Consider the following 72,089-nt stretch of genomic DNA (forward strand, 5'->3'; position numbering starts at 1 on the left):
CCAAATTAAACTTGTATGATTCAGATAGAGCATGTCATTTTAAGACACTTTTAAATTCACCTCCGTTTTCATATGTGCTTTGTTCTCTTGGTATCCCCTGTTGAAAAAAATATAGACATATCCTACACTAGTGGGAGTTAGCTGCTGGTTGGTGCCTGTACACATTTATATCTTGTGATTGGCTAACTAGATCTGTTGAGCTAGATCTCACTACTGTGATGCTGTTCTTTCAGCAATGGATAACAAGAGAATGAAGCAAATTTGATAATAGAAGTAAATTGGAAAGTTGTTTGAAATTGCATGTTCTATCTGGACCAGGAAAGAAAGTTTTGGGGTTTCCTGTCCCTTTAATAGATATACTATGTATGTGGAATCACAGCTATTGCTACATTTAATATCAAATTCTTTTGGTGTGTTCAGAGTGAAAAGTGTTACCATATTTTATATTTTTACCCATACTACATAACGTCTTGCCAGTGCCACACATAAAGGTACCCTTCTTTAAACTTACCCAGTTTTCCATGTGGTTTCTGTTAAGCAATGCAGGTTTCAATTTACTAGGAGCTAGGAGGTTCTTTAGGTTTTTACCCCTCTTAAAAAAAAATATTTGGAGTCTCCTCCAGACAGCTCCTCCTTTTCTTCTTCACCCCTCTTCATGCTGTCCCTGCAGTACACTGATACTTGTCTGATTGATTTTTAAAATAATATAGTGGGGGGTTTATATCACAATGGGGGTTGTGGCAGTTTAGGGTTTAATATAGTGTATGGGGGTTATTGTGATGTGGGTTGTGGATGTTTAGGGTTTGTAGCATAGGGCTGTGTAGGTTTATAATGTGTTTTTTTTTCATTTAAAGAATAATTAATAAACTAATGCATTAATGAATAAGGTTATTACATTAATTTGTTGTTTTATTTTGTGCAGGATACCATTTGTTCATTCGGTTATGCGCTGGTTGCACGAATCCGGCTATATTTAGACGAATACAGATTCATCTGAATCTAAATGCACAAGTCTATTTATTTCTATATTTGTCTTGATAAAGGATAGTAACTCTCACTTTTTAAATGTAACTGACAGACGCATGAGTGGGTTAGTAGATAGTATGGCACAGGGCAGGCCCGGGTTCGATTAATGAGGAAACTAGAATATTATTTTTATTTTTAATTAATAATTTAAATTTTATTTGGGATAATTTATTTTCGGATAATAATGTAATAAATTTATTTAGAATTATCAATGAACCATCCATCTATCAATTGCATAAAAAGTTAAGATGGTTTTATATAAAAATTGTTATAATTTACGAGTTAGTGTGTATGTAGTTAATTTTTCCATTATCCTTTTTCATAGCACAAGCTTTGAAATAGGAGGACACTCAGACAACAATTGGAAGGACCAATGAAATGTAATGTGGGCACTATATATAACCAGGATGGATAATGAACCCTATTTTTTAAAAAGCCACGTATTGTGGGAAACATACACATAGGAGGAAGGCACGTCACTAGGAGAGGCAGAGGAAAAGCCTGGTACAATTGCAACACTTTAACCATGTCCGTGAGATACATTATAGCTGAAAGTATGGATATACTTGTGTGCTGCCATTTATCTTCCACATCCTGACTGATGTATTAATGCAGCAAAAAGAGAAATAGAAAGCCCACTTCTGATTATTTATAAATTTCCTCAAAATGTGGATATAAGAGAAAATGGCAATAACTTAAATATGCAAACGTCCATATAGAACTTCTGAAATAAATCAAAAGCCTTGTAGTCTTTGGAAGAAACTTTGCTACTTATATCCAAAAAAGTGTAGCAAACAGCGTACAGCACATTTAGATAGTTGCAGCAAACTACTTCTGCTTACCTTGTCCTGCAGAGGTGAACTTCATAATTTAAATCCCAAACAATCCGGGATTATGGAAGGCCGGCTGCAGCATATAACTACTACCCTGTCTCCATACTCTGAAAAAGGAGAAAGAACCCATGATAGGCTTAATGCACAGAGACCGCCTTCTGTATGATGGATACGTCAGAATTTTCCAGAAGTGCAGCAGGAACCAAAATCTTTAAACTGTCTCCCTACCGCTGTTGCAGACACCACCTTGTAGAGATACAAGCTCCTCATGTTTGTTAAGTATGCAAGCACAAAAGTATATCCAAGGCATTATAATAAAACAACAATATAAAATAAAAGAACAGTGCACCAGAAAATATATTATACTGATCCTCCAAAATAAAAATAAAAACAATCACATTGAATGTCAATGGTATTGGTTGGTATATAACAAAACATGTTCAGTGACTTAGCTGATACTGCTATAAGGATATTTTCCAATGAAACCAATGGTGGTCCATATAAGTGAGTGATTTCTCAAAAGAAGTCAATAGATGGCTTGCAGCTTCTTCAAAACTTTTGCTGGTGTCCCAAAAGAAAGGAATCTGTAGAAATGTAAAATAAGAAAGAAGGCGCAACCATAGTGCACGATCAGTGGAATAAACAAGCTTCAAATGCATTTATTCCACTGATCGTGCACTATGGTGGCGTCTTCTTTCTTATTTTACATTATAATAAAACAGCGAACAAGGGAAGTAAAATTAAGACAAGCCAGTACATAGGGCTGGATTGTTTCGGCAGTCCATGTTCGCCATATTCATAGACCCTTAACACACCTACTACATTGGTTCCTAGAAAACACATCACCCAACATTAACCCCTTTGTATCCAATGTTGATGTCATATATTATACATAGAGAAACAGAAAAGAAAAAATATATGTATATAATCAAACACAGATGAAATTGATACAAGAACCTAGCTACTTTTAGCATAAATTTGCAAGAATACTTTTCGAATACATTCATGAAATTTGTATCAACAAAATAAAATAAGGACTGGAAGCAAAATAATATTACAAATACATTAAATATTTTCCTTACTGAACAATTATATGATATGTGGACACAGGTAATACTAAGCCACTTTAAACATTATAAAGGTCACAGAAAGTAAGTAAAATGAAACTATTCCCAATAATTTATTATGTCATACTCAGATATAAAGCCATTAGCAATGTGTGTGCATAGTTTGAAAATCCAGTAGACATTTATTACCTCCTCTTACAGGTTTTCTAATGACTTCAATTGCATTCCATGCAAAGATACTAACATTTTGGTTTCGTACATCAATAATATGTTTGGCTAATGCTGAGCATGGATTAAGATGTGTGATATGTGAAAGATTCTCTTGAATATGTGTTCTGATGTCACATTTCGTCATCCCAATGTACTGCTTTTTGCATTTTGAGCATTCAATTAAAGGGATACTGAACCCAATTTTTTTATTTCATGATTCAGATAGAACAAGCAACTTTCTAATTTACTTCTATTATCATATTTTCTTTGTTCTCTTGCTATCTTTATTTGAAAAAGAAGGCATCTAAGCTAATGAGTCAGCAAATTTTTGGTTCAGCACGATGGACAGCACTTGTTTATTGGTGCTGTCCAATCAGCAAGGACAACCCAGGTTGTTCATCAAAAATGGGCCGGCATCTAAAGTTACATTCTTGCTTTTCAAATAAACATACCAAGAGAATGAAGAAAATGTGATAATAGGAGTAAATTAGAAAGTTGCTTAAAATTGCATTCTCTATCTGAATCACAAAAGAAAAACATTGGGTTCAGTGTCCCTTTAAGTAAATGATGTATTCAGTTGCACAATTACGTCAAATACTTTACCTGTTGTGTTTGAGGTAAAAGTCTTTGTGGTTTTAATAAAATCACAGGCTTGACATCGAGGGTTGCCACATTTTTATGTTGTATCACCTGGAGCCAGGCATAATTGCTGATTAGATATCCTCCATCGTTATATATATATATTAATGCCTTGTTTTTAATTGTAAAATGTTTTGCTTTGTGCACATAATAAAAGTTTTAAGAAGAAGGATCTGCCATCCAGCTGGTTGATTTATATAAAGCGCTTTATATAGTAGCTCCATCAAGTGTAAGTATGGAAAGAAAGAAGTGTGTGGAATAACCCCTTGCATACAGATTTACACTATGTATTTGTTCTTTTTTCTTTGAGGATATTTAACTATGGGACTTTTTGACCATCTGGATCTTTTATTTCAAGACACAACATATTTGTTTGGACTAATTATTTACTTATTTGTTTTTTGTGTGTTTTCATATTTTTATTTGTATACTTATACTGATCAGATTTAGAATTTAATATAATCAAAGTTAACTGTATGGCATGGTATTTGGCAGAAAGAAATGTTTTAATTATTTTCATTAAAATTATGAATTTCATTATTTTATAGCATAATTTATCTGCATGTGTTTAATGCACTTTTAGTTAAATTAGTGTATTATATGTATTAAAGGGACAGTCAACACCAGAATTTTTGTTGTTTAAAAAGAAAAATAATCCTTTTATTACCCATTCCCCAGTTTTGCATTACCAACACAGTTTTAATAATACATGTTTTACCCATGTAATTATCTTGTATCTAAGCTTCTGCTGACTGCCCCCTTATTGCAGTTCTTTTGAAAGACATGCAGTTTAGCCAATCAGTGCTCACTCCTAGGTCACTTTACGTGCATGAGCTCAATGTTATCTATATGAAACATGTGAACTAATGCCCTCTAGTGGTCAAAATGTATTCAGATTAGAGGCAGTCTTCAAGGTCTAAGAAATTAGCATATGAACCTCCTAGGTTTAGCTTTTAACTAAGAATACCAATTGAACAAAGCGAAATTGGTGGTAAAAGTAAATTGGGAAGTTGTTTAAAATTGCATGCCCTATTTAAATCATGAAAAAAACTTTTGGACTTGACTGTCCCTTTAAGTAGTGTATGTATTTGAAATATTGTATTATATGTATCACTCGGATGTCCTTTTCAAATAAGAAAATAGGAAAAAAGAGAGATATAAAAAGGAGAGAATACAGGAGGTGTAAGGGCACATTTTAGTGATGTTGGAGGTGATGGCCTAATAGCTGAAAAAAGCACTATCCACCAGCCATATCAACACTAATAACTGTTCTATATCTTGTGCATATATCCTGTACACTCTCAAGGAAAAAAAAATCTTCTTGTTACCATTACCACATTTAAACAGTTACAAATTCATCTTTAATGCACTACCAAATAGTTAGTTATCCATCTGTTTAGAGTGGAAAAACCCCTTGAAAATACTAGAACAAATGTTATAATTATCATTTGTCTATTTATAAAGGTTCAGAAAAAGTCCCATTAAAGGATCTTACGTATGCAGCACAAGAGAGGAACCAATGGAGGATACTTTGGAACAAACTAGAACATGCCAGCCCATACCATTAACTGGGTTATGTCTAGAGGATATCCGGAAAAAACTTGATAATATTAAGGTAAATAAAACTCCAGGTCTAGATGGAATACACTCAAGTTATGGGAATTTAGCACTATTATAGACACACCACTACTCTTAATTTTTCAAGATTCATTATCCTCAGGCATAGTACCCCAGGATTGGCGTAAAGCTGATGTGGTGCCACTCTTCAAAAAGGGAAACAGGGATGATCCAGGAAGCTATAGACCAGTTAGTCTGACATTATTAGTGGGGAAGATATTTGAAGGGATTATATTGATGAGAATATTCATGTAAATGAGATTATGAGTTTAAATCAGCATGGTTTTATGAGAAATAGATCATGTCAAACTAATCTAATTAGATTCTATGAGGAAGTAAGTAAAAATATAGATAAACGGGAATCAGTTGATGTGATATACTTAGACTTTGCAAAGGCGTTTGGTACAGTGCCACATGAGAGATTAATGCACAAAATTAAGGGACTGGGAATAGCTAAAAATGTTAGCTCATGGATAAATAACTGGATAAAAGATAGGGAGCAACGAGTAGTAGTGAATGGATCATACTCAGATTGGACAAAGGCAATCAGTGGAGTCCCCCAGGGATCAGTACTAGGCCCTGTTCTTTTTAATATTTTTATTAATGACTTGGAGCAAGGATTAAATAGTGACATCTCTATTTTTGCAGATGATACTAAGTTAAGTAAGGTCATTAGGTCAGAGTAGGATGAACTTTCGTTACAAAGTGATCTGCAAACATTAGAAGTATGGGCAGTTAAATGAAAAATGACATTTAATACAGGAAAATGCAAGGTTCTACATTTTGAAAGTAAAAAATAAGCAGGCAATGTATTATTTAAATGGGACAAGACTTAGCCAAACAGAGGAGGAAAGGGATTTTGGAGTAGTAATAGATAACAAGCTAAAGATGGATGCACAATGCAGGGCAGCGGCTTCAAAGGCTAATAAGATACTAGCATGTATTAAAAGAGGCATTGACTCAAGAGAGGAAAGCATAATTCTGTCACTATATAAATCCTTGGTAAGACCTCACCTTGAGTATGGAGTGCAGTTCTGGGGACCGATCGCAAAAAAAGATTTTGCAGAACTAGAAAAAGTTAAGAGAAGGGCCACAAATCTAATAAGGGGTATGTAAAATTTAAGTTATGAGGAGAGGCTAGTCAAACTGGGTCTGTTTTCCTTAGAAAAAAGGTGCTTGAGAGGTAACATGATTACTTTATGTAAATATATTCAAGGCCCATATACAGAGATGGCAGAAGCTCTGTTTATTCCAAGAAAATTGTTTGTGACAAGAGGTCACAATTTAAGGTTGGAGGAAAGGAGATTTTTAATCCTCTGCAATGGAAACATTTTTTTCATTGTAAGAGCAATAAAATTGTGGACCTCATTATTAAAGGAGGTAGTGAATGCAAATACCCTAGATACATTTAAAAATTGTTTGGATACATTTTTGGCTAGAAACAAAATTCATGGATACGATTGCTTGTATTAAATGTGTCACCTTTTAGTTGGATTAATTTAAGGTCAACTGGAGCTTTTTTTTTGTAAGTATATTAGGATAAGGAGCATATATGGACTTCGGTCTTTTTTCAACCTCATCTACAATGTTACTATGTTATCTGTAAGACATTTTTTTTTTGCTAAGAACCACAGACAGGAGAGAGTTGCTGAAGTAGTGCTGCTTCATGAAAAGACAAGCAGAGAGTCTGCCTGTAAGTCTATCTTTAAAATAAAGTAGAAGAGAGTCACAACTGTGTCACTCAAGTACTCATAGAGGGCGCCCTAACAATGGACTAAGAAGTAAATGTGTGTAACACTCTTTAACCACAAAATATGGGTATACAAATAATACAGATACAATTAGTGAAAACCCAACACCACAATAATTGAAAAAACTAATTGAAAAATGTCCAAACGGGTTAAATTCCAAAAATTAAAATAAGTCTCGAAGTGTAGGGTGATGAGGTTGGCTGCTTTCTGGCAAGAAGGTCAAACACAGATGAGAATCCTAGAAAAGGAAACAAACAGAGGCGCCTCTTAGTGCAGTATCATCAGATAATCAAAGCAGCTTGTAAATATAAGAAAACCACTTACATGCGGTGAAGCACACAATAGTGCTAATGCGGCAGGCAGAGACTTCTGAGCCGCTCGGCTGACTCAACATCCAGCTCTCCTAGACACAGGTTCCCAGCAGGTAGATGTCACTCTCCTAGTGATACTATCTCCTAGTATGCTGTCAGGGTTTCTTGTCGCTCATCACCTATGTCCCTTTAAGGATTCTCTGCAGTCAGATTCCAAGCTTATATTAACCTGGTCACGCCCCTTCCACCTTGCTTCAGTATTGTTTGAGCTCACTAGTTCAAGTTCCTATACTCTGCAGGAGAAACTTTCCAGGCTCTCCTTATTTACACGGATTACCTCCAATAACCACAGAACAGGATTTTTTGTGTTTAAAGACAATTCCCAACTGGATCTACGTTTAACCGTTACAGGAATCAATACCTTTTACAGCAGCACCTGCTACAAACAAGTAAGACCGGAGCTATTAACTAAATACTTCATCTCCTCGCTGAGTATTCCTACCTCCTTGTGACTGACCTCCGGTTGTATTAAAAGCCTCCTGATTCTTTTCAACAAGTAACCTGCACTTGAGCTCTCATTACCTGCTCTCTCCAAATCACCTCTGCCATTTTCAGAACGCAGCTGCTACACGCTGCACACACTACTCACAGCGTGTCCTTTCCTCTGCAGCACAGAAGCCTGTCAGCACAGGCAGTACAGACTCACCACTAACACAGTCTTACTCTGAACTCACTTTACACAGGTGCCTGTTTCCTTGCATCAGAAGCCAAGTACGCTCTGCTAATAATTTTGATTCAAGTTAAGCTAAAGCTCTGGGAACTTCCTTATTTATTTTATCCTGATTCAGAAATACTGATCAGGATAGACACTTACAGTAACTCTCTTTTGCCTTGTTGGGAATACTTAGCAACAGATAGCTTCGTATTTAACCTTCACTGGCATATGTTCAAACTTATTAGCTCCGCAGCTGAGATCCACAATCTAGCTAACTGTGATCCTTACATAATACTGAAGCCTTAAATATGGATCCAGCGGAGCTACCCAAAATAGTGTACGCACTATCACAGAGGGTGGATCAATTGAGTCAGGGACTCAGGGAATTACAGGTACAAAACAACAGCTTGAGTAACATTATAAAAGACTCAATAACTAAATCCGCAGCTGCTGTTGCGACCCCAGAACCCCAAGTGTCTATGCCAGATTCCTTTGCGGGGGATAGAGCTCAATTTACTCAGTTTAGGAACTCCTGTAATTTATTGTTTAACTTAAAACCCAAGACATATTCTACAGAACGTGTCAAAGTTCTGACAGTCATTTCCTTCTTAAGAAGTGAACTTCGAAAATGGGCAGACGCATTCTTTGAACAAGACCACCCCATTTTAGCCTCTCTTCAGGATTTCTTCAAAGAAATGGCTGTATTATACCAGGATACCAATATTCAGCTGACTGCTGAAACTAAGATGAGGTCTCTCAAGCAAGGTAAAAACCCTGTTGAAGAGTACCTTAGCGAATTCAAGCAGTACAGTAAGGATACAGGGTGGAGCGAGATCGCTCTAAGGAATCAATACCGTTTAGGTTTGAATGATGCTCTAAAGGATGAATTAGCACGTACCGAGTTGCCAAGATCATTAGAAGGATTGATCACTTTAAGCATCCAAATAGACAGAAGATTAAGAGAATGTAAAACAGAAAAGCTAGCCACTGAGACTTTCAGCAGGCCTTCAGTCTCTTATCACAAACCACCTACTAGTCACACCACTGAACCAATGGATATCGGGTTCACAAAGGGACCACTTCAGCCAGAAGAAAGGAACCGCAGACGCATGAATAACTTATGCATGTACTGTGCATCCAAGACACACACCGTAAAGGACTGTCCCATTCTCTCAAGACAAAAGAGACGTAAGTGTTTTTTGGACACAACATGTTTATCCACTAGCATAAAACATGTGGCTTATTGTTCTCTATCCCTTAATTTGCAGTGGGATCGTCAGCAGGTGATCAGTGAAGCCATCATTGACTCAGGAGCACAAAATTCCTATATAGATGCCATGTTTGTCACTGAAAATAAAATACCCACCTTGATGAAAGCAAAACCTGTCTCCATTAGAGTTATTGATGGTAGTTTTATCACCTCAGGACCTGTCACACATCAAACAGTTCCTATTAAGGTATCTAGTCTCTCAACACATGTAGAATACATTTCTTTTGATGTTATTTCATCCCCTATGTTCCCAGTAGTCCTTGGTCTGCAATGGTTGCAAACTCATCAACCTACCATTCACTGGGATAGCTTGGAAGTACAGTTCCTTTCTGACTATTGCAAAACCACTTGTTTTCCTCATCCTACATTGTGTTGCACTATTACAAACCAACTACCTACCGATTACCAAGATTTTGAGGACGTTTTCAGTGAAAAGGAAGCAGAGACTCTCCCTCCTCATCGGCCTTATGATTGCCCCATTGAACTTCTACCTGGGGCCACAATTCCATTCGGACACATCTACCCTCTATCACAACCAGAATTGGAACATTTAAAAACCTATTTATCTGAAAACCTATGGAAAGGTTTCATACAACCCTCAACCTCACCTGCAGGTGCAGGAATATTTTTCGTTAAGAATAAGGACCATTCTCTCCGTCCTATAATAGATTATAGAGAGCTAAATAAACGCACGGTAAAAAACCGTTATCCACTTCCGTTAATACCAGAACTCATCGAAAGACTCAGTCATGCTACTGTCTATACCAAATTGGATCTCCGTGGAGCGTATAATTTGGTAAGAATCCGACAAAGGGACGAATGGCTCACCGCCTTCAGAACCAGATACGGACTCTATGAGTACAAGGTGATGCCATTCGGACTCTGCAACACTCCAGCCACATTCCAGTTTCTCATTAACGATATCTTCCGCAACTTATTAGACATCTGTGTAGTCATCTATTTAGATGATATCCTGATATACTCTGATAACATCTCAGAACACAGGAAACATGCCCGGTGGGTTTTAACACGTCTACGTCAACACAGTCTCTTTGCCAAATTACAGAAGTGCATATTCCATACAAATCATATTACCTTCTTGGGATATACAATATCCCCCAATGGTATTCAGATGGACGATACCAAAGTACAGACAATCAAACAATGGCCTACACGACTTCTAAAAAGGAACTTCAAAGATTTTTAGGGTTTGCCAAGTATTACCGTAAATTCATCAAGAATTATTCCCTACTCACTAAACCACTCACCTCTTTGACCAGCATAAAAACTCAGTTTACTTGGAACCCTAAAACACAAGCTGTTTTTAACCACCATTTGGATTGCTGCTACCCCTTCAAATCCCAGACAGGCCCTGGCAATGCATAGGAATGGACTTTATAGTGGAACTTCCTCCCTCTGATGGCTACAACACTATTCTAGTCGTGGTAGATCACCTAACCAAGATGGCACATTTCTTACCTTTTCACAAGTTACCTACTTCTTCTGAAACAGCAAAACTCTTTTTGGATAACATCGTTAAGTTACATGGGTTACCTCAATCCATAGTTACGGATAGAGGAACCCAATTCACTTCCCGTTTTTGGAAACAACTATGTGCAATCATGCAAGTGGAATTATGCTTCTCCTCCTCCTTCCACCCACAATCAAATGGACAGACAGAGAGAGTGAACCAATGGCTTGAGCAGTATATCCGTTCATATTGCTCTAACCAACAAGACCAATGGGCTTCCACTTTGTCTATGGCAGAATACGCGTACAACAATGCAACCAGTTCCACTACACAGAAATCTCCATTCTATGCCAACTACGGATTTCACCCTAACTTCCAACTGCATCCTCGCTTGGATACCACCTGTCCACAGGTTGACGATGTTACAAACAATCTTCTCAACTTATTTCAAGATCTTAAGAGACATATCACGGAAGCTCAAGCCAAACAAAGGCATTACTATAATCTTCGACGACGCCAAGCACCTACCTACAACGTCGGAGACATGGTATGGTTATCCACTAAGAACATTAAATTAAGGACACCTAGTAAGAAACTTAGCACTTCTTTCATTGGACCTTTTCCTATAACAAGGATTGTGAATCCCAACGCTGTCACCTTAAGTCTACCCTCTAACTACAGACAACACCCCACTTTCCATGTAAGTTTACTCAAACCTCACCGGCAAACCAGAAGCTTGGACACCTTAACACCTCCTGAAACTCTGATCGATTCGGATAACGAATATGAAGTTGACTCCATATTAGATTCCCGCATCGTCAGTGGTGTTCTTCAGTATTTGATTCATTGGAAGGGTTTCAGTTCTGGGGAGGATTCTTGGGAACCGTCTACCAATGTACATGCTCCTAGACTAGTTTCCTTCTTCCATAGGAGGAATCCGGATCGGCCTCGTTTTGTAGCTTCTGGGCAGCTACCCTGAGAGGGGGGGTATGTCAGGGTTTCTTGTCGCTCATCACCTATGTCCCTTTAAGGATTCTCTGCAGTCAGATTCCAAGCTTATATTAACCTGGTCCCGCCCCTTCCACCTTGCTTCAGTATTGTTTGAGCTCACTAGTTCAAGTTCCTATACTCTGCAGGAGAAACTTTCCAGGCTCTCCTTATTTACACGGATTACCTCCAATAACCACAGAACAGGATTGTTTGTGTTTAAAGACAATTCCCAACTGGATCTACGTTTAACCGTTACAGGAATCAATACCTTTTACAGCAGCACCTGCTACAAACAAGTAAGACCGGAGCTATTAACTAAATACTTCATCTCCTCGCTGAGTATTCCTACCTCCTTGTGACTGACCTCCGGTTGTATTAAAAGCCTCCTGATTCTTTTCAACAAGTAACCTGCACTTGAGCTCTCATTACCTGCTCTCTCCAAATCACCTCTGCCATTTTCAGAACGCAGCTGCTACACGCTGCACACACTACTCACAGCGTGTCCTTTCCTCTGCAGCACAGAAGCCTGTCAGCACAGGCAGTACAGACTCACCACTAACACAGTCTTACTCTGAACTCACTTTACACAGGTGCCTGTTTCCTTGAATCAGAAGCCAAGTACGCTTTGCTAATAATTTTGATTCAAGTTAAGCTAAAGCAATGGGAACTTCCTTATTTATTTTATCCTGATTCAGAAATACTGATCAGGATAGACACTTACAGTAACTCTCTTTTGCCTTGTTGGGAATACTTAGCAACAGATAGCTTCGTATTTAACCTTCACTAGCATGCATTCAAACTTATTAGCTCCGCAGCTGAGATCCACAATCTAGCTAACTGTGATCCTTACATATGCGGTATGAATCCTTGGCCACAGGATCCTGGTGTGCGGGTATCGTGACACATTATCACAGAATCGGAGCGGTAGCGTGTAAAAATAATTTATTGCATAAAAACAATTTTAAAAAGTGACACATTTCTCTGCGTTTCTCATTGTTTGATTGGAGCATTTAGATTTAAATAGGTAGCGATTAAGGAGCATAATAGCAGTCTGAGGAAACGGCATTGACCGCCGAGAGACGCGTCACTGTTTTAAATTGTTTTTATGAAATAAATTATTTTTAAATGCTACCGATCCAATTCGGTGATAATTTGTCATGATACCCGCACTCCAGGATCCTGTGGCCAAGGATTGATACCGCATACTAGGAGATAGTATCACTAGGAGAGTGACATCGCTACCTGCTGGAAACCTGTGTCTAGGAGAGCTGGATGTTGAGTCAGCTGAGCGTCTCAGAAGTCTCAGCCTTCCCCATTAGCACTATTGTGTGCTTCACCGCATGTGAGTGGTTTTCTTATATATTTTTTTTGTTTATAATCTTTTTATTGAAAGATTTTGCATAAGTGGACAAATAAACATAGAATATGAATCTATACAAGATGTCAACTAAAAAAGACAGATTCATCAAATACAGTAGTTTACAAAATGTCACATTATTGAAAAAGAATGTATACAAGATGTTAACCAATAAAGACAGATTAATCAAATACAGTAATATACAAAGTGTCACGTTATTGAAAATATTTTCATAGTGGATTTCTACAGGATATATTTTCCGCTGCTTACAAAGTAAGCTCAAAGGTGTAAGGAGATGGGGTAAAGGTATAACTGTATGTCCTGGACACTGAAACTTCTGAGAAGCAGAAATATAATGTGAGAACACATGGGGGGAGAAGGGAAATGCTCAATAGGAATGTTAATGGTATCAGAAAGGAGGGGGAAAGAGGGGAAGAGGGATGGGGGGGTGGAACATAAAGAAAAAGCAAAAACTCAAGAGGTGGAGGCTAATGTGCAAAAATAAAAAGATAACAAATGTGAAGGCTGGGTTGGCAAAGAATATATATAGCTTTGTGTGGAGAGTTAAAGTTTATGTATCAAGTTTCAACCATATAATGTTTTCAGTTGGCTTTATCCCACTCTGGAATTATGCCTCCACTAAACCATTATGGAAAAAGGATATTTGTTTTACCTCCCCTCAGTGGTTGCTGTCACCACTGGACAGAGACGGAAAAGGGATAGTGGATATGACCCACTCTCTCTCACAGAGTGGGAAAGGGTGAGGGGAGATATCTTTCTAAACTGTAGGCTAGAGTGTAGTGAATAAAATATATGGACGATAGAGCTGTAATCTGATTGTACCTATTTCAGCTTTGAATGTTGTATTATAACCAATGGTCATATTTATCTTTTTAATTTTAATTTTGGGGAGGCCGAAGCGGGAATGATGATTCCATACTTTATGGTTCAAGCTAAAATGGTTAGAGATATCCATATATACAAATAGATACACACACATACACACATATATATACACACATGTAAATACATATTCACACACACAGATACACCTCCTAATGAAAAGAGCAGCACAGGTTATAGGATATCTGGAAGATCCTGTTAAGGGCTGTATTCTAGTGGGGCTAAGTGCAAAGGTAATGACTGGGGGTAGGTATGTGATACCGGAACCTAATATGAATATTACCCATCCGACCCTGAATCAGTCTGTATCTAACCTCATATATATAATCTGCAAAACAAAGCTTTGTTGTGTCGGTGTTGAGGAGAACATAAGATTACCACAAGAGTATGGGCCCTATACCCTGCAGCAAAAAACTCAAGTTCAAATAGTTGATTCAGTATATTATATGGCTACCACATTTGTATATCCATTACCAAGTGGGTTCAGGACAAGATCGCAGCCCTTCAAGGTTTCATAAAGTTCTGTAGCTATAACATTTTATCACCCCCTAACATATATAATTACACATTACCGAGTGTTACATTATAATCCCCCATCAACCAAAAAAAAAATGTATTTATTTATTTTTTACCTGAGGCTAAGCGAAGTCAATATACTGTAGACCATACTGTGGTCTGTGTGTGCCATCTACTTCAATATCTACATACATATATCAACTTAATGTAAAAACTATATATATGACTTCTGACCAAAAGTATCTCATGTATAACTTTCCTATCCTATACTGGACTATTAAAGAGTAACATGACTTAGTAGGATTTCTTGAATTATATGGGATACCTTAGCGAACATTTGAACAATAAATATCTTAACAATAAATTTGAAACGGAAGTCAATAACCTTAACTAGTAAGTAGCGTACCCCACTAAATATTTCAGCAAACATTTGTGCACTGGATGTTGACTAATTCTATATCCTAAAGAAGAGTACACCATGCAATGTAAGGATGGCAAATATAGATGAACCAAATGTATCAGGCATTATTATACCTGTAATGTACAGTATATACGCTAAATAGTACTCATATGGAAGGAATTATTGAGAGTATGACAAGATGAGCATAATAAGCCACTTCCAATATAAGGTTCAATAACACAGTTCAACTTGAATAACTAGCTTAGAATGTGAACTGTTTATGCAACATATAGATATATAATTTAGCATACTCCCTGAGCTGATCAACAAGATTGATCAAAGACTAGGTATTAACTCTGGTCCGTATAACATCCTAAATAAACAAGTATATCCCTTAATAGGTAGTGAAGAGAAAAACCTTGTCATATGTCTGGTATCATATTAGTAGGTAGTATGAGAGACCTAGCACTACTGAGGAGTGATTCTTCAGTTCAACTTTGATCTGGGAAGCGTGTTTGGAGAAAAGAAAAACAACAGATAAAGCATTGCAAACATAATTTTACATAAACCTTATGAACAGTTTGTAAAGCTAGGTGTATAGGTAAAACACGGAAGGGCACTGCACTCTCATACCGGACCGGGTACACATCCCATGACCCTGCAACATGCTCAGCCCTGGGTGCTCACCGGCACTCACAGGAAGCTGTGCTGTCCCCAGAGTCACAGGCAGTTAACCCCAGACAGGTCTGGGTGCAAGAACCATAGGGACAATTACAAAACAAATTAATACAACACACAGAGAAAGTCCAGCACTCACTTACAAGCTCTCAGCTAAGATTTAAAAGCAAAAATGGAAAGGTTAGTTACCGCATCTGGCCAAATGGGACAAGCCCAGGTACCACATCAAGGTCCTTTCCAATACCTGGGACCCTAAACCAGCCACACAATGCAAGCTCTCAAATCCAAACAAACTGGGAACAAGAGAAGGGTGCACAGGCTTTTTGCTTTTAAATCTTAGCTGAGAGCTTGTAAGTGAGTGCTGGACTTTCTCTGTGTGTTGTATTAATTTGTTTTGTAATTGTCCCTATGGTTCTTGCACCCAGACCTGTCTGGGGTTAACTGCCTGTGACTCTGGGGACAGCACAGCTTCCTGTGAGTGCAGGTGAGCACCCAGGGCTGAGCATGTTGCAGGGTCATGGGATGTGTACCCGGTCGGGTATGAGAGTGCAGTCCCCTTCCATGTTTTGTATATGTCTAGGGTGATTACATAAGCCTGTGCACCCTTCTCTTGTTCCCAGTTTGTTTGGATTTGAGAGCTTGCATTGTGTGGCTGGTTTAGGGTCCCAGGTATTGGAAAGGACCTTGACGTGGTACCTGGGCTTGTCCCATTTGGCCAGATGTGGTAACTAACCTTTCCATTTTTGCTTTTAAATCTTAGCTGAGAGCTTGTAAGTGAGTGCTGGACTTTCTCTGTGTGTTGTATTAATTTGTTTTGTAATTGTCCCTATGGTTTTTGCACCCAGACCAGTCTGGGGTTAACTGCCTGTGACTCTGGGGACAGCACAGCTTCCTGTGAGTGCCGGTGAGCACCCAGGGCTGAGCATGTTGCAGGGTCATGGGATGTGTACCCGGTCCGGTATGAAAGTGCAGTCCCCTTCCGTGTTTTGTATATGTCTAGGGTGATTACATAAGCCTGTGCACCCTTCTCTTGTTCCCAGTTTGTATGGATTTGAGAGCTTGCATTGTGTGGCTGGTTTAGGGTCCCAGGTATTGGAAAGGACCTTGACGTGGTACCTGGGCTTGTCCCATTTGGCCAGATGCGGTAACTAACCTTTCCATTTTTGCTTTTAAATCTTAGCTGAGAGCTTGTAAGTGAGTGCTGGACTTTCTCTGTGTGTTGTATTTAGGTGTATAGGTAAAGTCAGGCTGCAATAGAGTGTAGATTAAGTCGGGTTAGCAGACATAGTAGACATTAGATAGAGTCACAGTATGGGAGTTCTACAAAGTAGCCAAAGCAGGTAGAGCCCTTGTTAAGAAGTCCATGGATCCTCTAAAGTCCACCAGTTATAGCTGCAGATGACTCCGAAAAGGGATTTACCCTACCCCAACGATCCGTATAGCATAGCCAGTTTTTACAGGACACTCTCGTTTGGATACCGAAGTGTGGGGATTCCAGGGTACGGCGTTCCTCCAACTAACTCTGTGGCCACCGCTATTATAGATCTGGAAGCGGTATAGGCAAGTCTACCCAGAATCGACTAATTGCATATTTCAAGGAGCTTTCAGCCTATATCAGCTTTAAACTAGAAATGTGTAGCAAACTGGCAAACCATGGGGTCCTGCAGACGTTGCAAATATCCCACAGCGGACACTGTATGTTTATGGTATAACTTGTAAAGTAAATGCTTGGGCCTAGAATCCCACATATGACAAAGGGAGTCCTGTATCAAACATACATCCTGGAAACATATGCTAAAACAAAAACTTAGAGTTGTGGCACTCTTTGAGCCTAATATCTTTGAAAATAAATTTCACATATATGCACTAGAATGTTAAACTGGAGTAGCCAGACCTTGGTCCTATATAAATTTTAGCCTATCTAAACATGAAACATTTTCTATGAGGGGGACTCCTACTTAAACCTATCTCAACACCCCTAATGTGTTATTTATTACACTAAGAGTACTAATCTATTTTTTTTTCACCTGAAATAAACAGCAGTTGCTATAATATATATATATATATATATATATATATATATATATATATAAATATATATATATATATATATATATATATATATATATATATATATATATATATATATATATATATATATATAAGGTTATGTAAACCTATATAGACTGACTTAGGATTATTGGGGAGAACTCAAATAAGTAAGCGATCATCTGGCAGTCAGCTTCCTCCATAAGAAATTTAGGTGACTATGCAGCTTAGGTGTGGGCTGGAAGGATAAATTGTGTCCCAAGACAATGCTGTATAGTCTGCTAGCCTGTCTAGTGGCTAGGGTCTGACTCAGTCTATGTTTAACCTATTCCGGCTTTAACACAAGCGGTCAAAGTTGTAAGCTGGTCTCCTCGGCTGATGCCCCATATCATGTGCAGGACGTTATCGTCTGGAACCGGTCTAGTGTGAGGCAGACGTTCCAGGCTAAATAATACTTGAAACTGAGTTCTCCTAGACAGTACCTCCGTTTCAGGCCATAGATCAATAGGAGGCAGCTTCAGGGTGAGTAACAGTGTGATCTGGGTTGTAGCAGGGTCCAAGACTATCTCGCTGTCGCGAGTTGTACAGGATACACGTGGGGTTCCCTCAATAACAATTGGAAAGTCCTGCTGTGGGCCCTCCTGTAAGTTACACCTCAATGGCAACAGCCCACCGCCGATGCGATCAGATGGCCGGGATCCTCCAGGAACATGAAGTAAGTTGAACATCTGATGTTTTGCCTTCCGTGAACTTAGCGCAACTAGCTGTGGGCGCTTCTCTACAGAATATAGAAGATCCTCTCGCTTGGATATAGGAGTATCAGCAGTCTCTGCTAACACATTGTCCGCATCGGTTTGTCTTCTTTGCGCCTGTGTAGTCCATGCCGATAGCTTGTAGTTAGATGTTAGCTCTTTTAGTTCACTGAGAAGATGTAACTCCAGGTGCTGCAAAGAGTTCTTGAGAATTCGTAGAACTTGCTTTTCCCAGTCGGCTCTGGCGCCATTTTGTTTTTTACGGCATAAAGAACCCGACTTATTATAATGTCCAGAGAAGCTCGACTAGCTCTTATCAGCTATCCAGGTATGGAGTAAGATCGCTAGCTTGAGCGTTGAGGGCTGCAGGTATCTCTGTCTCCGTTTCTGAGCTTCCAGTAGCTGCATCTGCAATCCGTAGCCTCATGGTCGTCTCACAAAGCCTAGTGTGAAAGTAGGTTTTAGCCCTTAGGGTTCCAGTCATAGGTAATAGCTCTGGTAGGGAAGAGGTCTTGTCAGGGTCTTCAGCCGGGCTTCTGAACAACATATAAAACTGTTAATTACCCCTAAAATATATTTGAAGAGCCGGAGCTCAAGTAGTATGCATCCTACCACTCTGGTGGCTAGCTCCACCCCCCTGGTTTTCTTATATTTACAAGCTGCTTTGGTTATCTGATGATACTCCACTTAGAGGCGCCTCTGTTTCCTTTTCTAGGATTCTCATCATTGTGAGTCTGTCTTCAATAGGGAGAACTTATAGAAGAACTTTTAAAGGAATCAGTTGTATCTTATATCAGGCAGTGCAGTTCTATTGATGGAATATCATGTCAAACCAATCTAGATAATTTTTAACTGCATAGGTTAAGTGACAGTTTAGGGTGGATTGATGGATATAACTACAGTTTGTCACAGTCCAATATAATAACATAGTTCATAAACGGTTTTGTTTGAGACTGAACTAAAGTATATATGTTATAAGAAGATTACCTAAGAATATAATGCGGGGCTTGTTTTCTTTAACACATTTCTTAATGATATTACAAAGGGAAGCCAAGTCTTTTCCGCCAAAGGCACTTATATCCATAAAAAGTACTCTGATTCCTGTAGGGGGTATAGCAAAGAGTTGTAAGGTTAAAATACTTATACTAAATACTAGAGTAATGGCCAGTTAAGTGAGCTCTGAAAGGTCTCAAACTTAATTGTGGATAGTGTAATATATTAAGCACAAAAAGAAGACAAGGAAAGGATGAAAAGGTGATAAGGGGATGGAAGGGAGAGAAAATAAAGAGAAGAAATGAGTCAAGGAAACAATTGGTAAATTTGTTACCCTAAGCTGAATGATGTATTCCCTCCTTAAAAACAACATATTCCATGCTGGGTACTTTAAAAAACTGTTTCTATTCTGTAGTAGAGGCTACACTTTATTGTTTCCTTTATATATTATTATTTTATGTTATTGACTGCACTACTATAATTCAAACAGGATGACTGACAGCAAGTGATAGTCGGTGCATCAGGTGTAAATAAATTATATTGCTTCTCTTGTAATGTACTTTCCCATGGTGCTCTTGATGACACATCTCTTGACCCAGGATGGTCACTGAGATGACAAGTGGAGAACTATTGATGGTGCAGGACCTGTGCTAAGAATAGCACACAATGTGGCATTACAAGTCAATGGTAAAACAGAATTACCAGAAAATGTTTAACACACCCTATACTTTCAGTGGATAGCATGGCCAAACTAAAAACAACTCATATTACAAGTTGTTATGTGTTGTGCATAAACAGTGGCTGTAGAAGTCTTGGGCCATGCTAAAGAGCCTTAGCAGCCGGCAGCATTTACCCTCAGTGTTGAATTAACTTGAAGTAAGCAAGCAAAGGATATTGCGTTTATGGATTTTGTGTCAGAAATTATACCTGCAGTTTCCTTGGCACCAAGACTGCTGGAGAGATGTTAATTGGTAATTTCTGACACCTATTCAGTGCTTGGTTATTTTTATGGAGATCCTGGTTTTCCTTTTGATCCTGACTTTGGCGTATTTACTTGCTTAAGTCTGTTAATTAACCCCTGATTTACCCTGAATTATGGACTAATTATTTTAGCACTTTGTAATTTTTAATCTCGATGTGTGCTTGCGAGAGAGTGTTTTGTGTGTATCTAGAGAAATTACAAAAGCCTGTGTCACCCGTATTGGTTCTTAGTTTTTTTGTTTGAATGCATGCATTGTGTGGCTGCAAGTTAGGGACCCAGGTGGGAAGAGACCTTGATGTGGTCCTAGGCTTTGACCGTTTGGTGCCAAATGCAACTAACTCTTCCATTGTTGCTTTTAAATATCACTGTGTGCTTGCAGGGGACTGCCAGACTTTGTGTGTTGTGTTGATAATTTTATTTTAAAATTTTCCCTATGGGCTTTGCACACAGGTTGGAATGGGGTTAACTGCCTGAGTTGCTGGAAACTGTACAGATGTCTGTAAGTATGCAGGGCTGTGGATGCAGTCCATTTCTGTGTTTTATATGTGTATATGTAAATTACAAAGGCCTGTGTCTCCCCTGTTTTATTCTCAGTTTTTTTGTTTAATTACATGAAATGTGTGGCTGCAGATTAGTGACTCAGGTGGGAAGGAACCTTGACGTATTCCTGGGCTTGAACTCTATTGTTACTGGTATTTCAGCAACCTAAAAGTTTAAACGTAAAGATCCAGCATAAAACATCTTGCTATATAGACTTTCTCAATACTATGGACCCCATGTATGAAGCTGCTCCAGGGCCCTTGTGGGGCAGGTTTAAACATGGGAGTGCACTTCCTGCAATGTAAGAAGCAACAGTCATTAGAGGTGGCGAAGAGAAATCACCCCGACCCTCTCTGTTAGCATGGTTGACAGACCCTTGGTCACACGAGAGTAGGGGCAGGAATTACACACTCATCGGAGTGTGTAATGATGCTTACGGGTTAGCGGAAGAACAGATCCGATGCCCGTATGCAGCGAAGGTGTGCGGACAACTTCTGAAGCTTAACACATGGGGTTCTATGGGTATATCCTTATTACCAAAATACCCAATATTACCAAACCATGTTGTAAAAAATAAAATGCACACTCCAAGATAATATTATATAAAAATGTCATTACTTAATATCCATATTCATGTAATCCATTGATAGAATATTTCTCATTCTACCCCATGGATAATCAAAATGTAACTCCTAAAGCCATTTAAGAACTCATAGATCTATATGGCCCTTTTGTGCTATCTTATAGAATAAAGAATATTCATGTACACTGTTTAAGCCCATCGGAGAAAGGTTATTCAAATGATGAGCCTCTATTTTAAGGAGTTCATGGTGTATATTGACCCTCCCCTCCACCGAGAAACTTTACACTTTCTATTTTGAAATTTATTTTGTGTACAGCAGTGTATTTAGTGATTTTACAAAATCTAATTATGCCTTCACAGTTTCTGTGTAACTTTAACAAATTAGGCTCATACTTTTTATATATATATATGTATATCTTTTACAAATTAGATTGCACTTTGCATGTCTTTTATTTAAATTAAAACTGAAAAACTATCAGCTTCAGTTTCCCAGAGAGCATCATTACTTTCTATAGACCATATAATTATACATTCTCTAGTTTGGAGAGAGAATCTAGGGCCCAATCCAATATGCAGCGTCGCCCGCAAAAGCCAGCAACGCCAAATTTTGCACTGGTTTGGTATCACATATACGGCGTAGCATACAACTTACGCGTGTATATTTCTGCCTCCGCCCGTATTATTTTTACCCATAGACTGACATACAAAACACGCGCAGTTTGGTATCCAATATACAGCGTAAGGACTTACGCGCGCAGAATTCAGAAAATCTACTCCATTCTCATCTCGCCACAAATTGCAGGGCAGGAACCCTTGCACTGACTAAAAAACCAACGTAACTCTCTGAAGGCCCAAAAAATGCATACTCAACAACATACATATCAGCAGCAAACCTCAAACAGTTAAACCTCTTCTAAGCATTCTTAATTCCTGCCCCTGCAAGTGTGTCAAACCAATCACAAACAGCACAACCTCTCACCTGCAGCCTTAAAACACCTGGCAATGCACACCCTCATTAGCCACCATGTTTCCCCTACATTTTCTGCAACAAATACACAGACAGCATCGTGGGGCACAAGGGGTGCTGGAAGCCCTACAAGCCCCTGTTGTGGAGGATGTACCTGCTACTGAGGTCCCTGGTCATGGTGCTGTAGCAGTCCCTGCTCCTTCTGCTGCTGTCCCTGCTCCTCCTGCTGTTGTCCCTGTTCCTGGTGCTGCTCCTGCTGCTGTTGGTGCTGCAGCTGGTCATAGGCAAGCGGGGCCTATAAGACGTCGGCATCAGCAGAGGGGAAGAGCAAGGGCACCAAGGATACACAGGGTTAGGGTCACCCTGTTTGGGTTTGGGAGGACAGAAGTGGAGGTCAGGGAAAAGTATTGCTTGACTTCTGCAAGCCTCATTGACCTATCTGAGGTCTTGAAGGATGATATTGACCTCAAGCGAATAGGAACTGAGCTCTGACTGGTATGCAGAAGCTGTTGTGTGTTGTACACTTCCTGACATCTGGCTCATTCCAGTCAACAGAGGGCCTTGTGTCTGGCCTAGCGCAGTCCACCTTCTCCAGGATTCTAGGGGAGTTTTTGACTGCTCTAGATAACCAGACAAAGCAATACATTAATATCCCCCGTACCCCCCAGGAATTAAACCGTCTTAAACAAGGCTTCTATCGACTGGTGGGTATTCCCAATGTCATGGGGCAATTGATTGCACACATGTGCGTATCGTGGGCCCACATGAGGAGCCAATCCTCTATATTAACAGGAAAGGGTTTTACTCCTTGAATTGCCAGATGGTCTGCGATACCACTCTGAAATTCACACATGTGTATGCAGGCTTTCCAGGTAGTGCACATGATTCCTACATCCTGCGCCAGACCTCCTTATTCCAGCTTTTCGAATCTGGCACACTCTCGGGAGGATGACTGCTTGGTGAGTACCTTCATTCTGTCTGTATATTTCTACTAAAGGGACACTAAACACAAAATAATTATCTCATGTTTCAGATAGAGAATACAATGTTAAACAACATTACAATTTACTTCTATTATCTCATTTGATTTATTCTTTAGATATCCTTTGTTTAAGAAATAGCAATGCACTTAGATGAGCCAATCATATGAGGCATCTATGTGCAGCCACCAATCAGCAGCTAATGAGCATATCTAATATGCTTGTCAGCAAATGATATCAAGAGAATGGAGCAAATTACATAATAGAAGTAAATTATAAAGTTGAATAAAATTTCAGCTTCTTCTTTTTTTTTTTTTTTGAGTTTGAAGTATTATTATTTTTTTTTCATTAAACAGTTTTTATTTTTTTTTTATAAATTAGAATAACATAACATGGAATGCAACATTGCCAATCCAACATGGATTGTTTACAAACATCAGGTACAGACCGAAAAATACAGTAGCTGTGATAGCGAATCATACAAAAAGTACATTGGTAATGCAATACCTAGAAAAAATATAAATCTGTAAATCTATAAATCTATAAATCTAAAAATCTAAGCCTCGGCAGATCGTGTCCCCAACACCCCAACAATGGGGGTAGTACTAGATATAATATATACACTGCAGCTATGATTGTAGTGTAACTATTCTCTCTGCTCCCATATGTATAGTATATCTGCAATGAAGTCTTGCTTTCCCATGTAAGTGTAGTACACTTTTTCTAAAGACAGTACATGATTCATTTCTCTTACCCACATTAAGAAATCAGGAACTTGTTGTTTCTTCCAATACCTTGGAATTAGGCGCTTGGCACAATTTAACATGGATTGCAGTAATTTCTTCCTATATCTACACGGGATTTTAGGTGTGTCATTCAAAAGGACTATGGTGGGAGATAGTGTTATCAAAGTTCCTAAGGTAGTGTTAATACATTCATTTATAGCCTGCCAGTAGTTTTGTATTAGTGGAGAGGACCACCAAATGTGAGATAGAGTGCCACGCTCCCCACAGTGTCTCCAACATAAGGGGGAAGAGTTAGGGAATATGCTGTGTAAGTGATGAGGGGTCAGATACCAACGAGAAAGCAACTTGTAATTCATCTCAACAATTGTCAATGACAATGATGACTTTTTAATTTCTGTAAAAATGTGGTTCCAGTTGGTTTCTGGTATTTTGATATCTAATTCTTTTTCCCATTTAGATATATTGCAGCTTCTTTTTAACTCATGAAAGAAGAAATGTGTCTTGCATGTCCCTTTAAAGGGACAGTATACTATAAATAGTTTTTCACTTAAAGGACATTTTCTTAAAGGGACAGTCTACACCAGAATTTTTATTGTTTTAAAAGATAGAGATAATCCCTTTATTACCCATTCCCCAGTTTTGCATAACCAACACAGTTAGAATAATATACTTTTAACCTCTGTGATTATCTTGTATCTAAGCCTCTGCAAACTGCCCCTTTATTTCAGTTCTTTTGACAGACTTGCAGTTTAGCCAATCAGTGCCTGCTCCCAGATAACTTCATGTGCACAAGCACAGTGTTATCTATATGAATTACGTGAACTAACACCCTCTAGTGGTGAAAAACTGTTAAAATGCATTCTGAAAAGAGGTGGCCTTCAAGGTCTAAGAAATTAGCATATGAACCTCCTAGGTTAAAGGGACATGAAAGCCAATTTTTTTCTTTCGTGATTTAGAAAGAGCATGCCATTTTAAACAACTTTCTAACTTACTTCTATTATCTAATTTGCTTCATTCTCTTGATATCACTTGCTGAAAAGCATATCTAGATATGCTCAGTAGCTGCTGATTGGTTGCTGCACCTAGAGGTCTTGTGTGATTGGCTCACACATGTGCATTGCTATTTCTTCAACAAAGAATTGAGCCAATTAGATAATAGAAGTAAATTGGAAAATTGTTTAAAACTACATGCTCTATCTGAATCACAAAAGAAAAAATGTGGGTTCAGTGTCCCTTTAACTTTGTTTGGATTCATATAAAAGTAGATAGCTTACAATGCACCAATTTAATTTTTTTGTAAAAAATATCTTTTAAATTAAATTGATGTTATGTCCCTTTAAGCACATGATGAACCTGTAGTAATCAGAATACATATGTTACATGACAGGTGACGCAGGGTACGGCTGCAGACGATGGCTGTTAACTCCCTTGGTGCACCCCCTTACAGAGCCACAACTCAGGTACCAGGAGGCCCACATACGGACCCAAAATGTCATCGAAAGGAGCTTTGGCCTGCTCAAAACCAGATTCAGGTGTCTGGATTTGACAGGAGGAGATTTACAGTATAACCCCAACAAAGTGTGTTCCATTGTCAATGCATGTTGTATTCTACACAACATTGCTGTGGACACACGTATATTGGGGGACATGGAACCAGAAGAACAGCAGCTGGTTCCTGTACCTGAGGATGTGGACAGGGGGACACTGAGGGGGAATGAAGTGAGGGACTTTGTGATCCGCGAATACTTCACCTGTAAGTTACTTGTTCATAAGTACAGTAAACCGTAACATTCACATGTATTATGATGTTTAACTGTACCTCACCAACCATTGCATGTGTATATATCATGTCTTGCAGAATTACATAGTGCGGATTTCCACTGCATGTAAGTGAAACTACTACATCCCACCCCCCTTCCCTTAACCACCCTAATTACTGTAAATTTAACATTTTTTAATTCACGTCTAGGTCACTATGATTTATTGACTATCATTAATAAGAATGAAAATGTATGTTTATACCTTATGTTCACACCTTCTGTAAATACATTATTATTTAGATATACCCATGTGTCAATTTATATTGGATGTGAGAAACCTTGATTTACATCTTATAAGTGAATATTACTGTATGTACCCTTCATACACAACTATGTGATGTGGTTTATAGAACATGAATATGTCATAAACATGATAATATGGCCTTTTTTGGTCCATTTCCACTTATTATAAGTTTTAACAATATTACTGTACTAAAACACACCTCACATTGATGTGGATGACAAATATATGGTAAATAACAAGATTTATGGTGAACTATAAGAATATTTATTTCTTTTTTGGCTTCCTGTATGAGGGAGTTGAGCTGGCTGTAGTGGATTTCCTTGTTCTCTTGGTTTGAGAGGATTGTTCTGTTTCTGCTGGTGTGCTGGCCACAGATGATAGACTGGAGACAGTGTCCTGCTGGTGTGTAAAGTGCTCAACCTACACACCCAAGAGTTGGTTTTGTTCCCGCCATCTGTTGTCAATCTGCATCTGCATATCAGAAATAACTTTCATCATCTGCGACTGGTTTTGTACTATACCATTTAATGATGCTGCCATGTCCCTCTGCAGCTCTATGGTAAGCTGGAGTAACCTCTGTTGGCTCCTGTGAAACCTGTGTTGGCCTTTTTGTCTGCTCTCGCAGCTTGTTATGAGCCTCCTCTGGAGTGAAATGTATTCCTAGCCCAGGTGAGAATACAGTGGATCTACAGGCTCTTGAGCAGCAGTGATTTTAGGTGCAGGTTCAGCTCTATCTGCTGGTGCATCATGGCCAACTTCAGCTGCTGGTGCATCATGGCCAACTTCAGCTGCTGGTGCATCATGGCCAACATCAGCTGCTGGTGCATCATGGCCAACTTCATCTGCTGGTGCATCAGGGACAACTTCAGCTGCTGGTGCTTCATTGACAACTTCAGCTGCTGGTGCTTCAGGGACAACTTCAGCTATATGCTCATCTGAGGATGGTGGAGCTCTCCCGAGGGAAGTGGATGGTGGAGCTCTCCCATGGGAAGCGGATGGTGGGGCTCTCCCAAGGGAAGAGGATGGTGGAACTCTCAGTCTGGATTGGTAGTCCCATTGACGACTAGTGTGTGACCACTCAGCCTGTCCAGTTTGCATTTCTTGCGACATTCCCTGTGTGTAAAAGCCATGACTGGCCTGATATTGTGTTGGGGGAGGGGGGGTAAGGACATGGACCCTTCGTGGCTGACTTGGCTCCCCCTCAAAGCCAAAAGGATATTCCTCAGGCCAGGTATCTTGCCAGGGGTCGTATGCCAATGGTGGTGGCATCACTTCTGGGTCCTCAACGGAGGCAATCCAATGCTGCTCATGCCTGGGAGCATACTGTCCATGTTGCTGCCTGAAGACTGGTGGTGGAGGTGGTTGCATGGCTGTGACTGGTGGTGGAGGTGGTGGAGGTGGCTGCATGCCTGTGACCAGTGGTGGTGGTGGAGGTGGCGGCATGCCTGTTTGCAGCCTGGTGACAGGAGGTTCTGTGGAGGAGTCAAATGATGATAGGGATTAGTACAGTCATATATATGTCTATGTGGGCATACAATGTACATTGATACATGCTAGGGACAATACTCATTCTCATGTCAAACTGTATAACATGCATGTGCACAATGTGATTTGTGATATGAGGGATTTTAATCTGCACAGTATCCTATAGTGTCCATTTACTGAAAACTCAACATGTGGCTTGTGGCCTGTGTTACTCTGAGACATGTTAGTATTGCACTATTCCACCTCATATCATGAATTGCATTGTGTTAAGTAGCATTAATGTGAAATATTATTGTAGATGTTTTTGTTAGTAGGCCAAATACCATGCTCCTCATTGTGTACATAAATGTGTGACATTAAAGGATGTTATATCTCAAATACATATAATACTGGTGGGTGGGATGTTACTCACCAGCATGAGGTGCTGTGGTTGCAGACCCTGAGTCACGAGCCCCTGGAAGTCCATGGACTGCTGTGATACTCAGGGAGCTGCGTATCATCTCCTGCCAGGTGTTGTATTTGGTTTCCAGGGGTGGACCACCACCTGTTCCGCTCTGGTGCATGGCTTCCTGCCCCATCTTCTCTTTCACCCACCTCTTACAATCATTCCACCTTTTTTTAAGTCCCTTGACAGTCCTCCTCTGCGGGGCCACACTGTTTACAGCATCCTCTACCGCCAATCATGCTGTCTTACGCCTTCGGGCAACGCCTTTGCCCTTCTCCTGGCCAAAGAGGGCACTGTGGTTGTCCATGATGGCTTGGACTAGCGCAACATTCTCATTGAATGAGAAGTTTGGGCATCTCATGCGCTCATCCTCTGTGGCCACTGGCTTGCTCCCTGGGATGTCCCTGGTGTGGGTTCCTCCCTATCCTCTCCCTCCTTTTGTCCCCATGTGCACCCTCTGTCCCTCTTCTAAGTGTGTCTGGTCTCTGGGCATCTCCCCTCCCATCATCCCTTCTAACTCTCCCCACTCCACTTACTCCCTGACGGGGACCCCGCTGCTCCTCCTGTCCACTACAATACTCCTCTCCCTGCAACTCCGCTCCCCTCCTCCCCTCCGCCCTACCTCTCCCTGACATCCTCACACTACACACACTCACACACTCACACTCACTCCCAGTTCAATCACACACAATCACAACCAAACACTCAGCCTATCACACTGTAAAATTGAAATAAAATGTGTGAGGTGTTAGAAAAAAAAAAGTGTTGTCTATTTTGTATATGTATGTATGCAATATGTGTGCAATATGTAAAAATAAGTGTAAGTAAATGTACAAGCTTACCCAAACAAAAATCTAACTTAACTAACTATTATGCTGCGCCTCTCTCACTACTCTTACTAATCCTAAACTCACTGTAGTGTGCTGTAGCTCAACGAACCATCCAAACACACTGAAGAAAATGGCGGCTGCGCATGGGTTTATATATGACTTTTAAATATCGTAATTACGTTGCGCATTTTTAGATGGAGTCGCGGGTAATTTTTACGCGTGTTAGCCTAATTTGCATAAAACTACACTTTATTGAGACTTTACGTGGACAAAATACTGGCGTAAGTAGTTGCGACGACTAAAATGTGTATTTGCGCACTTTTCAGAACAACGCCAGTTTGTCCTACTTACGCCACTTTAGCATCTGACGGCACCGTATATTGGATACCCCGATGTGCGAGGTGAAATTACGGGCGGCGCGGGTTGCCTCGCTTGCGCCGAAAACTACGCTGTATATCGGATCGCGCCCCTAGTGCTGACTTTACATGGGCAGAACTCACTGAAATTTCTAAGAAAAGGGGAGGAACCTGGAAATCCCAGAGAGATGAGAAATGCCTTCCATGGAAAGTAATGAAGCTCTCTGGGATATAAAATGTCACATGTGAGAGAGAACAGTGGCGTAGCGTGGGTTGTCAGCGCCCAGGGCAAGGTAAGAATTGTGCCCCCCTAACCCATTATAATTATTATATTATAACTTTTACATGCTATGGCAGTGGCTGATATATTGCAGTCAATAGGGTTGGCATCAGTTATCAGTATCTCTGCCACCTTCTAACACTGCGTTTTCCTGCATTGTACTTTCAGATCTTTTCTGTTATATCTTTTTTTAGAATTAAGCCTGCAATTGTTTTCCCTATAAAAGAAGTTATCATCTGTCTGTGTGTTTCTTTTGTTATTTTATTTGCTACTCTTTTTCTACATGTTTATTCTGCATACTTGCAGCTTGCTCCTGCTTATAATAAAATAAAAAAAGCACCAGACTTCTCTCTTCCCATGAGACAGACATACGATAAATGTTGCAAAGTTAGTTTATGAGTTCCTTATCACATGACCAAAGAACATTCCATGATTCCAGTCAGATCTTTGTTTCCCTTTTTTTAGTGGTTTTTTTTTTGTGAGACAGTGAGACAAACTAAGCAGCAACAAACATACACATCGTAACATACACGGTGGCCGCTCAGCCACCGACATCCCTTTATCCTCCCACATTACTTACCTTAAAGTCAGGGGCGGCACAACACGCTAGAAGAGACAGTCTTCCTCCACTTCTTGCTCCCTCTTGAACTGCGCTCTGGGAGTGGGAGGAGACTGGACGGTGGACCCGCCATGCTAAGTGACGTAAACCAATGCTAGTCAGCAGGTAACAGTCTGACTACACTTACAGTCACAGACTCTCAGGCATCGCTTGACTGACAATTGAAGTTCACACTTGACTTGAGACTCAAGACAGAACAGCAGGGCGCCTGTTAGAATGTTTATCCTCCCTCCCTGTTCCCTTTGCTTGCCAAAGCACTGCTGGAGTCTGGGACTGTCTAATGTCTGGTGGAGGCTGTGAACCAAGCGCTTTGCGCCCCCCATAATTATGCGCCCGGGGCAACCGCCCCTGTAGCCCCCCCCACGCTACGCCACTGAGAGAGAAGGTAACTGAAAAATCCCTGGGGCTGAGATAAAGGCTCTCTTTGCATTAATTCCAAATTAAACTAAAATGTTTTCACTTTAATTTTACTTGCCTATATTTACTTTGTCTATATTCTAGTATATATTACTTTTATGTTAGGTAAAATAAGTGTATTGTGAATTTTGAGCAAAATTCACCTGCATACAGCTGGCGAGACAAATCAGTGAGACCAGCTTATTCAAAATGCTTAGAATTTTCACTAGAATTGTAAGAAAGCTTCAGACATACCCTGGAAACTCCCCAGTACAGCCCAAGGAACTGCCCTGTCCCCCTACTGGCCGCAAATCTTCAGGGGGCGGCATTGCACAAGCAGTTCACCAGAACTGTGCAATGTTAAATGCCATCAGCGTATGCTGTCGGCATTCAGCAATTTCTGGCGGACATTATTCGCTACAGCGAATCATGTCCACCCGCCATTTGGTAAATCGGCCCCTATGTGAAGCCTGAGCTACAATTTCTCTCCAAGCGGGAGAATCTATTAATATCAGGGCCATAGTCTGATAAACAAGAGAGTATGGGGGATAGTTATCAAGCCGTCAACCTCAAATACACTGGAATTCCGCAGCATATTTGTGGCGAGGCTGATTCGCCTTAGTTATCAAAGGCTAGAGACCGGCAAAAGTAGAATTTAGTGACGTAAGCTTCGATCCACCGGACTCAGTCCGACACAGATCGATTCTTACATCAATACAGATGTTCCGCACACAAGTGCGGCACTATCTGACTACTTTTGCTAGTTATCAAAAAACTAGCAGGTAAGCTCAGCACTTTTCTGGCCCAGCGTACCTGGTTTTCAATCCGCCGCCCTGGAGGTGGCGGATCCCATAGGAATCAATGGGAGTCTGACCATAGCGAAAGTTCATGTTCGCTGCTGCCAGACATCCCATTGATTCCTACACCTAACACCCTAACATGTACCCCGAGTCTAAACACCCCTAATCTGTCCCCCTACACCGCCGCAACTAAATAAATGTATTACCCCCTAAACCGCCGCTCCCGGAGCCCACCGCCACTATAATAAACTGATTAACCCCTAAACCGCCGCTTCCGGAGCCCACCGCCACTATAATAAACTGATTAACCCCTAAACCGCCGCTCCCTGACCCCGCCGCAACTATAATATATGTATTAACCCCTAAACCGCCGCTCCCAGACCCCGCCACCACCTACATGATACCTATTAACCCCTATCCTGCCCCCCCTATACCGTCGCCACCTATAATAAATTTATTAACCCCTATCCTGCCCCCCCTACACTGCCGCCACTGTAATAAATTTATTAACCCCTAAACCTAAGTCTAACACTAACCCTAACACCCCCCTAACTTAAATATTAATTAAATAAATCTAAATAATATTTCTCTTATTAAATAAATTAATCCTATTTAAAACTAAATACTTACCTATAAAATAAACCCTAATATAGCTACAATATAACTAATAATTATATTGTAGCTATCTTAGGATTTATTTTTATTTTACAGGCATCTTTCAATTTATTTTAACTAGGTACAATAGCTATTAAATAGTTATTAACTATTTAATAGCTTAACTAGCTAAAATAAAGAGAAATTTACCTGTAAAATAAATCCTAACCTAAGTTACAATTACACCTAACACTACACTATACTTTAATAAATTATTTTTATATTTCTCTTATTAAATAAATTAATCCTATTTAAACTAAATACTTACCTGTAAAATAAACCCTAAGATAGCTACAATATAATTAATAATTACATTGTAGCTATTTTAGGATTTATATTTATTTTACAGGTAACTTTGTATTTATTTTAACTAGGTAGAATAGTTATTAAATAGTTATTAACTATTTAATAACTACCTAGCTAAAAGAAATACAAAATTACCTGTAAAATAAATCCTAACCTAAGTTACAATTAAACCTAATACTACACTATCATTAAATTAATTAAATAAATTACCTACAAATAACTACAATTAAATACAATTACATAAACTAACTAAAGTACAAAAAATAAAAAAAGCGAAGTTACAAATAATAAAAAAATTAAGTTACAAACATTTAAAAAATATTACAACAATTTTAAGCTAATTACACCTAATCTAAGCCCCCTAATAAAAAAATGCCCTACCCTATTCTAAATTAAAAAAGTTCAAAGCCCTTTTACCTTACCAGCCCTTAAAAGGGCCTTTTGCGGGGCATGCCCCAAAGAAAACAGCTCTTTTGCCTGTAAAAGAAAAATACAACCCCCCCCAACGTTAAAACCCACCACCCACATACCCCTAATCTAACCCAAACCCCCCTTAAATAAACCTAACACTACCCCCCTGAAGATCATCCTACCTTGAGTCGTCTTCACTCAGCCGAGCCACCGATGGAACCGAAGAGGAGATCCGGAGCGGCAGAAGTGATCCTCCAAGGGGCGCTGAAGAAGTCTTCCATCCGATGAAGTGATCCTCCAAGGGGCGCTGAAGAAGTCTTCCATCCGGGCGATGTCATCTTCCAAGCGGCGCTGAAGAAGTCTTCCATACGGGCGATGTCATCTTCCAAGCGGCGCTGAAGAAGTCTTCCATCCGGGCGATGTCATCTTCCAAGCGGGGTCTTCAATCTTCTTTCTTCAGGATCCATCTTCATCCCGCCGACGCGGAACATCCTTCTTCCCCGACGGACTAACGACGAATGAAGGCTCCTTTAAGGGACGTCATCCAAGATGGCGTCCCTCGAATTCCGATTGGCTGATAGGATTCTATCAGCCTATCAGAATTAAGGTAGGAAAAATCTGATTGGCTGATTGAATCAGCCAATCAGATTGAAGTTCAATCCGATTGGCTGATCCAATCAGCCAATCATATTGAGCTCGCATTCTATTGGCTTTTCCGATCAGCCAATAGAATGCGAGCTCAATCTGATTGGCTGATTCAATCAGCCAATCAGATTTTTCCTACCTTAATTCCGATTGGCTGATAGAATTCTATCAGCCAATCGGAATTGAAGGGACACCATCTTGGATGACGTCCCTTAAAGGAGCCTTCATTCGTCGTTAGTCCGTCGGGGAAGAAGGATGTTCCGCGTTGGTGGGATGAAGATGAATCCTGAAGAAAGAAGATTGAAGACCCCGCTTGAAAGATGACATCGCCCGGATGGAAGACTTCTTCAGCGCCGCTTGGAATATGACATCGTCCGGATGGAAGACTTCTTCAGCGCCACTTGGAAGATGACATCGCCCGGATGGAAGACTTCTTCAGCGCCCCTTGGAGGATCACTTCTGCCGCTCCGGATCTCCTCTTCGGTTCCATCGGTGGCTCGGCTGAGTGAAGACGACTCAAGGTAGGATGATCTTCAGGGGGTAGTGTTAGGTTTATTTAAGGGGGGTTTGGGTTAGATTAGGGGTATGTGGGTGGTGGGTTTTAACGTTGGGGGGGGGGTTGTATTTTTCTTTTACAGGCAAAAGAGCTGTTTTCTTTGGGGCATGCCCCGCAAAAGGCCCTTTTAAGGGCTGGTAAGGTAAAAGAGCTTTGAACTTTTTTAATTTAGAATAGGGTAGGGCATTCTTTTATTTTGGGGGGCTTTGTTATTTTATTAGGGGGCTTAGATTAGGTGTAATTAGCTTAAAATTGTTGTAATATTTTTTAAATGTTTGTAACTTCATTTTTTTATTTTTTGTAACTTAGCTTTTTTTATTTTTTGTACTTTAGTTAGTTTATGTAATTGTATTTAATTGTAGTTATTTGTAGGTAATTTATTTAATTAATTTAATGATAGTGTAGTGTTAGGTTTAATTGTAACTTAGGTTAGGATTTATTTTACAGGTAATTTTGTATTTCTTTTAGCTAGGTAGTTATTAAATAGTTAATAACTATTTAATAACTATTCTACCTAGTTAAAATAAATACAAAGTTACCTGTAAAATAAATATAAATCCTAAAATAGCTACAATGTAATTATTAATTATATTGTAGCTATCTTAGGGTTTATTTTACAGGTAAGTATTTAGTTTTAAATAGGAATAATTTATTAAAGTATAGTGTAGTGTTAGGTGTAATTGTAACTTAGGTTAGTTTTTATTTTACAGGTAAATTTCTCTTTATTTTAGCTAGGTAAGCTATTAAATAGTTAATAACTATTTAATAGCTATTGTACCTAGTTAAAATAAATTGAAAGATGCCTGTAAAATAAAAATAAATCCTAAGATAGCTACAATATAATTATTAGTTATATTGTAGCTATATTAGGGTTTATTTTAAAGGTAAGTATTTAGTTTTAAATAGGATTAATTTATTTAATAAGAGAAATATTATTTAGATTTATTTAATTAATATTTAAGTTAGGGGGGTGTTAGGGTTAGTGTTAGACTTAGGTTTAGGAGTTAGTAATTTTATTACAGTGGCGGCGGTGTAGTGGGGGCAGGATAGGGGTTAATAATTTTATTATAGGTGGCGACGGTGTAGGGGTGGCAGGACAGGGGTTAATAAGTTTAATATAGGTTGCGGCGGGGTCCGGGAGCGGCGGTTTAGGGGTTATACTATTTAGTTGCGGCGAGGTCCGGGAGCGGCGGTTTAGGGGTTAAACTATTTATTTAGTTGCGGCGGGGTCCGGGAGCGGCGGTTTAGGGGTTAATACATTTATAAGAGTTAAAGGGGGGTCTAGGAGCGGCGGTTTAGGGGTTAATAATTTTATTGAGTTGCAGGGGGCTCCGGGGGCGCCGGTATAGGGGGTAGAACAGTGTAGTTTAGTGTGGGTGCTTAGTGACAGGCTAGCAAGTAAGCTGTCAAAAAGCCGAAAGGCAGCGAGATCGGATGAGTGATAACTCTCACAGTCCGCTGCTCATCGCCCCATACTTGGTGCGCGGCTTTTTGACAGCTTTTTTGATAATTTTGCAGGTCCGCGGCGGCGATGGTAGGCAAGCTTAGGCGGGCGTATTGAACCTATATGTTTAATCTTAAATGCTTTTGCTGAGTGTTGATGATGAAACAATGATCCTATATTAAAGGTGATGCATATAGCACAGTTTCTACAACTATAGCATCCTTTATTTACTTTTTATTTATTTTGTAACCAATTCCCCTGAGGCAATCTATATTGTTTTTTTTTATCTTATGACCTCTGCTTCTTAAATTCCATTTCCGGTGACCTGGAAAGTACAGGGGTAGATAGCAGCATCCGCTGGAATTTTATCTTAAGATAATCAAGTTGTTGTACTCTACATACTTAATCGGTGTTATTCCTTATTACTCGCAAACATTTGTGAGTGTATAATGCCATGTTTAAGAGGAGGTGGATGAAAACTCCCTACCTATAAAATAGAATTCCTATCCATAGGTTTGGAGAACAATGTTGTCATTAAAGGGACAGTCTAGTCCAAAATAAACTTTCATGATTCAGATAGAGAATGTCATTTTAAACAATTTTCCATTTTATTTTTATCACCAATTTTGTTTTGTTCTCTTGGTATTCTTAGTTGAAAGCTAAACCTAGGAGGTTCATATGCTAATTTCTAAGCCCTTGAAGGCAGCCTCTTCTCTCAGGGCATTTTGACAGTTTTCACCACTAGATGGTGTTAGGTAATGTGTGTCATATAGATTACACTGTGCTCACGCACGTGGAGTTCCAGTAAGCCAGCTCTGATTGGCTAAAGAGAGCGGTTTCCTTTTATGCAGAGCTGGTTGCTGTTATTGATCTTGTCTGCATGCAGGGGGGTTAAAGTGTGCGCGGAAGTGTAAGCAAGTGAGCGTGCACACATGCGAACAATAAGAAAAATAATGCTATTTAGCACTCATCCGATTGGCTGTAAAAGATTGTCCATTACGATGAGGAACAGTCTCCTCAGGACAGGGGCGGTATTGTTGCGGTGCAATAGTGGAACACGGGGCAAATTAAAAGTCAGTTTTATCAACACTTTTCATTGAAATAGTTTCATATTATGCTTCAGGTACATTCAGCTAGATTAGAGTTTTGAGCGCTTTAACGACCGCAACATTTTCGGCATTATTTCAGCTCCCTATAGCGCTGCTATTACAGGTTTAAAAAAAGCAGGCTTGTGCGGGCAAAATGGTTGCGTTGAGCTCCATACCGCACCGAAATCAAGCGCTGCTTTGACGTGCTCGTGCATGATTTCCCCAAAGACATTAATGGGCAGAGCCGGCAAAAAAAAAGCCTTACATCTGCGATCGCGGAAACAAAAGCTCCGTAACGCAGCCCCATTGATGTCTATGGGGAAAGAAAAAGTTATGTTTAAACCTCACACCCTAACATAAAAACCATGTCTAAACACCCCTAATCTGCCGCCCCCGACATCGCAGCAACCTAATGTTATTAACCCCTAATCTGACGCCCTTAACATCGCCGCCACCTAAATAAAAATATTAACCCCTAATCTGCTGCCTTTAACATCTCCGCCACCTACATTACAGTTATTAACCCCTAATCTGCTGCCCCCAATGTCGCCACCACTATACTAAAGTTATTAACCCCTAAACCTCCGGCCTCCAACATCATTAACACTAAATGAATATATTAACCCCTAAACCTAACGTAACCCTAACATAACCCTAAGCCTAAGTCTAACCCTAACCCTAACACCCCCTAACTTAAATATAATTAAAATAAAGCTAAATAATTGAGCTTTCATCCTATTGGCTGATCTTATCAGCCAATAGGATTGAGCTTTCATTCTATTGGCTGATTGGAACAGCCAATAGAATGAGAGCTCAATCCTATTGGCTGATTCCAACAGCCAATATGATTTTTTCACCTTTAATTCCTATTCGCTGATAGAAATCATTCAGCCAATAGGAATGTAAGGGACGCCATCTTGGATGATGTCACTTAAACAGAAATTTTACAGTGACCATCTTAAGAAAAGGATGCTCCGCGACAGATGTCTTGAAGATGGAGCCTCTCTGCGCCGGATGGATGAAGATAGAAGTTGCCGTCTGGATGAAGACTTCATGCCGTCTGGATGAGGACTTCGCCGGCTGGATGAAGATGGAAGAGGCCACATGGATAAAGACTTCTTGCCGCCTGGGTGATGACTTCGCTGGCTGGATGAGGATGGATGTCCGGACTTCGAAAACTGTAAGTGGATCGTCGGGGGTTAGTGTTAGGTTTTTTAAAAATTTTTTGGGTGGTTTTTTTTTAGCTTAGGGTTTGGGCAATGTAAAAGAGCTAAATGTCATTTTAAGGGCAATGCCCATCCAAATGCCCTTTTCAGGGCAATGGTTAGCTTAGGTTTATTTAGATTTAGGTTTTTATTTGGGGGGGTTGGTTGGTTGGGTGGGGGGTTTTACTGTTCGGGGTGTTTGTATTTTTTTTACAGGTAAAAGAGTTTATTTCTTTGGGGCAATGCCCCACAAAAGGCCCTTTTAAGGGCCATTGGCAGTTTAGTGTAGGCTAGGGTTTTTTTTATTTTGGGGGGCTTTTTTTATTTTTTTAGGGCTATTAGATTAGGAGTAATTCAATTTTATTTTTGATAATGTGTTTTTTTATTTTTTGCAATTTAGTGTTTATTTTTTTTTTGTAATTTAGAGAATTGTATTTTAATAATTTAATTTATTTTATTGTAATGTTAGTTTTTAGTGTAAGGCACTTTAGGTGTTATTTTACAGGTAACTTTGTATTTGTTTTAGCTAGGTAGTTAGTAAATAGTTAATAACTATTTACTAACTAGTCTACCTAGTTAAAATAAATACAAACTTACCTGTGAAATAAAAATAAAACCTAAGCTAGCTACAATATAACTTTTAGTTATATTGTAGCTAGTTTAGGTTTTATTTTACAGCTAAGTATGTATTTAGTTTTAAATAGGAATTATTTAGGTAATAATTGTAAGGTTTATTTAGATTTATTTTAATTATATAAGTTAGGGGGTGTTAGGGTTAGGCTTAGGGTTATGTTAGGGTTAGGTTTAGGGGTAGAGTTAGTGATGTGGGAGGTCAGAGGTTTAGGGGTTACTAATTTATTTAAGTATATTTCGTTGTGGGGGTCTTGCGGTTTAATGGTTAATAGGTTTATTATAGCGGCGGTGTGGGCGGATGGCAGATTAGGGGTTAATAATCTTTAAATAGTGTTTGCGATGTGGGAGGGCGGCGGTTTAGTTGTTAATAGGTTTATTATAGTGGTGACAATGTCGGGGAGAGGCGGAATAGGGGTTCATAATTTTTTTTGTGGCAGCGATGTTGGGATCGGCCGATTAGGGTTTAATAAACTTATTATAGTGTTTGTGATGCGGGAGGGCCTCGGTTTAGGGGTTAATAGGTAGTTTATGGGTGTTAGTGTACTTTTTAACACTTTAGTTATGAGTTTTATGGTACAGCTTTGTAATGTAAAACTCATAACTACTGACTTTAGATGGTGTTACGGATCTTGTGGTTATAGAGTGTACCGCTCACTTTTTGGCCTCCTAGGCAAACTCGTAAGTCCTATTGAAAAAGGAATTTTTTAAAAGTGTGATACTGACGTTGCGTGACGGCCAAAAAGGTGTGCGGTACACCTATACCTACAAGACTTTTAAAGCAGCGTTAGGGAAAAAGCAGCATTATGAAGCATAACAATGTTTTTTTCCCTCATAACGCCAAACTCGTAATCTAGCTGATTGTTTCTTAACTGTACTATGCACAGGTTCATTATTTCGGTTATGCTTTTTGCAATTATTAATTGGTCATTTAAAGGACCAGTCAACACATTAGATTTGCATAATCAACAAATGCAAGATAACAAGACAATTCAATTTTTTATAACAAATTTCAAAGTTAAGTATATTTCCACTCCCCTTGTACCATGTGATAGCAATCAGCCAATCATAAATGCATATACGTATAGTCTGTGAATTCTTGCACATGCTCAGTAGGATCTGGTAACTCAAAAATTGTAAATATAAAAGACTGTGCACATTTTTTTTAATGGAAGTAAATTGGAAAGTTGTTTAAAATTACATGCTGTATCTGAATCATGAAAATTTAATTTAACCTGAGTGTCCCTTTAACTTAGTACCCTCAATAGTGATGTTTTTGTAAATCGCCAGGTCCAAGAAATGTATTTTTGACCTTTGATAATCTTAAACTATTAAAGGGATATGAACCCCACATTTTCTTTTGTGAATCAGACAGAGCATACTTTTTAAAAAAAAGTTTCAATTTTTCTTATATTATCAAATTAGCTTGTTCCCATTATATTCTTTGTTGAAGAGATACCTAGGTAAACATCTAGAGCACAACATGACAGGAAATAGTGCTGCCATCTAGTGCTCTTGCAAATGGATAACATTCTTGCAAAACTTCTGCCATGTAGTGCTCCAGAAATGGGCTAGCTCCTAAGCTTACATCCCTGATTTTCAATAAAAGATACCATGAGAACAAAGAACAATTGATAATAGAAGTAAATTAGAAAGGTATTTAAAGTCACTTGCTGTATCTGAATCATGAAAGGAAAAAAAATGGTTTTATATCCCTTTAACTCTTTCACTATCGGGAATTTTAGAGAAAAACATACTCAAAGTACTAGAGAATGTTTAGCATTTTTACGATCACTGCATTTAAAGAGAAATAAATCTTTGTTTTTTTCTCTGTGTGTAATGACCTGGCATCTCCCTGCATATAGAACAAACTGTGCTCCGGTTCCATATGCAGGGAGATCCCTGAAGCTCAGGAACATACATATATAGACAACTTTCCAGTTTACTTATATTACCAAGTTTGCTTTATTCTCTTCCTTTGTTGACAACAACAAGAGGCATATGTGTGCAACTACCAATCAGCAGCTAGCTCCCAGTAGTGTATTGCAGCTCATGAGCCTACCTAGGTAAGCTTTTCAACAAAAGATTTAAAAAATACAAAGCAAATTAGATAATCAAAGTAAATTTAATTTTTTTTTTAAATTGCATGCTCTATCTGAATCCTAAAAGTTTAATTTTGACTTTACTGTTCCTTTAAATGTTTAATGCATGAAAAAATGTTAAAAGGAAGCTTTTTACATTTAGGGCTAGACTGCAAGTGGATTGCTAATTTATCGTGTGCCCGTACTTGGGCAAATTCACCTGTTCACGGGTGCGCGAAAACCAGCCATTACAAGTAGCTGGTTTTTGCTAACGCAAGCTCGCAAGTAGCAAATAGCGCTCCAAAATTTAACCAGAGATTAGATCTTTGGTTAATTTTCAAAATATCCTCAAAATAAAGTATATCGTATTAAAAAAAATTAAAAAAAAAAATTAGCATTTGTATTTTTAATTAAAAACACTGCACAAAGCTGTTAGGGGTTAAAGATGGCTGGTCTGGGATGTTAGACAAAAAAACGCACTGAAAAGTGCCTTTACATTGCGTTGTATGGAAACTGTGTGTTCCCTGTAAATATATATATTTATGCTTATATACATTTATATGTATGTGTTAATATATTTATATACACATATAAACACATAAACATATATATTTCAATTTGCTGCCCTTTGCTGTGTGACCCCCTTTACTGCACTAGGTTCTCATGCCGTGTCTCACGGCATAAAAATGAGGCTCCCATTGTAGCTTACGGAAGAGCGCTCTCGTGAGCGCAACGCCTCCGTGCAATGTACTTTAGTGCTTCTTTTTGCAAGCAAGCTAATGATTTTTATGACTCTAAAAAGTTAGCTTCTGTGAGTTTATCTGAGTTGGAAAATATTGCTTGTGGAAATATTTTACAGCTGAAGAAATAACTACATTTACACAAATGGGAGAGGTGCCAATATAATTCATAACAAAGCCAAACCTAATGTTACAGTGTGTTCTAACCAAGTGATTATATGTTTGATAAACCAAATCTATTGATTCCCCTTGCAAAATGCTCCCTGATCTGCATTATTGTTTATTTAGAAAGTTGTACATTAATGAACAGCCTTGGTAATGCAGTTTTTAGCTAAACATAAAACAACCTGAGGACTGTAAACCAATTGTAACTAATCTAATATAAATGGAATTAAGGCAATTGCTACTTTTGATAGAAATTGATTTTCCCGCTAGAAAGAATTAGGACTTTTTCTGAAACATAATAACTCTAAATTATGAAGCCTAGTTTGTTGGTGCCCATGCCAAGAAGAGCGTTATTATGTGAAAATAATGTTAATTATTCTTTTACCATAGTAAGATGATGTGCAAAACATTAACATAAACTATTGATGGCAACATTTAAAATAATGTTTGATCTTTTCCTGGAACATAAGACTTTAGTAGTTATTTAACCCTTATAGATCAGAGTTGTTTCCACATAAAAGGCTATTGTACAATGTAGAGCCTTTCTGGTTAGTTCAGGGAGATGTGGGGTGGTTCACCACGAGGCAGAAAGCTGATTGGCTCCTTGCACATGCAATCTGACAACAGCCTGGATCTTCTAAATTTATTTAGACCAAGACAGAACTTAATGATAGACATACACATTCAGCTTTATTTTTTTATTTTTTTTATTAACTAGTTAATCTTTTATTCAAATATATTTATGCAGTAAGTGCCATTATCTTTAGAGGGATACTAAACCCACATTTTTTTCTTTCATGATTCAGATAGAGTATGCAATTTTAAGCAACTTTCTAATTGAATCCTATTGTCAATTTTTATTTGTTCTCTTGTTATCTCTATTTAAAAATCAGAAATGTAAAGTGGTCCATTTTTTTTGGGGGGGGGGTTGGTTGTGTGGGGGGTTTTACTGTTAGAGGGTAATTGGTAATTTTTTTAAGTAAAAGAGCTGTTTAACTTAGGGCAATGCCCTACAAAAGGCCCTTTTAAGGACTATTGGAAGTTTAGTATTAGATTAGGGGGTGTTTTTATCTTGGGGGGATTTTTTATAGGGGTATTAGCAGGGGCGAAACTACAGGGGGTGCAGAGGTTGCAGGTGTGACTGGGCCCCTGAGGGTGGGGGCCCAGCTTAAAAAAATATATTTTTTTTTTTATAATTTTTTTTTAAATAAAAAATGTTAACATACCACTGCCTGCACTGATATCATGTGAGTGTGACATGACTACATGGGTTAGTGTTTCTGTTTTACCCATTGGTGTTTATGTGTGTGTGTATGGTCTGTGTGTGTGTGTGTATGTATGTGACTGTGTGTGTATTTATGCATGTATGTGTGTTTGTGTATGTTTGTGGAACCAGCAAATTACAGACCTTGTTACTACAGCTACTACAGCATGGGGGGAAGGGGTAAACAGTGTCACTATACAGTACCACTATATACAGTATGGGGGGTGGACCATGTCACTGACTACTGTGGTCACTTTATAAAGTACTGGACTGGTAGGGTCAGGCCAGCCATCTCACCAGCAGATTACAGACTGAGTCACTAACTTACTATATACAGTACTGGGGGGTTAAATAGTGTCACTATATATATACAGTAATAGGGGGTCAGACCATCTCACAGACTGTGGGCACAGGGTACCTCCTTTTGCAGACATGTAATCTGATTCACATTTTTTTTCTGTGTTAAATGTAAAAAAAAAAAATATGTATTAAATTCACCTTTATTGGAGGGGGGAGGAGTGGGGGGGCCCCTTCTTAGATTCTTGCACCTGGGTCCTGTGGTTTCTACTTACGCCTCTGGGTATTAGTTTAGGTTTAAAATTTTTATTTTGGATAGCTTCGTTTATTTTTTTCTGTAATTTTTTATTTTTTTAATTTACAACTGTATAATATTGCGCAATAGAGGCAGTGAGTTCTGCTTTTTCTCTATTGTGCAATGTATCAACATAGATTTTTATGACTAGCCACTCTGCTGCACCACCCAATGGTGATTTGCAGCAACAGCGCAGCTAAAAAAACTATTAAAGAGGCATCTCTCATGAGGCCTTGTATTTTCCCTGGGAGCCAATCAACACTGGTCATGGATTTATCTCCTGGTGAGTGACAGCACCAGGAGAACTTACTGACCGGAGTTGTTTGACTCCCTTCTTCACTGCGCATGCGCAAAGAAGCACCAGTCTGGCAGGAACTACACAGTCAGTGACACTCACTCCTGCCTTTTTGTGTTTGGGACTGTCACTGGCTGAGTCACAGCCATCAAGTTAGCGGTGATCCGGACCAGATTGCTGAGCTGCTGCCCCCTGGCCCTGCCCTGACTGAGGAGCCGATCAGCTGACACACAAGTAAGTCACACTTAAACATCAGAGGAGGCGGCCACTACTTAAGAGTCTAAGGCAGCTTATTATACTAGTCCGGTAGGAGGAGGCGGCCTAGGCCGTGTAGGGGCTTTGACTTTGACTATCACAGTCACTGACTCTCTGATGACCATTACTCTCTCTGACTGACTGACCCAGACCCTGTTACAGCCAGGCCCTTAGAATTATTAACCGGACCGGTACTCATCATGTGATCATCTGATTCTGATTATCACATGCTGAGGACCGATCCGGTTATTAATTATTGAAATTAGCAGCTCAGTGGCTTGGCTGCTGGCTGGCAGTGCACTGCCACTTATTCACTGACTGACTGATGTCTGACCAGGGCCGGCCTTAGGGCAAGGGAAGCCGCATCGCCTAGGGCCCCGCACTTGTGGCAATTTTAAACTTTGGGGAAAAAATAAATTAAAATATATTTTTGCCGCCTTTTTTTTTTTTTAACTGGGAACTGAGAGAGGTGAGGTGAGGAGTCACATGTCTGGCACACTGGCTTGTGAGAAGCAGAAAAAGCTTCAACAGGCAGCAGTGGCACAGCAATGAGCTGTAGCAGCAGGGGCGGAACTATCTCTGTGCCGGTGGTGATGCATTTGACAGTCCCACAGGAAGCAGGGGTGTTGGGTGCATATTTTATTGCTGTGGTGCTGGGGGCATAATTTTATTGCTGGGGGGCTGGGGGCATCATTTTACGCGTTTCAACTTGCAACAAGTCTTTCTCAAGAGCAGAATAAAATTTGCTAAAAGCAGATAATGGTGTATAGTTGCTGTGTTCACAAGCCGGTTTATATACAGAGGTGATACCATCCAATTTCCTGTGTGAAACAGGAAGTTGGATTTACAATATATTGTGTTAAAAAAGAAATAAAACAATAATAGAAATTGGTGGCAGACTATTTAGTTTATGTAATCAATATAGAATCTCAAATGTCGCATATTTATAAAATATCCGTAAATTTACAATTGAAAAAATAGTCTGGCATCAATTCTGTATTTCAGCCAATCAGAAAAGGTATTTGCTAAAATGTTCAATCCGGAAAGATCCGAAAAAGCAGTCTTCAAATGAGTAGTTTGTTATATGTGAGTTCCGTTTCAGGTCCGGAATAAGGTCATGTGCGTGAAATAGCCAATCCGGGTGAAGCTGTATAGTGAGCAGAGCGGTCTTTTCATACAGCGTTCGCTGTTTATGAGATTATTCATGATTGGTCCAAGCTGATGAGGGGAGGGTTTTATGACGTGGGTGTACTCTATTTGTTATCGGATGATAATACAATTGCTAGAAAATGACAAAAAGAGAAGAAGTGAACAGTATGTGTTCTCACTCGTATTTATCTCATGCAGTTATCTCATGTAATATTATAGATGGAGGAAAAAAAATCCTCAGAGGGTGCGCAGGTGATGACAAATGGTGAATGTATATAATCTCATAAGCCATAGCTGCACTCCCAATGTTCGGTCCCGATGGAATCCAGAGCTGTGAGAGAGGAAGAAAAGAGAGGCGCCCAAAACATAAAACAGTATGGTGATGTAAAAATAGGAACCCCTCACTGCCAGATAACCCCGCTGATCCAGATACTCACAAGACTCGCGGCATGGATGACGTGCCTCAAAACGCAGGTCGGGACTATTGTGAGTCGCCCGACTGACACACCTCCGTGAGCGTACGTCACTCCCTGTCCACCAATCGGTAAGCACCTCTGTCGGCCTTGTGTGTCTCCAAACAAACCCGAACACTGCCACAGAAGATGTCAGGTATACCGCTTCGGGCACAGGCAGCAGATCTCGGCTTACAAAAGGGGGATATTACGTGATAATAAAAACAACAGGATCGGACAGGTATATTAAAAAACGTCTGTATTTATTTGGTAAGAATACAACAGCAACGCGTTTCCCGGCTAGATATGCCGCTTCATCAGGCTGTGTTATAATGAGCCCTTGCTGGCAATAAATACCTAACGAACACCTGTTAGGGGGCGTGCCCAACAAGTGATACCTGTCTTCCTGTTCTAAAATTAACCAATTCATCACCAACATTAGCCAAATAAAAACATACTACCATTGATAAAAAATCATTAAAACAATATACTACAGTTGATACATAATCATTATAACATCAATATATAAAACAGAATCTAACATCCAGTGGCTATTAAATTACATAACTTACATTACATTTTTTTAATGTTATATGTATATGTTATGTAATTTAATAGCCACTGGATGTTAGATTCTGTTTTATATATTGATGTTATAATGATTATGTATCAACTGTAGTATATTGTTTTAATGATTTTTTATCAATTGTAGTATGTTTTTATTTGGCCAATGTTGGTGATGAATTGGTTAATTTTAGAACAGGAAGACAGGTATCACTTATTGGGCACGCCCCCTAACAGGTGTTCGTTAGGTATTTATTGCCAGCAAGGGCTCATTATAACACAGCCTGATGAAGCGGCATATCTAGCCGGGAAACGCGTTGCTGTTGTATTCTTACCAAATAAATACAGACGTTTTTTAATATACCTGTCCGATCCTGTTGTTTTTATTATCACGTAATATCCCCCTTTTGTAAGCCGAGATATGCTGCCTGTGCCCGAAACGGTATACCTGACATCTTCTGTGACAGTGTTCAGGTTTGTTTGGAGACACACGAGGCCGACAGAGGTGCTTACCGATTGGTGGACAGGGAGTGACGTACGCTCACGGAGGTGTGTCAGTCGGGCGACTCACAATAGTCCCGACCTGCGTTTTGAGGCACGTCATCCGTGCCACCAGTCTTGTGAGTATCTGGATCAGCGGGGTTATCTGGCAGTGAGGGGTTCCTATTTTTACATCACGATACTGTTTTATGGTTTGGGCGCCTCTCTTCTCTTCCTCTCTCACATGTAATATTATGCCTTTTTACAATTGTAGTATGTTTACGGTTTTGTGATACATGTTATAGACAATAAAAATGAGAATGAACATAGCAATGTCACAAATATTAATGTAATTCAAATTGTTTAATTAACCATTGCAAATAAATTACACAAATCGAACAAAATATAGTTAGAATTCCTTGAAAAACATTAATTATGCAAATCAAGATAGAAATGCCCATGAAAAATATTATTCTATAATAAGCACATATAAAAACTTTAAATATTTATTTGTGTGATAGGAACCGTATTGGGCATATTCAGAGGCTTGTCTCTAAATGGTAACAGACCATATTCCTATTTAGTGAAAAATTTTGACCCATGTTTAAATGACTATAATTTTTATTAGAAATATACGTGATGTGAATAACTCATAAGAAGTGTTAAATATTATATTTTGAAATTCCTAATATTTAAATGCCCAATATATGGCTATAAGAACATATATGAAGGAATGACCTACAGTGTTATCTTATTGTGAAAATTAGAATAAAAGTGCTCAATATCTTAGCACTATCTGCTGCCGTAATGTACTAAGTGTGGATGTAAAAATTTATTAACTATGAAGTTGATGTTAGAATTCAATCCATGATAATAGTTTTATACTCTGTTTTACTAAGGGCTTGATTATCACCTGGATGGAGAGAACGCATTTGAAAAGTTTTTTTGAGCATTATATTATAATGTTGTGTCTCTCCTTACGATCCATTGCTTTAGTTGGCTCTTCTAAAATCCTTGATGGACTTTGCAGTACTAATGTGACTTCTTAAATTACCTTGCCAGACAAGAGGACTGAATTAGGCCCTAAGCCCGATCTTCAAAACCCTGCAGAAACACAAAGATATTTTTTTTGTTGGTATCTTTTTTGACAGTTAATTGTAGTTGATTTTATTCAAATGTCATAAAAATAATCTGTGTAAAAAATACAATTTTAGGTTTTGCAGAGACTGGTAAACTCATCTTAAAATGTCTGCCAAATTCTTTAAAGAAATTAAGAGTTAAGTTTCTAAAAAAAAATAAAAAATAAAACCTGGAATAAAACCAGGAATGTGCACATTATACATATGAACACACACACACATGTGTATGTTCACATATTTAAAGGGACAGTCTAGTCAAAATTAAACTTTCATGATTCAGATAGGGCATGTTAACTTTTCAATTTACTTTTATCATCAAATTTGCTTTGTTTTCTTGGTATTCTTAGTTGAAAGCTAAAGCTAGGTAGGCTCATGTGTTAATTTCTAAGCCCTTGAAGGACGCTTCTTCTCTGAATGCATTTGACAGTTTTTTCACAGCCAAATGGCATTAATTCATGTGTGCCCTATAGAAAACATTGTGCTCACGCCTCTGGAGTTACTTATGAGAGGGCACTGGTTGGCTAATATGCAAGTCTGTCATAAGAACAGAACTAAGGGGGCAGTCTGCAAAGGTTTAGATACAATGTAATCACAGAGGTAAAAAGTATATTAATATAACAGTGTAGCTTATACAAAACCAGAAAATGGGTAATAAAAGGATTATCTATCTTTTTAAACAATAACAATTCTGGAGTAGACTGTCCCTTTAAATGTATCATGTTTCCTTTTAGCCTACACTGTGAGAGCAAGAATTATTAGTGATGGTTTTGTACTTTTGCCATTGTCATAATTAGTATTACACTATTATTTTGACCACTGATCTATAATACTAATGCACATTTTCTGTACAATTTAATACAATTTCGAAAATGCATTATTCATTGTCATTTGTTCTTTGACCCTTAAAACACAATACATATGAGATATATTATTTTTGTATTAGCTTAAGCCAACTTTTAATATTACCAACAATATGAGATTTCCAAGAAAAGCCATTATAAGTATTCTCTTAGGGCTCCATCCCTACCTTTACCATTAGTCAGTTCAAATGTAATAATATTTTTAGTATGTCGCATTAAGCTATTGCCTCTTGCTCCCATTATGTTTTTTCTGAGATTACTTTGGTACTTTGGCTGCTAATAATTATAGAAAGACTGTTTTAACAAAATAATTAGCAACCAAATGTGATTGTCTTGATCTAATGAAGTATGTGATCCTCTTCTTTTCTATCCAATTATCCGGCTCAAGGAAAGGTAAACAAAGATGTCAGAGTCAATAATTCAGTTGCAGCTATTACATTGCAGTCAAAGCCTAACACAATTAACTGATCAACATAATCTATCACTGATTCAATGTCTGCAGAAACAAAGCTGAAAGCTTTTGTTGATAATCTTGTTATTTCTAACCATATATATCAGTCTCTCACTCTCTCTCACTCTCTCTCTCTCTCTCTCTCTCTCTCTCTCTCTCTCTCTCTCTCTCTCTCTCTCTCTCTCTCTCTCTATCTATCTATCTATCTATACATAGATAGACTTATAGATAGTTTGACAACATTTGTCTGTGCCAGATTTAAAGAGAAAAACATTAAACTAGGGAAATTTATGTGTTTTGATTCATGAAATTTTGAAATTGGAACACTACCCCTTCCTCCCTCAAATATCAATTTGAATCAAATTTAATTTTGTACTTCATTTTGTTAAATTTAGAGTATATACATATATACATTTATTTATTTATTTATAAAATATTTTACCAGGAAGGATACATTGAGATTTATCTCGTTTTCAAGTATGTCCTGGGTCCACAAAACATTGCATTGATACAGTAGGGTACAATAAAATTAAAAAACAATAATATACAATATATGCAAAAATTTAACATAGAACAGGTAGGAAATATATAATCAACCATGACAGGTGCATTCTGTTTTGTGATATGTAGAGAGGGATCTCTTAAAGGATATTAGGCATGGGGAAGGTTTGAAAATGTGCGGGAGGTCATTCCATAACTGTGGTGCTCTGTAGGAAAAGGAGGATTGAGCTGCTTTCTTTTTGTATTGAGGCAAGCTAAATAATATGCTGTTATTGGATCGGAGGTTATAGGAGGTGGGAATAGCCTGGGAGAGCATTCTGCTCAGGTAGGGTGGGAGCTTCCCAGAAAGGCTCTTAAACACAAGGCAGGAAAGATGGAGGGTGCGTCTGGATTCCAGCGACAGCCAGTTTAGTTCTTTTAGCATGTCACAATGGTGGGTCCTGTAGTTGTAGCACAAAGTGGCAGAACGAGTTATACAGTTTATTAAGTTTATTAAGATGGGTTTGCGGTGCAGGTGCATATACTACTTCCCCATAATCCATGATAGGCATCAGCATTTGCTGTACAATCTTTTCCTTTACTGTAGGGCTGAGGCAGGATTTGTTTCTGTACAGGGCACCTAATTTTGGATAAAGTTTTGATGCAAGTTTTTCTATGTGGGGGCCAAAAGATAGATTAGGGTCTAACAACATACCCAAGTATTTGAAAGAGTGGACTGCGGTCAGCGTGCAATTGGATTTTGTTTTGATGCGTAGGTGAGAATTTTGTAATTTGTGTAATTTAGGACCCGTTCCAAAGATCATTGTGACAGTTTGGTCAGTGTTTAGGAAGAGTTTGTTTTTTGAGATCCACTTTTCTACCTCTGTGAACTGGTCTTGGAGCACTGCTTCAAGCTGTGGCAGATCAGATTTGTTTGCATAGATTACCGTGTCATCTGCGTACATGTGTACAGTTGAAGATTTGCAGACATTAGGCAGATCATTTATAAATAATGTGAATAGTAGGGGGCCGAGAATGGAACCTTGGGTAACGCCACACGTGACTGGGAGAGGGAGGGAGTCACTGTTAGAAAAGGAGACATATTGTGATCGATCCGATACATATGATCTAAACCAGGTTAACGGATGATCAGCAATACCAGAGTTTTTTAGTTTGAGCAGTAGTATGTCGTGGTCCACTGTGTCAAAAGCCTTTGCGAAATCAAGGAAAATAGCTCCAGTTAGGTCTCCTTGTTCCATGCCCGTTTGGATGTTGTTGCAAACTTTTAGGAGGGCAGTTGTAGTGGAGTGATTCGGTCGAAAACCTAATTGATCAGGGGTCAGATAGTTAGAAAGTTGGTAATATTCGTATAATTGCGTATGGACGCATTTTTCTAAGATTTTTGATAATACTGGGAGCAATGATATAGGGCAATAGTTAGAAACCAAGGTTAACTCCCCACTTTTATGAATAGGCACTACTCTACCAGTTTTCCAGAGTTTGGGTATATATCCAGACATCAAGGATTCATTAATTAGGGTTGTGACAGGCTTAGCAATTGCCGGCGCACTGAGCTTCAACAGAATTGCTGGGATTTGATCAGGTCCAGACTGGTTTTTCATTTTTAGATTATTAAGGTGTTTCTTAACGACATTGATGGGTATAGGTCTAAAATTGAACTTCTCTATATTGGGTCTTTGCTGTTTTAGTGAGGCCTGATCCACATTTGTAGTTTCAGGATGCGTGCCATTAATTAGTTTGTCAATCAGGGTGGTGGAGCATCCAACAAAATAATTGTTAAAGGCATTTGCTACTTCTAAGGGGAGTTGCAGGTTTTGGTTATCCACTTTGATAGTGGAGGATTGGGAGTGGATTGGTGGATTTTGTAAGTTATTTATGAGTTTCCAAAACTTTCTAGGGTTAGATATGTTATTGTTCAGATTTTCACAGAAACATTGGGCCTTGGCCAATTTTGTTTGTTTAGTGCATATATTTCGCCATTGTCTATATACACAGTGATCGTTCATAGAGCCATTATGCTTGAACTTTGACCACAATGAATCCCGAAATTGGTACATTTGAATGAGGTCAGCTGTGATCCAATTCAAGTGTGCTCCTTTTACTCTCACCTTACGCAGCGGGGCATGTAAATTCCAAACTTGTAGGAGTATATATATATTTGTATATACATATAAACACACATATACAATATCAAAGAAAATAGTTAACACTCTATGTCCCAGCATTAAAGGGACACAAAACACAATTTTTTTCTTTTATAATTCATATGGAGTATGCAATTTTAAGCAACTTTCTAATTTATTCCTATTATACATTTTTCTTTGTTCTCTTGCTATCCTTTTTATTTGAAAAAGAAGGAATGTAAAAATAGGAGTCGGCCCATTTTTGGTTCAGCACCTGTGTAGTGCTTACTGATTGATGGGTACATTTAGCCACCTTATCTCAGTTCTTTTGACAGACTTGCATTTTAGCCTATCAGTGCTAGGGAGTGAGCACAATGTAATCTATATGACACACATTAACTAGCGCTGCCTAGCTTTAAAAATAGTCAACATGCAAATGAGATAAGAGGGCTTAGAAATTAGCATATGAGCCTATCAGGGATTACCTTTTAACAAAGAATATCAAGAGAACACAGCAAATTTGATGATAAAAGTAAATTGGAAAGTTGTTTAAAATTGCATGCCATATCCGAATTATGTTTAATTATGACTAGACTATCCCTTTAAGAATAATTTGAAATGGATGTTTCTGTTAATTTGAATAATGTAGTTAGTGAGCTTAAAGAGTCATGTATGTTATCTTGGTGAATCTGCCAGGGCCTGTTAATGTCTTTATTTACAATAAGGTGGCAATGTATTTCAATAATTGTTGCCAAAACCTTTTAGCTCAGTCTATGCATGTACAAATTCCAAAATCTAGCATTTTTTTAAATAAAAAAACAACTGCACTAGGCAGTTTTATGGGCTAAAAGTTGGCGGGTGTAGGGTGTTTGATAAAAAAAAGGCACTTAAAAGTCCCTTTACATTGCGGTCTATGTGAACTGTGTGTTTCCTGCAAATATATTTTTATATGAATATTTACACATATATTTATGTGTTAATATGTGTATAAGCATATACATATACTGTATATTTAACATTTGCTGCGTGATGTTCTCATGCTATGTCTCACGGAATGAGAATAAGGCTCCCATTGGAGCCTATGGAAGCTCGCTCTCGTGAGCGCAATGCTTCCTAGCAATGCGAACGTGAGCTCGCGTTTGCATTGTGATCAACTTGTAATATCGTGAAAGCGATATTTAGCACTCCACTAGTAATTTGGCCCTTTGTTGGATATTTTTACTTTTTTGCATGCAGTCACTCACAACATTCCAGTCCATTTTCTGAGTATTGTCCTTCACACTGCCTATCCACCTGGTGCTCGGATAAGAAGACTACTTGCAAGGAAATTGGTCTGGCCGCTGTGCAGGGCATAACAGTGATGACACATGGTTGTCATCTGCACTAGAAGCTTTGTACAAATGACAACCATAACTTGTCATATAGTATAAAGCAGTTAACAAAATCAAGGCAAAACAAAGAGATAGAATTAAAGAGATATGGTTTATGACAAGGGTGGGAGTGTGTATATATATATATATATATATATATATATATATATATATGTCCAATATAAGAAATTAAAAAGATGAGTTAATCCAGCACTACTAATATACAGACCAAATAATAAAATTGAAGAGAGTCTGTAAATAATCACAAACAACTGCTGTTTCAAGTCAGAGAAGGCAATTTATTAAATCAAAAGCTTCTCTGCAATTAAATACAAATTATATAACACGTATATAGCATATAGCAAAGGTTAAGTAATCCTAGAAACCCCCGGGGGATAAGTGACCTGCTAACTAACTGTAAAACATGTAATAAATATCTCTACATAAGAAACATAATACTAGCAGCAGAATAACATAATCGGCAAATCAAAGTATCAAAAATAGTTTAGATACCAAATAACAGCTCTCAATACTATGCCCATAGAAAGCATCATGATAATAAACATAGAATATAGAAGCACAACATTCTTATTATTGAAGCTGTAAAGATCAAAACTTATATGTGTATGCAAGTCCGTAAGTTAGTAACAGACATCCGATGTAACTTCCAAGTAAGTGCATAAGTTAAGTAAGTTATAGCATAGATCATTCACAGCTTCCTGTATTGATTCAATGCAGCCAGAGTTATCCTTAAGGCATACTTTTATCATAGGACTGAGTATAGAGCACATGCATTTGACGGCTAAGCTAAGACTTTGGAGCCATCCCATCTTAAACTTTTGAAAAAAGGTTTAACATTTTGCCCTACGAATAAATTGGACAAATTTACTGCCACAAAAGACTTGCACCTTTTTGCAAGAAAGGTGGTTTTAAAGAAATTGTATATGAACAAACCAGAGAGTATGCTGTTAAATATGCACGACAGAAAAACTTTGAGTGATCTTGAAATGTTAAGTGCAAATGAAGAGGACAGTTCCCAAAGTGATACATCTTGATCAATATTACATAGTGACTTGAAACCTATGTCTAGCTATATGCCTTCACTATCTATGGTTTCAAATGTATCAAACTTTGTCAAAATGGTTGAGAATAATATAAAAAATTTGGATGTAAATTTAATCCCTAATAAAAATCTGTCTAAGGAAGAATGTGATGCTCTAAATGACCTAATGACTGATGACACTATTGAGATAAAGCCCTCAGATAAGGGTGGGAACGTAGTAGTTCTCAAAAAAGAGAATTATGTCAATGAATGTCTAAGACAGTTAAGAACCAAGGCACAGTATGAACAAATAAAAAAAGACCCGACTTTTGATTACAAAATGATTCTAGATAAAATTCTGCTAGAAGCTCTGAAAGAAGGGATAATAACAAATAATGAATACAAATATATGAAAAATGAATTCCCAGTTATCCCAACATTCTATACGATCCCTAAATTACATAAAAACAAGCAACACCCCCGGGAGATCTATAGTGGCGGGATAAATGGCTTATGTGAAAATGTAGGCAAATATATAGATTGGTGTTTGCGTCCACATCTTCTGTCTTTACCATCATATGTAAAGGACACGAGAGATATCCTTAAGAAGCTGAATAATATCAGCATAATTTCTGCAACTCTACTGGTCTCTATAGATGTAGAGGCCTTGTATTCTTGCATTCCTCATGAACAGGGGATCCAAGCATGTGAATATTATCTGAAACAAAGAGGCACTAAGTATGATAAACATACAATGTTTGTATTACAACTTTTAAGATTCATGCTGGATCATAATTATTTCCTATTTGATAAGAAATACTATAGACAGCTGATGGGTACGGCGATGGGGGCATGTTGTGCTCTGACTTATGCCTGTTTATACTTAGGCATGTGGGAAGCAAATACTATCTTAGATATTTCTGCTCAATATGAACCCATGGTCGACCTGTGGGCCTGATATATAGATGATGTCCTTCTCCTATGGACTGGAACAGTGGATGATTTGCATTTATTTATGCAAATGTTAAATCAAAATCGGATTGACCTCACATTCTATTGGCTGATTGGAGCAGCCAATAGAATGCGATGTCAATCCGATTGGCTTATTGGATCAGCCAATCGGATTGAACTTCAATCTGATTGGCTGATTGAATCAGCCAATCAGATTTTTCCTACCTTAATTCCGATTGGCTGATAGAATCCTATCAGCCAATCGGAATTCGAGGGACGCCATCTTGGATGACGTCCCTTAAAGGAACCGTCATTCGTCATTAGTCCGTCGGTTGAAGAGGATGGCTCCGCGTTGGCTGGATGGAAGATGGCTCCGCTCAGCTCCGGATGGATGAAGATAGAAGACGCCGCTTGGATGAAGACTTCTACCGGATTGAGGACCTCTTCTTGCCCTGCTTGGATTAACACTTCTACCGAATGGAGGACCTCTTCTTGCTCCGCTTGGATAAAGAATTTAGCTCGGCTGGGTGAAGACGACTCAAGGTAGGGAGATCTTCAGGGGGTTAGTGTTAGGTTTATTAAAGGGGGGTTTGGGTGGGTTAGAGTAGGGGTATGTGGGTGGTGGCTTTTAATGTTGGGGGGGTTGTATTTTTTTTACAGGTTAAAGAGCTGATTACTTTGGGGCAATGCCCCGCAAAAAGCCCTTTTAAGGGCTGGTAAAAGAGCTGATTACTTTGTAAATTAGAATAGGGTAGGGCATTTTATTATTTTGGGGGGCTTTTTTATTTTATTAGGGGGCTTAGATTAGGTGTAATTCGTTTAAACTTCTTGTAATTTTTTTTTATTTTCTGTAATTTAGTGTTTGTTTGTTTGTTTTTTGTATTATAGATTAGTTTATTTAATTGTATTTTAGTTTAGCTAATTGTAGGTAATTTATTTAATAAATTTATTGATAGTGTAGTGTTAGGTGTATTTGTAACTTAGGTTAGGATTTATTTTAAAGGTAATTTTGTAATTATTTTAACTAGGTAGCTATTAAATAGTTATTAACTATTTAATAGCTATTGTACCTAGTTAAAATAAATACAAAGTTGCCTGTAAAATAAATATAAATCCTAAAATAGCTACAATGTAACTATTAGTTATATTGTAGCTATATTAGGGTTTATTTTATAGGTACGTATTTAGTTTTAAATAGGAATAATTTATTTAATTATAGTAAATTTATTTAGATTAATTTAAATTATATTTAACATAGACCTAGATTTGGAGTTTGGCGTTAGCCGTGAAAACCAGCGTTAGAGGCTCCTAACGCTGGTTTTAGGCTACCGCCGGTATTTGGAGTCACTCAAAATAGGGTCTAACGCTCACTTTTCAGCCGCGACTTTTCCATACCGCAGATCCCCTTACGTAAATTGCGTATCCTATCTTTTCAATGGGATCTTTCTAACTCCGGTATTTCGAGTCATTTCTGAAGTGAGCGTTAGACATCTAACGACAAAACTCCAGCCGCAGGAAAAAAGTCAGTAGTTAAGAGCTTTCTGGGCTGACGCCGGTTTATAAACCTCTTAACTACTGTACTCTAAAGTACACTAACACCCATAAACTACCTATGTACCCCTAAACCGAGACCCCCACACATCGCCGACACTCGAATAAATTTTTTAACCCCTAATCTGCCGACCGCCACCTACGTTATCCTTATGTACCCCTAATCTGCTGCCCCTAACACCGCCGACCCCTGTATTATATTTATTAACCCCTAATCTGCCCCACTCAACGTCGCCTCCACCTGCCTACACTTATTAACCCCTAATCTGCCGACAGCAAAGCGCCGCCACCTACGTTATCCCTATGTACCCCTAATCTGCTGCCCCTAACACCGCCGACCCCTGTATTATATTTATTAACCCCTAATCTGCCCCCCTCAACGTCGCCTCCACCTGCCTACACTTATTAACCCCTAATCTGCCGAGCGGACCTGAGCGCTACTATAATAAAGTTATTAACCCCTAATCCGTCTCACTAACCCTATAATAAATAGTATTAACCCCTAATCTGCCCTCCCTAACATCGCCGACACCTAACTTCAATTATTAACCCCTAATCTGCCGACCGGAGCTCACCGCTATTCTAATAAATGTATTAACCCCTAAAGCTAAGTCTAACCCTAACACTAACACCCCCCTAAGTTAAATATAATTTAAATCTAACGAAATTAATTATCTCTTATTAAATAAATTATTCCTATTTAAAGCTAAATACTTACCTTAAAATAAATCCTAATATAGCTACAATATAAATTATAATTATATTATAGCTATTTTAGGGTTAATATTTATTTTACAGGTAACTTTGTATTTATTTTAACCAGGTACAATAGCTATTAAATAGTTAAGAACCATTTAATAGCTAAAATAGTTAAAATAATTACAAATTTACCTGTAAAAGAAATCCTAACCTAAGTTACAATTAAACCTAACACTATACTATCAATAAATTAATTAAATAAACTACCTACAATTACCTACAATTAACCTAACACTACACTATCAATAAATTAATTAAATACAATTCCTACAAATAAATACAATTAAATAAACTTGCTAAAGTACAAAAAATAAAAAAGAACTAAGTTACAAAAAATAAAAAAATATTTACAAACATAAGAAAAATATTACAACAATTTTAAACTAATTACACCTACTCTAAGCCCCCTAATAAAATAACAAAGCCCCCCAAAATAAAAAAATGCCCTACCCTATTCTAAATAACTAAAGTTCAAAGCTCTTTTACCTTACCAGCCCTGAACAGGGCCCTTTGCGGGGCATGCCCCAAGAAGTTCAGCTCTTTTGCCTGTAAAAGAAAAAATACAATACCCAAGCCCCCCAACATTACAACCCACCACCCACATACCCCTAATCTAACCCAAACCCCCCTTAAATAAACCTAACACTAAGCCCCTGAAGATCTTCCTACCTTATCTTCACCTCACTGGGTTCAACAATCTGTCCAGAAGAGCTCCTCCGATGTCCTGATCCAAGCCCAAGCGGGGGGCTGAAGAGGTCCATGATCCGGATGAAGTCTTCATCCAAGCGGGAGCTGAAGAGGTCCATGATCCGGATGAAGTCTTCTATCAACGGCATCTTCAATCTTCTTTCTTCCGGATCCATCTTGCAGACCTCCGACGCGGAACATCCTGCTGGCCCGACGGACTAACGACGAATGACGGTTCCTTTAAGGGACGTCATCCAAGATGGCGTCCCTCAAATTCCGATTGGCTGATAGGATTCTATCAGCCAATCGGAATTAAGGTAGGAATATTCTGATTGGCTGATGGAATCAGCCAATCAGAATCAAGTTCAATCCGATTGGCTTATCCAATCAACCAATCAGATTGAGCTCGCATTCTATTGGCTGATCGGAACAGCCAATAGATTGCGAGCTCAATCTGATTGGCTGATTGAATCAGCCAATCGGATTGAACTTGAATCTGATTGGCTGATTCCATCAGCCAATCAGAATATTCCTACCTTAATTCCGATTGGCTGATAGAATCCTATCAGCCAATCGGAATTCGAGGGACGCCATCTTGGATGACGTCCCTTAAAGGAACCGTCATTCGTCGTTAGTCCGTCGGGCCAGCAGGATGTTCCGCGTCGGAGGTCTGCAAGATGGATCCGGAAGAAAGAAGATTGAAGATGCCGTTGATAGAAGACTTCATCCGGATCATGGACCTCTTCAGCTCCCGCTTGGATGAAGACTTCATCCGGATCATGGACCTCTTCAGCCCCCCGCTTGGGCTTGGATCAGGACATCGGAGGATCTCTTCTGGACAGATCGTTGAACCCGGTGAGGTGAAGATAAGGTAGGAAGATCTTCAGGGGCTTAGTGTTAGGTTTATTTAAGGGGGGTTTGGGTTACATTAAGGGTATGTGGGTGGTGGGTTGTAATGTTGGGGGGCTTGGGTATTGTATTTTTTCTTTTACAGGCAAAAGAGCTGAACTTCTTGGGGCATGCCCCGCAAAGGGCCCTGTTCAGGGCTGGTAAGGTTAAAGAGCTTTGAACTTTAGTTATTTAGAATAGGGTAGGGCATTTTTTTATTTTGGGGGGCTTTGTTATTTTATTAGCGGGCTTAGAGTAGGTGTAATTAGTTTAAAATTGTTGTAATATTTTTCTTATGTTTGTAAATATTTTTTTATTTTTTGTAACTTAGTTCTTTTTTATTTTTTGTACTTTAGCAAGTTTATTTAATTGTATTTATTTGTAGGAATTGTATTTAATTAATTTATTGATAGTGTAGTGTTAGGTTAATTGTAGGTAATTGTAGGTAGTTTATTTAATTAATTTATTGATAGCATAGTGTTAGGTTTAATTGTAACTTAGGTTAGGATTTCTTTTACAGGTAAATTTGTAATTATTTTAACTATTTTAGCTATTAAATAGTTCTTAACTATTTAATAGCTATTGTACCTGGTTAAAATAAATACAAAGTTACCTGTAAAATAAATATTAATCCTAAAATAGCTATAATATAATTATAATTTATATTGTAGCTATATTAGGATTTATTTTACAGGTAAGTATTTCGCTTTAAATAGGAATAATTTATTTAATAAGAGATAATTAATTTCGTTAGATTTAAATTATATTTAATTTAGGGGGGTGTTAGTGTTAGGGTTAGACTTAGCTTTAGGGGTTAATACATTTATTAGAATAGCGGCGAGATTGGGTCGGCAGATTAGGGGTTAATAATTGAAGTTAGGTGTCGGCGATGTTAGGGAGGGCAGATTAGGGGTTAATACTATTTATTATAGGGTTAGTGAGGCGGATTAGGGGTTAATAACTTTATTATAGTAGCGGTGCGGTCCGGTCGGCAGATTAGGGGTTAATAAGTGTAGGTAGCTGGAGGCGACGTTGTGGGGGGCAGATTAGGGGTTAATAAATATAATATAGGGGTCGGCGATGTTAGGGCAGCAGATTAGGGGTACATAAGGATAATGTAAGTAGCGGCGGTTTACGGAGCGGCAGATTAGGGGTTAATAATAATATGCAGGGGTCAGCGATAGCGGGGGTGGCAGATTAGGGGTTAATAAGTGTAAGGTTAGGGGTGTTTAGACTCAGGGTACATGTTAGGGTGTTAGGTGCAGATGTAGAAGTGTTTCCCCATAGCAAACAATGGGGCTGCGTTAAGAGCTGAACGCGGCTTTTTTGCAGGTGTTAGGTTTTTTTTCAGCTCAAACAGCCCCATTGTTTCCTATGGGGGAATCGTGCACGAGCACGTTTTTGAGGCTGGCCGCTTGCGTAAGCAACTCTGGTATCGAGAGTTGAAGCTGCGTTAAAAATGCTCTATGCTCCTTTTTTGGAGCCTAACGCAGCCTTTTTGTGGACTCTCAATACCAGAGTTATTTTTATGGTGTGGCCAGAAAAAAGCCGGCGTTAGTTTTTCGGGTCGTTACCAACAAAACTCCAAATCTAGCCGTTAGGGAGGTGTTAGGGTTAGACTTAGGTTTAGGGGTTAATAACTTTATTATAGTAGAGACGACGTTGGGGGCATGAGATTAGGGGTTAATAATTGTAGGTAGGTGGCAGTGATGTAAGGGAGGGCAGATTAGGGGTTAATAAAATTTATTATAGTGTTTGCGAGGTGGGAGTGCAGCGGTTAAGGGGTTAATACATTTATTATAGTGGCGGCGATGTCCGGTCGACAGATTAGGGTTTAATAAGTGTAGGTAGGTGGCGGCGACATTGGGGGGGCAGATTAGGGGTTAATAAATATAATATAGGTGTCGGCAATGTTAGGGACAGTAGATTAGGGGTTCATAGGGATAATGTAGGTTGTGGCGGTGTCCGGAGCGGAAGATTAGGGGTTAATAATATAATGCAGGTGTCAGCGATAGCGTGGTCGGCAGATTAGGGGTTAATAAGTGTAAGGTTAGGGGTGTTTAGACTCGGGGTTCATGTTAGGGTGTTAGGTGTAGACTTAGAGAGTGTTTCCCCAAAACAATGGGGCTGCGTTAGGAGCTGAACATGGCTTTTTTGCAGGTGTTAGGGTTTTTTTTCAGCCAGCTCAGCCCCATTGTATCCTATGGGGATATTGTGCACGAGCACGTTTTTCCAGCTTACCGCTACCGTAAACAGCGCTGGTATTGAGGGTTGAAGTGGAGCTAAATTATGCTCAACGCTCCCATTTCTGAGGCTAACACAGGCATTCAGACAACTCTAAATACCAGCGTTGTCTTAAGGGTGCGCTGGGAAAAAAAGCAGCATTAGCACCGCGGGTCTTTACCGACAAAACTCTAAATCTAGGCGATAGTTTGCTATATCCTTAGCTAGGGTCTTCATATATATTCAATGTGCTGGAAGACTTGTATCAGTTGAGTTTTTAGGGATGCATGGATACCAGCTATATATACAGTTTAGAAGAAAATTGCACCTTATTATAACGAGAAGTAAACTGTTACTGCCTTGTACTGTTATATATGACCTTACTCCTTCTCTTATATACATTTAGTCTGCCTTTGCCCTAATGACAGAAACTCCAATTTATATGTATCACTGCCCATAGATATGAAATTACACGCTCTTGTGCTGTGGTTATATGCTTTCCATATCACTAGCATGCACTAATATCACAAAATGCTACAGAGGTATATTGTGGCTGGTCTATTATTATCAGCCTTTCTCACAGTTAATTGATTTTTTTTTTTTTTTTACTTCAGAGGCACTACCCTTACTCTCGTAATCCATCCTCAAGTATACTTATAGTTAACCATGTTTTGACCTACTAAAACTTTAACTGACTGGGCTTGTGTACTTCCCCCTGAGCTGTCTATATCCAGCAGGTTGCATTGGGCATGTGTTAGGTTAGAATATAGTTAGCTTATACCTCCTACTGATATGTCAATATACTATACCTAAGTTACTAGCTACATGCTTAATGCTTTCACCTAAGGCTCTTGTCACCCTGCTATTTATTATCTCCATCAGAGGTACCTATTTCCCAGCAGGCTTCTTACTAGGGTAAGCTTGAAATGTAACCTTAACTGCCAACTGCTATGGTGACATAATACTCTCAAGTTATTGTCCACAGGATCTAAATTTGTAAATGTGCTGATACTATATGTGGATAGTGTCTTAATTAGATTTCTAGAAATGATAGGTCCTAATGAGTATCACAGTGCTAACATATATATAAAGTCTTAGGCTAATGAGTAGGCACAAAATAAATATGCTGTCAACCTCACTTTATATTAATTGTATGTCATGTTAGCAGAGAATACAGCCAGCTCCCAGAGGGGTGTCCTATTATGCATATTTAAATACCGGATTGTTTGGTAGATACTTTTACATGCCCTTTGGGGTACATCACTCCTTCTTTAAGAGCCACTTTTACATTATACAGCACCCAATATGACTAGGTTGATTTTCAAGGTTAGCAAGATGGATCCCCTCAGCAATGTATATACACTAGCAATAACTAGATGTTATATTTTACTATAGTGGAAGGCTCCCTTGGTGTTGCTCTTATTGTTATTTGTATTATGTTTATATGTATATATATATATATATATATATATATATATATATATATATATATACTTATGTTACAGTATAGACAAAAAAATGGGGTTATTCAGATGAGATCCAAAAGTGGTCTCCTTATTTGGTACTTACCTTGAATAACATGTTCACATAGATTGGAGGTCAAAAAGTGGCCTCATCTATCATTATGGAGGTATATAGCATATTAGGTATACTATCTACTTGTTGTGCCCTTTCTTTTTTTACTTCTTTCTGGAATCATCAATTTACAATGCTATGCCTTATATTGTCTGTATTCCAATATTCTTATTGTGTTATTTTATTATATATTCCATGTAAGCCTTATTTTAAACTTCAAATAAAAAAAAAAAAAAAAAAATGCTAACAGAGATGAAGCCAGAGGCAAAAATGAACATCTGTAGCAAAACATTTTCAACTTCATCATAACAACTTGTCTACAGGGCTACAAAACACAGTAATCCAAAAAGTATCCTTGGTGGAAATGTGGAAAAGGCACTACTTAAGATGGAGTACAAATGGAATTATTTATTAAATTCAGTGAAACCGAATGGCATGAATGATTTTAATAACTTTTTTGTATATTTATAACTCATACAGATGATATTTAATATGAGTCTATTTCTTCAACACACTGTATTAGAATTCTACCACACAATCAATAGATTCCTCTCTCCCGATCACATAATTACATTATTTTCTCTTGTCACTTTATAGCTCACTTTAAATCACATTTGACCACGCAGTCTTATTATTTCACTTTTATATTTTTTTGTTGCACTCATTTATGATATTCATACATTTTCATTCTTCACCACAACCCCCCCTTCCCTTTTCCATTTTGGGGTTTGTCATATTTTAGATCACATTGTTTTATTTATATTTATCATATGGCTTTCTCGGCATCCTAAACAATAACTATAGATAATTCATTTAAACCTTTTGCATATACCCCTATACCCTTCTAATTGTTATATGCAATTATAAACGTAGCAATGCTGTTTTAATTATGCATATTTCTTCATTTTATACTGCTAATTAGAATGTGATAATATTTCCTTTCACCTGTATATGACGCTATGGCCTCTAGTTATCAAGCCGTCAACCTCAAATACACTGGAATTCCGCAGCGTATTTGTGGCGAGGCTGATTATCAAGCCCTGCTGCCCGACAAAAGTAGAATTTTGTGACGTATGCTTCAATCCGCCGGAGTCAGTCCGACACAGATCGATTCTTACGTCACTCCAGATGTTCCAACGCAAGTTCACCACAATCTGACTACTTTTGGGAGTTATCAAATGACTACCAGGTACGCTCGGTACCTGGTTTTCAATCCGCCTCCCTGGAGGCGGCGGATCCCATAGGAATCAATGGGATTCTGACCATAGCAAAAGCTCATGTTTGCTGCTGCCCAACATCCCATTGATTCCTATAGGAAACGTCTGCACCTAACACCCTAACATGTACCCCGAGTCTAAACACCCCTAATCTGCCCCCCCTACACCACCGCAACTAAATAAATGTATTACCCCCTAAACTGCCGCTCCTGGAACCCGCAACAACTATAATAAACATGTTAACTAGTGATTTCGCGAACCTAAAAAATTGGGTTCGTGAACTGCGAACGTGAACTCTCGCAAAAGTTGGTGAACCGGGCGAACCGCCATAGACTTCAATGGGCAGGCGAATTTTAAAACCCACAGGGACTCTTTCTGGCCACAATAGTGATGGGAAAGTTGTTTCAAGGGTAATAACCCCTGGACTGTGGCATGCTGGAGGGGGATCCATGGCAAAACTCCCACGGAAAATTACATAGTTGATGCAGAGTCTGGTTTTAATCCGTAAAGGGCATAAATCACCTAACATTCCTAAATTGTTTTGAATAACGTGCTTTAATGTAGTGTAAGGGTTACGCCCGCTTCACAGTGACAGACCAAACTCCCGCAGCGGGTACAACATCATCATCATCACACCGTACGTCCATGTGTGTAATGCTGCCTGACTAAGACATATCCCTGTTATCGACATCCTCTGGCAATAATGGTTGCGCATCACTCATTTCTTCCAACTGATGTGTAAATAACTCCTCTGACAGATCAAGTAAAGCAGCTGTGGTGCTAGTGTTGGTGGTGGGGGCAGGCAGGCGAGTGGTAACTTGAGAGGTGCTGCCCGAAGATAAGCTGGAGGAGGATGGTGTGTCAAGGTTCGGAGCGGAAGCTATAGAAGATTGGGTGTCCTGTATTAAAAAGTCAACTATGTCCTCAGAACTTTTCAAGTTCATGGTACGTGGCCTCTGAACACTGGGCATTATTCTAGGGCCAAAAGGAATCACAGCGCCACGACCACGATGGCACCTGCAGGGGGGCAAGCCTCTGCCTGTAAAATTTTTTTAAATGTACACTTACACTACTATTAAACAAGATATGAGTGGTGCCACTGGGCAAGTGGGCACAGTATACGCTGTGAGCCTGACACAAAAAAGCAGACTGATGTTTCACAGTCCAAAAAGTTTTTATTTTTTTTAAATGTACACTTACACTACTATTAAACAAGATATGAGTGGTGGCACTGGGCAAGTGGGCACAGTATACGCTGTGAGCCTGACACAAAAAAGCAGACTGATGTTTCACAGTCCAAAAAGTTTTTTTTTTTTAAATGTACACTTACACTACTAATAAACAAGATATGAGTGGTGGCACTGGGCAAGTGGGCCCAGTATAAGCTGTGAGCCTGACACAAAAAAGCAGACTGATGTTTCAGAGTACCAAAAGTTTTTTTTTGTTTTTAAATGTACACTTACACTACTATGAAACAAGATATGAGTGGTGGCACTGGGCAAGTGGGCACAGTATACGCTGTGAGCCTGACACAAAAAAGCAGACTGATGTTTCACAGTCCAAAAAGTTTTTTTGTTTTTAAATTTACACTAGTGTTACACCAGATATGAGTGGTGGCACTGGGCAAGTGGGCACAGTATACGCTGTGAGCCTGGCACACACGCTGGCAGGTAGGCAACTGCAATTAGATTACACTAGCAGACTGATGTTTCACAGTCAAAAAAGTATTTATTTTTTAAATTTATACTACTGTTACACCAGATATGAGTGGGGCCACTGGGCAAGTGGGCCTGGCACACACGCTGGCAGGCAGGCAACTGCAATTAGATTACACAAGCAGACTGATTTTTCACAGTCAAAAAAGTTTTTATTTTTTTTAAATTTACACTACTGTTACACCAGATATGAGTGGTGGCACTGGGCAAGTGGGCCTGGCACACACACTGGCAGGCAGGCAACTGCAATTAGATTACACTAGCAGACTGATGTTTCACAGTCAAAAAAGTTTTTTTTTTTTTAAATTTACACTACTGTTACACCAGATATGAGTGGTGTCACTGGGCAAGTGGCTTGGCAGGCAGGCAAATGCAATTATATTACACAGGGAAAAATAAATAAATGATGTTCTAGCCCTAAAAAGGGCTTTTTAGGGTGCTGTCCTTACAGCAGAGATCAGATGAGTCCTTCAGGACTGTAGTGGACACTGAATACACTAGCTTAGCTATCAATTTCCCTATTAAATCAGCAGCAGCTACACTGTCCCTCCTCTCACTAAGAATGCAGCTTCCGAATGAATCTAAAATGGCTGCTGTCCAGGAGCTGGGAGAGTCTGGAAGGGAGGGTCTGCAGACTGTGAGATACAGGGTCAAAGTTTACTCAATGATGACGAATAGTGGGTGGATCGAACATCGCATATGTTTGCCCGCTGCGGCGAACGCGAACATGCTATGTTCGCCGGGAACTATTAGCCGGCGAACTATTTGCGACATCACTAATGTTAACCCCACTCTTATAAACTTATTAACCCCTAAACCGCCACTCCCGGACCCCGCCACCACCTACATAATACCTATTAACCCCTATCCTGCCCCCCCTATACCGCCACCACCTATAATACATTTATTAACCCCTATCCTGCCGATCCCGTACCCCGCCGCAACTAAATAAATTGTTTAACCCCTAAACAGCAGCTCCCGGACCCCGCCGCCACCTATATTAAATTTATTAACCCCTAATCTGTCCCCCCTACACCGTCGCCACCTATAATAAATGTATTAACCCCTATCCTGCCCCCCCATACCGCCGCCATCTATATTAAACTAATTATCCCCTAAACCTAAGTCTAACCCTAACCCTAACACCCCCCTAACTTAAATATTATTTTAATAAATCTAAATAAAATTATACTTATTAACTAAATTAATCCTATTTAAAACTAAATACTTACCTATAAAATAAACCCTAATATAGCTACAATATTACTAATAATTATATTGTAGCTATTTTAGGATTTATTTTTATTTTACAGGCAAATTTAAATTTATTTTAACTAGGTACAATAGCTATAAGGACCAGCGACGTACCCTGTATGTCGCTGGCCTTTTTTTGGGACTTGATTGTTTCATAGCGCGGTCTTGCCACCAGCGTTGAGACTGCTCTATTCCACAAAGCCCGCTGGAGGGAGGGCATTAATAGCGTGTTCTTGCTAGACTTGTGCTATTATGTCCTGAAAAAACCCTTAACGACCACTGACATACAGGGTACATTGTGGTCATTAAGGGGTTAAATAGTTATTAACTATTTAATAGCTACCTAGTTAAAATAAAGAGAAATTTACCTGTAAAATAAAAACTAACCTAAGTTACAATTACACCTAACACTACACTATCATTAACTAAATTATTCCTATTTAAAACTAAATACTTACCTGTAAAATACACCCTAAGATAGCTACAATGTAATTAATAATTACATTGTAGCTATTTTAGGATTTATATTTATTTTACTGGTAACTTTGTATTTATTTTAACTAGGTAGAATAGTTATTAAATAGTTATTAACTATTTAATAACTACCTAGCTAAAAGAAATACAAAATTACCTGTAAAATAAATCCTAACCTAAGTTACAATTAAACCTAACACTACACTATCATTAAATAAATTAAATTTATAACTACAAATACCTACAATTAAATACAATTAAATAAAATCTTAATTTAGCGTTCTAAATTATTTTTGCAGCCATATATCATTATTTCCCTAAAAAAATGGTGTGGGGGTTCAGATGAGGGCTACCAACAATGCTGCAGTGTTTGTGTCTCCAGGAACTAAAAGGGGAGCCATATTTTGGGGTGTAAAGTTCTTGTTTTCCCCATAGACTTTACACAGCCAGCCAGCTCTGCTCACCTACATGGATACATTGTATCAAACCCTCAGCCTACAGCTTTTTATACATTTGTAACTGTTTACTGTACACAGACACTTAAAGCAGCCCTCTCAGTTACAACTGTACAAACTGCTGAGGAAATAATGTTCACACAGCCTTAAAGGGCAGGATAGCACCTGGTCACACAGTCTTAAAGGGACAGACAAAAAAAACACACAGCCTTGAAAGGGTCAACTAGCACCACACGCACACAGTCTTAAAGGGACAGATTGCAGTAATGTTCACGCAGCGCAACCTTAAAGGGCAGCTCGACACCTGCGCACAGAGCCTTAAAGGGACAGATCACCGCAATGTACACGCAGCGCTACCTTAAAGGGCAGCTCGACACCTGTGCACAGAGCCTTAAAGGCACAGATCAACATAATGTGCACGCAGTGCAACCTTAAAGGGCAGCTCGACACCGGTGCACAGAGCCTTAAAGGGACAGATTACCATAATGTGCATGCAGTGCAACCTTAAATTACAGCTCGATACCTGCGCACACGGCCTTAAAGGAACAGATCACCGTAATGTGCACGCAGCAAAACCTTAAAGGACAGCTCGACACCTGCACACAGAGCCTTAAAGGGACAGATCACCGTAATGTGCATGCAGCGCAACCTTAAAGGGCAGCTCGATACCTGCGCACAGAGCCTTAAAGGGACAGATCACCTTAATGTGGACGCAGGGCAACCTTAAAGGGCAGCTCGACTCCTGCGCACAGAGCCTTAAAGGGACAGATCACCGTAATGTGCATGCAGCAAAACCTTAAAGGGCAGCTCGACAACTGCGCACAAAGCCTTAAAGGGACAGATCGCCGTAATGTGCACGCAGCGCAACCTTAAAGGGCAGCTCTACAACTGCGCACAGAGCCTTAAAGGGACAGATCACTGTAATGTACATGCAGTGCAACCTTAAAGGGCAGTTCGACACCTGCGCATAGAGCCTTAAATGGACAGACCACCACAATGTTCATGCAGCGCACCCTTAAAGGGCAGCTTGACACCTGTACCTGTACACAGATCCTTAAAAGGGACAGATCACCATAATGTGCAACATTAAAGGGCAGCTCTGCACCTGCGCACACAGTCTTTAAGGTACAGGCACACACCACCTTTAGTGGTTAAACGCACACAGTTTTAAAGAGAGCGATAGTATGCATCCACACGCAAAGCACAGTGCCTTAAAGGGACACTCTGTCTTAAAGGGACAGGGACACATGCACAGCCTTTAAAAGTGCAACTTGCACCATAACCACACAGTTTTAATGGAACAGCTCACACCATGCACACCTAGCGCAGCCTTAAAGGGCAGATCACTGCCTGCTCACACAGTCTTAAAGGGGCAGGAACACACAACCTTTAATGGGTAAAGTCACACCACACAGTCTTAAAGGGAGCGGTAACAGTATACATCCACACGCAACACACGCAGCCTTAAAGGAACATCTCACACCATGCACAGTCTTTAAGGGGCAGTCACACAGGCTTTTAAGCACACCCAAATGCACACAGCCTTAAAGGGGCACCCAGTATTAAAGTGACAGACACAAACTCAGACTTTAAAGGGGGAGCTCACACCACACACACACACACAGTTGAAATGGTACAGGTGCCACAATGTTCACACACAACTTTAAAAGGACAGCTCGTGGCATTCACGCACAGCCTTAAATGCTATAAATGTATGGTTTATGGTACACACAGACTTAGGGGCCGAATTATCAAGTTCCGAATGGAGCTTGATGCCCCGTTTCCATGCAAGCCTTCAGCCTCTCCAGAAACGGCAGTTATGAAGCAGCGGTCTAAAGACCGCTGCTCCATAACTGATCCGCTGCCTCTGAGGCTGCGGACTTCAATACGCCCGATCCTATACGATAAGGCTGATTGACACCCCCCGCTAGCATCCGATTGGCCGCAAATCTGCAGGGGGCGGCATTGCACAAGCAGTTCACAAAAACTGCTTGTGCAATGAAAAATGCCAAAAGCGTATGCTGTCAGCATTTATCAATGTGCGGCGGACATGATACGCTACATTGTAGATCCGTCCGCACTTTAGTAAATCGGCCCCTTAGAGATGGCTCAAGGCAATCATAAAAAGAGTTATAGAGATTTTATGGCATTCACACAAAGCCATGAGCTGTGCTTTTAGTCTGTGAGTGTTTTTTGTTGTTGTTGAGCTAACAGTTTGAACGGCTCCCCAATCAGCCCTCTAGTCATACAGCACCTTTGTTTTAGAGAGATGACTGGAAAATATTTCAAACTGTTAGTTCAATAAAAATATTACTTTTCAAGTTGTTGGCCAGAGGGCAGGGTATTTGGATTTCAGCGCTACATTAAAAAGTAAGTTATAGCGCATCTTCATAACAACTGAAGAGTTAAACTCCTTCTAAAATATCTATAACATTCCAGATTTGTTTAGACAAAGGGAAATGTTTACTATCACTTTAAGAGCTGTGTGCATTGTGTGGGGGTGCCCGTGCCTTTAAGACTGTGCAAGCGTAATGTGATCTGTGCTGTTAAGGCTGTGTGTGCTGTGTTTGTGCACCTGTACCATTGAAACTGTGGGTGTGTGGTGTGAGCTTCCCCTTTAAAGTCTGCGTTTGTGTCTGTTACTTTAATACTGGGTGCCCCTTTAAGGCTGTGTGCATTTGGGTGTGCTTAAAAGCCTGTGTGCCTGCCCCTTAAAGACTGTGCATGGTGTGAGATGTTCCTTTAAGGCTGTGTGCGTTTGGTGCGGATATATACTGTTATCGCTCCCTTTAGACTGTGTGCGTGTGGTGTGACTTTACCCACTAAAGGTTGTGTGTGCCTGCCCCTTTGAGACTGTGTGAGCAGGCGTGAGCTGCCCTTTAAGGCTGCGCTAGGTGTGCATCGTGTGAGCTGTTCCTTTAACACTGTGTGGTTATGGTGCAAGTTGTCCTTTTAAAGGCTGTGCACGTGCCCCTGCCCTTTAAGACAGAGCATCCCTTTAAGGCGGTGTGCATTGCGTTTGGATGCATACTATCGCTCACTTTAAAATTTTGTGCGTTTAACCACTAAAGGTTGTTAACCTTAAACACTGTGTACGCAGGTGCCGAGCTGCCCTTTAAGGTTGTGCTGCATGAACATTACGGTGATCTGTCCCCTTTAGGCTGTAGGCATGTGGTGCAAGTTGTCCTTTTAAAGGCTGAGAGTGCTCCGTGTGTTTGTGTGTGTGCACGTGCCACTGTCCCGTTAAGACAGAGCGTCCCTTTAAGGCTGTGTGCATCACATGGGGATGCATACTATCGCTCCCTTTAAAACTGTGCGTGTAAACTCACTAAAAGGTTGTGTGTGCTTGCCCCTTTAAGACTGTGAGCAGGTGCCGAGCTGCCCTTTAAGGTTGCACTGCGTGCACATTACGGTGATCTGTCCCTTTAAGGCTCTGTGCGCAGGTTTTGAGCTACCCTTTAAGGTTGTGCTGGGTGCACATTACGGTGATCTGTCCCTTTAAGGCTGTGTGTGCAGGTGTCAAGCTGCCCTTTAAGGTTGCGTTGCGTGCACATTACGGGGATCTGTCACTTTAAGGCTCTGTGCGCAGGTGTCGAGCTGCCCTTTAAGGTTGTGCTGTGTGTACATTAGGTGATTTGTCCCTTTAAGGCTGTGTGCGCAGGTGTCAAGCTGTCCTTTAAGGTTGCGCTGCCTGCACATTACAGTGATCTGTCCCTTTAAGGCTCTGTGCGCAGGTGTCAAGCTGCCCTTTAAGGTTGTGCTGCGTGCACATTATGTCGATCTGTCCCTTTAAGGCTCTGTGAGCAGGTGTCGAGCTGCCATTTAAGGTTGCGCTGCGTGTACATTGCGGTGATCTGTCCCTTTAAGGCTCTGTGCGCAGGTGTCGAGCTGCCCTTTAAGGTTGGGCTGCGTGAACATTACTGCAATCTGTCCCTTTAAGACTGTGTGCATGTGGTGCTAGTTGACCCTTTCAAGGCTGTGTTTTTTTGTCTGTCCCTTTAAGACTGTGTGACCAGGTGCTATCCTGCCCTTTAAGGCTGTGTGATCATTATTTCCTCAGCAGTTTGTACAGTTGTTACTGAGAGGGCTGCTTTAAGTGTCTGTGTACAGTAAACAGTTACAAATGTATAAAAAGCTGTAGGCTGAGGGTTTGATACAATGTATCCATGTAGGTGAGCAGTGCTGGCTGGCTGTGGAAAGTCTATGGGGAAAACAGGGACTTTACACCCCAAAATATGGCTCCCCTTTTTGTTCCTG

The sequence above is a fragment of the Bombina bombina genome, chromosome 3, assembly GCF_027579735.1.
Source record: "Bombina bombina isolate aBomBom1 chromosome 3, aBomBom1.pri, whole genome shotgun sequence".
Lineage (NCBI taxonomy): Eukaryota > Metazoa > Chordata > Amphibia > Anura > Bombinatoridae > Bombina > Bombina bombina.